At 32.5% G+C, this 72,089-nt stretch overlaps 2 protein-coding genes across 6 annotated transcripts; both read right to left on the bottom strand.

The window, feature by feature from the left end:
• Positions 1 to 15,753: 15,753 nt before the first annotated feature.
• On the bottom strand, positions 15,754 to 58,330 carry LOC148602833 (integrin beta-1-like). Of its 5 annotated transcripts, none has more exons than XM_088553917.1 (23): positions 58,240 to 58,330; positions 53,239 to 53,325; positions 50,284 to 50,387; positions 49,185 to 49,289; positions 46,241 to 46,322; positions 44,744 to 44,875; positions 43,716 to 43,818; positions 42,662 to 42,746; positions 41,063 to 41,149; positions 40,001 to 40,084; positions 38,856 to 38,933; positions 37,116 to 37,301; positions 36,258 to 36,334; positions 34,369 to 34,426; positions 32,729 to 32,884; positions 28,497 to 28,642; positions 27,881 to 28,038; positions 26,906 to 27,015; positions 25,726 to 25,824; positions 23,951 to 24,080; positions 22,126 to 22,233; positions 17,505 to 17,671; positions 15,754 to 16,066 (listed from the first exon to the last, which is right to left on the bottom strand). In XM_088553917.1, exons 2-23 carry the CDS (start codon positions 53,294 to 53,296, stop codon positions 15,974 to 15,976), a joined length of 2,406 nt encoding a protein of 801 aa, XP_088410043.1. In that variant the 5' UTR covers positions 53,297 to 53,325; positions 58,240 to 58,330; the 3' UTR covers positions 15,754 to 15,973. The 5 variants fall into 5 exon arrangements, with proteins under 5 accessions (XP_088410043.1, XP_088410040.1, XP_088410041.1 ...); XM_088553914.1 differs by lacking the exon at positions 58,240 to 58,330 and adding an exon at positions 58,070 to 58,133; XM_088553915.1 differs by lacking the exon at positions 58,240 to 58,330 and adding an exon at positions 58,070 to 58,120 and having other exon boundaries at positions 53,239 to 53,322.
• Positions 58,331 to 68,314: 9,984 nt separating this feature from the next.
• LOC148602832 (uncharacterized) lies at positions 68,315 to 71,285 on the bottom strand. Its single transcript, XM_088552997.1, has 3 exons — positions 70,918 to 71,285; positions 69,465 to 69,871; positions 68,315 to 68,970 (listed from the first exon to the last, which is right to left on the bottom strand). Exons 1-3 carry the CDS (start codon positions 71,216 to 71,218, stop codon positions 68,956 to 68,958), a joined length of 723 nt encoding a protein of 240 aa, XP_088409123.1. The 5' UTR covers positions 71,219 to 71,285; the 3' UTR covers positions 68,315 to 68,955.
• Positions 71,286 to 72,089: the final 804 nt, after the last annotated feature.

The following is a 72,089-nucleotide window of genomic DNA, read 5'->3' as shown; positions in this document are numbered from 1 at the left end:
ATTGTGTAAATAACTTATACACGTGACTGAAAAAAGGTCGTATCTTGTGGTAATAGTAAGTAGAATATATCATTTGAAACAATTTGATCCACAAATAATTGCATTTTGGATAATTGGCTTTACACATGATGTTTCAATAGTCGATTAATTACATATTATCTATCTACTTTTATAAGACATGCCTGCCCACGATTACCGGACTACTTTGCCTGGTCGCCGTGTATTGCATTTCAAGTTCAACCATATGTTACCGAAAAGGTATTTTCCAGTACGGACGCTTTGATACAGATCAAATAAACTAAGAAAAGCATGTCAACTCTAATTATAAGAGTGAAAATTCAATATTTTATGTTTCATTGGTGTATAAAAGCGATGACCGGTTGCCATTTTTGTATTGAAGCGTAAGCACCATTCGTTGAAAATGTGATGTAGGCAAAGCTTTTACAAGCCAATGAAACATCAACATTCAATTCTTAAGTATCAATTATGACACGACGCAGCTAAATGTATTTTATATTTGAATTGACACAGGAAAACAAAATGAAATGTTTAAAATGGAGTTCTTCAAAAGAAAAAATGCAACAACTAAAAGGAAACGATATAATGCATTGGAAAAGATCAGTGATTTTGTTTTCATTCTTAGTTTGATAGAGGAAAACCTATGTTCGTTACTTAACACATAGTCAGTATTTGCGCTCAAATGAGCATGATGTGTATTATATGCCAGAATAATGGTACGTGTATTTAAAATTTCTTTTTGAACCTTTCATTGTGGTGTATATAAGATTTGTGATAAAAATATAAAGTTTTTAAATATTTTGTTTAAATTTCATCTCAATCAAATTATATTCCAATACAGGTATCAAAAACAAAATGCAAAATGTACTATAAAAATCTAAAGTAATATGTAGGATGATTGTTATCACCTCAAATGAAGAATAATATCAGATATGAATCTTCATCTGAAAGATAAATGACGGTATTTTTATCATTATGTTCCCCCAATGAATTTGGGGGACATATTGTTTTTACTTCCGTTTTAAAACTCTTCCTTCTTCTAACCTCTGTCTTGTCCGCGCACCACCTAAGAAACGACTTCATAGATTGAAACCAAACTTTGCATAAAAAAATAGACCGCCATATGTAGATGTGCACGAAGGTTTTATAATTTCAAACATGGTGGCCGTCCATTTTTTTTAAATTGTCGAAAAATAGCAGAAGATTCATAATTCGTTCAAAAATATGTCACCACAAGGACTTCCCTTTGGCCGTTTAAAAATTTAAAAACTGGCTGCAAATTCAAGATGGCCGCCACTCAAACATTAAAAAAACGAGAAATAAACATGGATCCATAGAAACTGATTTAAATTGCTCCTGTGATACTAGGGGGAGCATCCTGTTACGCTGTGCGTAACAATTATATCAAGATATATAGCTTTTGTGTAAACGAGGTTTGAGCATGAGAAGTTTATTATCTATTGTCCTGGACAACCTTAGTAGGTAGTGGTTGTTATTAGTAATATTTGAAATGAAGAAGTTTATTTTGTCATTAAAAGAGGTATTATCCTTTATTAATTAAAACTTTTCCTATTTCAAATTTTCACAACATAGAGTGCATGTGTTTAGTGTATTGATCCGATATACATTTCTATACATTCAATCCATTTTCTTTCCCATCTATTCCGGTTTTTTTTACACTGGAACCTAAAACACTTTGTTTGTACTTAGTAATTAATAGAATCTACATTAGTTCTTTGACACAAGAAGACTGCATACTAAAACAAGTTTAGCCACTTAGCCTTATTGAAATGGAAATTGAAAGGCTGATCGAATTAATGGCGTCTAAAATTTACAGTAAAAAATAGTTTTTTTTGCATCGGCTACATATATTTAAAAAAGAAATAGTTCATCGATTCACATCAATATGAAAGGTATTCAGTAAAACATATCTAAACCGAACTCTGGATAAACCGGTAACTTGTGTGAACTAAACATCATCCGAAGTTCCTTCATATCAATTTTAATACTTTATAACCTGGTCAATCAAACACCTGCAATAACCGAACAGACCGTACAGTTCGATGTTCCAATTAGACAGGTTCCACTGTACATATAATAAAAATCTTTAATCTACTTACAACTACAAAATATATGAGATGAAATTAAAAACAAAGCAGGGAGAACTGCATTAACTTCGTCTTTTTTTATACAATGTTATTTTACTACAGAACTTCTCACTATACATACAGAGAAAGGTGGATACAAATACTTCCCTGTTAAAAGTATACAGTTTGAAGATCACATTACATTCCGATTAAAGACATGTGGAAAGGTGTCAATTCACTTTCAGGACAATTCCCTATGGGCATTTGGTGTAATAATAGGCGATCAAGCCGGCCTCCAGTCTTTTATCCGGTTTGACGTTCCATCTGATTACTACTATCTAGCTCACAGTGTTCCCATATACGACTGCAATACATTCAAAGATTTCTGGATTCGATGGGACAATTCTACTGTTGAAACTGGCAATGGGTTAGTAACTGGCGTTAACACGTTTCTCTCAGAATCATGCAATATCAGTTGGACAGCAATTATAGAAATGTACATAGATTCGCCTGAATCAGCTGCTGATTGGAGATTCACAAAACAGGTAAATCGCTTCGTTTGAAATAAAGAAGTATCGTTTGATAATTTCATAAAATAAAAAAAATCAGTAGTCAAATTATACTTGTAAGCTACTGATGAATGACCAGTGACCAATCTTGTCGCAAAAACATATTTTTCTTCATTCAATGCATAGTGAAGATATTAAACATCGAAACGCTCTTTATTTTAAGCTTGCTCGTAAAAAGGCTTTTTTACGTAAAGATAGTTCAAAATTATTCGGTAGTAAAATGCCTAAAGCATGTATTGGAAAATAAATACTAATCAAAATGTTAGGGTTTCAGAAATAACGTAATAATAATCAACATTAAAAATTGTTATTCGTGTATGCACCGTTCTTCTTGTTAATTATTTGTTACCTTTTACGTGTTAATCCATATGATTGGATATTGACGCATTTTAACTGTTTCATTGATGATGCTTCGGTATATTTTTGTCGATCATTGAATGAAATAAGGGTCAACAGTAAAGAACATAAGTACATACTATCAACACGTTAAATTAGGTCAACAAATGTCTTGTAATACAATAGAGTGATCATGTTGTGTAACTCTTCAGGAATAAGCTTAAACACAATGACATTTCAAAATTTAAATATTTCAAAATTTGATTATGACCCCGGCATAAATAGTGATGGAAACCATGAAGTTATCAGTACGTCCATCCTACACATGTTCTATATCATAAACGGGCTTTGGTCTTTTGAGATAGGGTTTTTGATACTTGGCATGTGTGTAGATCACCTCAAGCAAGACATGTCGCAAACTATGTTTGACAGCATTTTATCATCAACATTGCCATGGTCAAAGTATTTTTATCACATGTAGTTTTTTGTCTGTTAAGAAAGAGTATTCAAGTGAACTAAGGTTGTAGCGTAAATCAAAAGAAAGCAATCAAGGGACAAAGACTAAATATTGAAAACAGACAAACGTAACAAAGAACATAAAGTAACTAAAATAATACATACATAGTAAAAAGAGGCAATGAGCAGCTCGGACTCCACTAAAATTGGGAGCATGGACCAGGTGCACCGGTTGGGTAAGCGTTCTCTGCTTTTTCTAGAAACACCCGCCGAGTTGCTCATAAAAAGTCAAGTTCTGGGTAGACGAAACAGGAAAGGACAACTATGACACGATAAACAAATTAGTCGTCATGGTGGAGATGGCAACCATAAAACTTCTGTAGTGATTACTTCAATTTTGTAGCAACATAGCCGTGTTTCAGAAAGAACTGTGATTTCAATTGGGTTTTCGAGTAGAAAACCTTATAAGTTGTGTTCCAGGATCAATTTTTGATTGTAACAAATCGTGTCAAGGCCGTTATTTATTTTTCATTTATATTTTTTTTAATCAATTAATTTATTTATTTATTTTTGTCTTTCAAGACACACTTTCGATATTGAAAATTTGAAAAACCTCAATATAATGCGTCCTTTGCCAGAATTAGTAACCCTTGACCTTAACCTGTGACCTTTAAGACATTTTTTTTTGTTATTCAATATGTTTGATGTAATAAAATATGTAGAATCTTACCATTTTCCAATTTTAATAATATGATTTTTCAATCAAGGATATGAGTTACCATATGACTGTTTGACTGTCTTAACAAGTTTTCACAAGAATTCATTAACGATGGAGCTCTAAAGAATAATTCCACTTCCTATAACAACGCGTTAAACATAAACAAATCTTGTCTTTGACTCGATTTATGTGTTCAGATACAGTTTTCGTCGTATACGTTTGTATTTTGCGTACGTATGATAGATTAATACAAAAGATGCAAACTAAATAAATACAAAAGTTATTAAGAATATTTTTGTCCAATTTAACAGCTTTCCTTTCATAAAGTAATGTTTTTCAGGAAACGATTGATGTTGATAAGTTGTATTTTGTTACTCATGACGATGAAATATTCTAGAAACATTTAGAAAGTTGTCTTGGTCACTGGTCGAGGGACTGTTTCTTCCAAAAAAAAAAAACAATATTTACGACAGAAATAATCAATGCATAATCACATCGATCACTAACAACATCCATTAAAAGTACAAATATACATTGTTAAGCAAAGTTGACAGTGTGAATGAAAGACTATTAGACTATATGTTTTATTTTCATGACATTCACTAAAATTACTGATTACGTAACCGAGAAATCAATACCATAAACGGTACATTATGTTGACAGTGTGACGTTAGATATGTTCTACTTGTACATCTAAAAACACTTTCTATCTAACTGTGTGACATTGTAATGTATGATATGGATGATTTGTAATGTATGTTCTTATGTAACTGCATTTCTAGCTTATTCATTGCACCTTTTTTGCAGCATACACATATCGATTTGTCTTAAAAATGAAATAACGCAAGTTGAGATGAAACCTATCACATAGGGAGTGGTGCAAATTTTTTCCAATTGCTACCAGAAATAATTATAGAAAAGTCAACAAAAAAACTCCATGAGCTATAGCAAATTTGTACTATTTTCTAATAACGTTTGTTCTTGATTTTTTTTTGTAGAGTAGTTGTCCATGAATAATACATGTACGGTTCAAGAAGTGAGAATTAGAGTGATGTAATATGAATAGAAGAAATTTCTTTTTCCACAAGGAAAAAACAACTACAATAATAATTATCTGTTTATGTCAAAATTTATTATTAAACATTTTGATATGATGTGTTTCAAAGCTCTTTAGACCACAGCCATTGTAAAAAAAAGTAATGAACACATGACCAGAATTTCATGCAGCTCATAGGCTGCGTCTATTCAAAAATATGAAGAAACTAGTCCTATTGGAATCGAAGTAAATCACGGAAACTCCAGGTTACCATTATTTTACCCCGGACTGGCCATTTATGTCGTTATTTAACCCCTTGCTGTCCCTTGAGGTAAAACAATGCGACATAAATGGCCATCCCGCGGTAAAACAATGCGACATAAATGGCCATCCCGCGGTAAAACAATGCGACATAAATGGCCATCCCGTGGTAAAACAATGCGACATAAATGGCCAACCCGTGGTAAAACAATGCGACATAAATGGCCATCCCGTGGTAAAACAATGATAATATTGAGCTTTCGTTATTTATTTTGTAAATATTTTAGAAAACGTTAATCCTATGTTTTCTATACAGTGAAATCTGTCAAAATCAAATCGCGTTTGGGCTGTAAAATTGGATTAGTTTAGAGAGGTGTTCGGTTTCCTCACTTAGAAAATACATTTAAATTAATTATTAAAAATGTTTAATTTAAACAGTTTATTTTTTTTTTCAAGGACAGGTTTAGGCAGGTTTCACCGTAGTATGCATACAAATATTTCATTTCCTGACTTTCAAAATAAAATAAACTACCTTCCATTTCGTTGTGTTGGTACATGTATCAACAATGATCTGTACAAACCTAATTATTTGACAACTTTATATTGTATCAACACAATAACTCGGAAAATAATGAAAATTCTCTTATGCCAAATACAAGTAATTTATACAATAATAAAAATTGTTGTGATTGAGAGTTATTAATACGTTTTATATAACCTTAAATATCGACAATGATTTTTGTTGAAAACAAATCGTTGTAAAAATGTTCTTAAGTGATTGTATCAAATTATCACTTACTGGATTTACAACATACACACAAAAAATACTGTTGTTTATTAATGCCATTGATGTCTAAAACTATGTGTGAATTCATTAATTTAAACCATTCTTTGTAATAGATGAAAGGAAAATAAGAGAACTACGATATTAAAGTTAATTACAAAAATAACATTATGTAGGGAACTCCAAGGCCACGAAAATTGACACACACAGAGAAAACAAAATATCACGCACATAGAACCAAAAGTAAATGAGCACCCCTGAATCCACTTAAAACTGGAAGAATGAATTCAGTGTCTACATACGAATAACAACATAATGGTTGGTTAATATGTTTTGTGTGACGAAATTCGGATTTGTACTTTCAATTAGAAAAAGTCAACAACATTGCAAATTAGAAGAGTTATTCCCAATATTATATAACCTACATTACCAGTAAAGTTGCTTTATAAGTCGATTGCCGTCATCAAAATACATATTGTGCACACCTGTTAATTTTTATCAACATCCACCCTGAAAATAAAGTGTCAAATCAATATGGATATTGCATATTTTGTTAGTAAAATGCGCATTAAATTTGCTTACAAAACCTTTTTGCAGTCATTGCATGCTTAACATGGAAACAGAAATGTGATATACACGAAGAATGTGCATATTTGACCGATGGCGAACGACACCAAATTTCATGACATATTTAAATGCAGGATATATTTGTCACATATATCGACAATTTAAATAGCTGTCTTTGTAAGAATCATGCATAATCTGAAAATTTTAAAATTAAGTTGTTTTATGGGTCTATACTAAGAAATGTGTAAGTACTCTTTCAAATCTGCCTGCTCTTATGAGATAATCGACATTGAAAATTGTATTTGAACGCCATATTTACAGAGTTATCTCCCCTAATCTCCTAAGAGCACGGGTTATATGAAAAACCACATGTTTATTTCTGTTTACTATGACATTTCAAACAAAATATCAAAAATAAAAATATGTAGGTTTTTACCCATGAATCACATTTTGCATGATCCTTAGCTGGAGTGCTACTTAAATATTTCAACCATGAATGTCTATTGTTTCGAGACAATTTTGTCGAAACATCAGGGCAATATTCCCCATTAACAAAACACACCTGAAAACCTCTGCGTTTCATAACAAGTCTTTGAGATTGCATAAAAACAGTAATTTGTGACGTCATCTCTACACGTTTTTTTGGTCTTATATACAGCTCGTAAATCTTTTTTGCATGGGTCATGTCATTTATTTTAACATAAAGTTACATGTATGCCAAATAGACGTTTTAGTGGGGGAAATAATCTTTTCACTAAATAGCAGGGCTGACAATTGTCAAACGAAAACAGCACTAACTCTTAATGACAATACTCCTTGCACGGTCTTACTTATTGGTTTTTCTAAAAAAAATAAACTCAAAGTCACAGTCTATGACATTAAAATGCATTTTATTTCCATGTAAAACATAATAGATTATACTTTATATTTCTAATTTGCTATGTATCACAAGAAAAGAATATTGATGAAAACTCCAGTAGACGTCACTTGTCTCGTTATGTTTCCTACAACTTTATTCCAATTTGTTTCCTGTGCACCTGGTTTTAACTACTAAAAGTAATACAATATCATCATATTAAATATTACAGTAAAACTTGTCTAAACGGAACCCTTTTTGGGCTGAAGAATTTGTTTGGTTAAGAGGTGTTCAGTTCACTCGTGTTGAAAATCTTTTAAAATGACATGAATGAATTTAACACAAAGTGTTTGGTACAGACAAGTTTAGGTTTAACCAGGCATAGGTATAGACAGGTTTCTCTGTATAATATTCATCATTAATACCATGCAATTGTACAACAATTCGGTGAGTTTTCAACATCTGACATTGTCAATTTTTTGTCGCTTTATGAATTAAAAAAACTACAGAATGCAATGGGTAAAAATCAAATAAATTGGAAAACCATGCAATAAGTCCAAGAAAATATACACCATGCTTAAAAATGTTAAGCAAATATCTGAAGGGCAGACAAAATTGTCCACGTTCTCAAATCTTTCCTCGATGTCAGTTGAGCTGAGAAACTCCTTTGCAAGTTTTACCAACTGGCTCGTTTTAAGTACTTCGTTACAGAGATAATGTGTAGTGCCTTTCATTCGTCGCATCTGGAGTTGTTTCGTTGTTTCTGGTTGAAACTTTTTACGACTCCACCTTGACGGAGTGTGTCCGGGAGTTACGTAAGTGTAGCTAGTCTCCTACCGGAAGTTACTAGGGTGTCCCTGGTGGATCAAGGCATGCATACCCTTTTACCCAATTTCGAGCACCTTATGCCACTCCCGTTACTTATTCTCAGTTTTCTTTATATGTAATTGTATCTCATTTTATTCGCTGCATTGTGTATGTAGATCGTCTCTGTGTCTTGTTTTCACGCGCATGTTTAAGCAATTTAATTGCATGTCCATGCCTCTAAATCGTCATCTTATTATTTGACGCTTCGGTATTTTTGCCAATATATGCCAATACTAAAATTTTGTTTCAATTTTTAATTAACAAATGGCAAGAAAGGATAATACTTAAGTCAATTAACTACATGAATTCACTTTTGCAATGAAGCAAAGATGAATCATTAATTAAAAGATAACGGTTATTTTTTGTTTTATACATACCACAATGTTTGACAGTCACTAGGAACACTTTTGCTTCCATTTCTGGGACTGTTGTCATATGAATATACAATGAACAAAAATGAACATTTTTACATGTACTTTTATATTCTACGTATAAAAGACCAAACAAATTTAATCATTTTCTTTTTTTTGGTGTGTATTCTTCGCAAAAGGAAGACAATACAATATCAAAATTACCAGACATAAAAATTAAAAACTAATAGGATAATTAATTGGGAAGAGTGGATAATCAAAATGTGCATGGCATTATCACATCGTAGTAATGGCCGGTTACGAATTTTGAGTTACATCCCCTTATTAAAACGCATCCGTGCTCAAGCAGTTGTCAATGTACTGTAAATACAATGTATGCAGAAACACCATTTGCATGGCTTTCTGAAAAAAAAAATCAAGGATATGGTTCCTCAATGAAATAAACATAGTAGTTGTTGATAAACTGGTCAATATCGTGATATTTAGACTGCGACAGCGACAATGATAACGACCGAGCCGTAGACGAGGTCTTAGTCAATACCGCTGTCCTGTGGGCAGTCTAAATATGACGATATTGACCAGATTATGGACAACTATTATACAATTATTTTTAATACATTTAATACATTATTTTTTTTTGTCTTTCAAGGGCAATAAATCTAACAAGGAGCTGAAAACTGCTGAAAACATATTGTTTTCTTTCAAAGGCAATAACTCTAACAAGGAGTTGCCCATCAGGTTTAATTCCCGCAAATTTTCGTAGGTTGTATCATAAGGATTATTCAGCCATTTAAAGTTTTATTCGATCTATCATAGTTTTCAAGATTTTGACTGAAAACTGTAAAAAAACATCATTTTTCGAGTTCCAAGGCAACAACTCCCATAACTTTGTTCACTGGAGACTTTTGTATGCCTTATATACAATTATAATAAGGATCACTATAGTAATATAAATAATTTGGCTGAACCTAACGGTTTTGGAGATATATGTAAAAAACTACTGTCTGACCCCCATGTTCTATTCTTAGTAACAGCGACCTTGTTTTTTTGATAGATCAAAAATCTATACATAAATTTTGTGCAAGATACCCTAAGAAACCACTGTGCAAAGTTTCATATAATTCCGCTCAGTAGTTTCATAGAAGAAAGTTTTGAACAATTATTAACGGGCGATGACGACGGTGGTCAAGTGATAGCAATATCTACATCCAGGTGAGCTAAAAATAATTAATTTCCTTAAAACAAACTTTAAGATATTGTCTAAAAAGTTTTATTTTATTTTTATTTTAATAATAAAAATTGCACAACTTTATGACAGTTTAATAATGCTGGACAGTGAAACGTGCGTAAACTGAATAATCTGAAAAAAAAAAACTGTCTTAAGGAGGTAGATTTAAGGTAAGGGACATAACTCATGAAATCAGTGACATGTTTGAATCATATTTAATTTCACCAAAGTCTATCAAGCTTTCATTTGAAACAGAATCAAACAGTCCTAGTTATTTTGTTGCTTACAAGAGACCACTGTAAGATGCTGAATACAAACGTTCCAATGATTTGTAAGAAATATGTCCCTTACCCTAAGTTTACCTCCTTAATTCCCTTTATATTAGTACAATGTATTTCGAACTTTGGTAAACAAGTCACTAGTTTAAAAAAAGTCCAAAAGGGTTTTGATTTAAACAAATTCCACTTTACATGAGTTATAAATGGTGCAAATAGGGATGGTTGAAAAACAAACAGCATTCAACTAATAGAAACATTGAGACAGCAATTATGTGGGACTAATATCATGTTTTGCTAAATCATATATACTGTAACTGAATAAATGTTCACACATTAGCTAATGATTTTAATTGGTTTTCTTCAGTTAAGGAATGATTGAAATATATTTTTTCTGTTTATAAAGAAATAACCCACATCATATGATGTACAATAATTTACCATTACAGGGATTGGGGTTTCATGTAGATCAAACAAAGAGTGAAAATACATACTATTGTCGTTCCTTATAATGTAAGCATTGGGTCAAAATTTAGTAGTTGAATTACATGATTGGTGACCTCACAGTCACTTTACAAAATCATGTCTATGAGATGATGGACAAATATATATTATCAAAAAATGTTTCATTTGAAATTAAAGTTATTATGATATATTACAAACAAAATAAAAACAAATTTTACAGTGTAAAAGAATCTGAATCATCACAACAAATATAAATCAATTTAAAAAAATACAATGAACATACACATGCTGTTTCAAGCAGCCAGGCATTTTATAAACTCAAACTTCAGTCTGTATATTTGTAGTTGTTTTACAACATGCTAAATACACAAATGAAAGCTAAATAATGCAAAGTTTAGATACAATTATTTAACCAGCCAAATAAAATTATGGTGCACTAACAAGTATAATTTCCTTTAATTTTTGACTTGAACAAAAATAAGACTTTAAGTGTCAGTCACTGTAAGAATCAGGCAGTGGATCAAACATGGTATGAAAAAAAAATAACCATTTTGAAAGTCTATTTTGACTATTTGCAACATCAGAATCACAGAAAAAAGACAAGATTTTCCATATCATTTTCTTAATTTGAGTTATAAAGTTATATTTACATGTATTATTTGCCTTTTTAAATGAAATATTTAACATGCATTTAATGTAATAAATTCAAAATAAAGTTACAAATAGCATTGCAATTTATTTGTTCAATTCTAAATGATTTGTTGTTTAATATAACAAAACCATGATTAGTTCAGGCACATTATTAGTCAGTCAATAATTAATCTGTCAAATTGATGTGCAGATCACTTCAGAGACTGCATGAATGGTTAGTAAGTATAAAGAAATGTAAATAATACAACCACTGAAAGGGGTAGCCATTAATAAAGTGTATGAGGGATGGCAATTTTAAAATGTTTACATTTATGAACAAAAGTCACTTTTGAAAACGATGATGAAGTAATACATGAACAGCAATCAGGCTTGCTAATGAGATTCTATGGAGCATGGAATGAAAGTAACTCCATTAAAGAGCATAGGCTATATACACAATTTCACAAGTGAAAGCAATTAAGTAGATATCTATATAAAAATCAGGCAGGAGGTGATTCATGCATGTCAGAAACCCACCAAATTCACTTTTATTTCTTATTCAGAATCAATTAGAGACCACATAACCAGTCATAGTTTTTCATTTGGGTGTTGTGCTTTTGAGATAAAATTTATATAGAATGTACATGAAATTAGCACTTAGCAAGAGTTATCATTCTTGATTTTGTTCGATTCGGTTGATTTTAGTGGGAGGTAAATCTATGATTTCCTCAAAAGTACTGATCTGAATATGGAGAGGACAACTGTTACGTAAGAATATAGCATATGTAGGTTGAAAAAGAATTGTTTGTTCACTGGATTTTCCTTCGCCATGAATCACTTTAATATGGGCAATGTCTGAATTTTATATGGACTGGTACTTATATGTTCACCTCAAAATACATTATTTATATCTGTATGAATAATTGGAACATTTCCAGCCAGGGATATTGTTTTATTACTCAATTATGAAATTTAAGATTTTTGACTTACTAAAAAAATTATGCAACATGCACCATGTTTTCAAACTACACATCTGATCAACCAACATTTACTGATATTATAACTGTAAGATACTTGTTGTACTTGCTTACTCATATCATTCAGAATAGCGGAAGACAATAACACTGATTACAGCTGTATACATTTTAAGCCACACATCATTGGCATTTACATCAAATAAAGCAACTTAAAAATTTCTTAACAACCAGATGCCATAACAACCAATATAAAACAAACTCATAAAAAACCTTCAACACTGGTGTAAAAACAAAACAAATACTATAAATATAGTGGTAACTTTCATATATATAACAGGTATAGAAGATTCCTGATGACAATAACTATATGCTGTACTTTAGCATAGGTGTTAACAACAAAAAATTCTAAAGCAGGAGATCTCCCTCTCAAAATCTCCTAAAAGCGGGAGATTTCCCTCTCAAAATCTCCTAAAAGCAGATGATCTCCCTCTCAAAATCTCCTAAAAGTGGGAAAACTCCATCCCAAAATTTAAAAGCGGGAAATCTCCCTCTCAAAATTTCCTACAAGCAGGAGATCAACTACCTAAACTGCTTGAGGCAAAATTAATTCAGTATGTAGATTTTGAAAGAAGTAAATGTTTAGCTATCACTCCACAGTTAAACTTAAATTTAGTCTCAATTTTTGGATGAAGACGAAAATATTATAAAAAACAAATGAAATGTTGTTCTTGCAATTCAAACAGAAGATATCAAATGAGGTTAAATGTTTGTCGTTTTAAAAGAAGTTTTGGAGTATTGCATTCGTCTTCTGACTTCAATGCTGAAATGACAATCCATTTTGATGACACACGGAAAAGATATTAAATTGGAGATGTATACTCTAAAACACACTTGTTTTGTATCAACATGAAATTTTGCTAGAGATAACTCCTAGTACAGGAAATATATATTGTACAATAATTGTATGAATTTTTGTTCTATAAACCATGGAAAATAAGCAAAGTCCACAAATAGAAAGTTAATATTGTACAACAATCAAAATGGCATACAATATATGTCAAATCTAAATAAAGCCACAAGCCAAATTTATGATAAATCCCTTCGTTGAGAGCTGAGATAGTTCCAACGAAATTAATATTTTAACCTAAAATCCTTCAATCTTTTGCTTATATTGTACTTTAAGCTGTGTAATTATCTCTATATTGTGTTAAAATACAAAGATACGTAAATTCATACCTGATTTTACAAGGTTAACAAACAAAGTTGAAATTTGTAATATGGGAAGAAAATATACAGTAAAAAAAGGGAATCTTAATGGTAAAATCTGAATTTGAAAAAGTGAAATTCAGCTAAAAGTGGAGATAACTCATATCTGTTTAATACAGTAAAACCTATCTAAACCAAACCATGAATAAACTGATAACCTGTCAAAATCAGATTTCTTCACAAGGCCCTTCATATCAAATTAAATACACTAGGAACCTGTATAATCCAAACACATCCCTAAACCAAACAATAGTTTCAGTCCAAAACTGGTTCAGGTTAGACAGATTTCACTGTACAATGGTTGAAAGGAGAAAAAACTTAGTTATTCACCTAACATAGAAATGAAAAATTACAACCTAAAAACTACTTGTACAAAACAAACAAACAAATCCACTAAATGGAGTAATATACTGTAAAAGCAAGTATTGTAATACATATGCTCTGCATAACATACATGTCTATAAATTGTATTATTAAATAACGTTATATATATATATATATATTAGCCTAAATATGATCAAAACTGTCAATACTATACAAAATACAAAAGTGCTATATATATATATATATATATATATATATATATATTAGCCTAAATATGATCAAAACTGTCAATACTATACAAAATACAAAAGTGCTACAGGATTAAGCCATCCTTTTCAGGATTTAATCGTCCATTACGGCTTTACCAGTCCAATTTGTCATATTGGTCTTAAAATACATACAGTACTTTTATGGGGAAAACTTCCCACTCTATGGTATATTAGGGGATGGGGAATGGAGATGGGGAATGGGGGCTTTGTATGGGGGGATGGATATTTCGAATGAGGAGGATGGGGAAATTTGTTTTAAAAGTATTTATTGACACGAAAAAAATTATATTTAAAATCATAGCTTAAATGCTGAAGAATTTAAGAATATGAAATTTGATCTGATAATGTAAATATTTGAAAAGAAATATGCAACGGGAATTCAATTGGGAGATGGAAACAATGGGGAATGGGGGATGGTATGTGGTATAAGTGGGAAGTATATACAGTCCCTGAACCGATCCGTGCAACTATTTGACGGATCGATGACCGTTGACTGATTGATCAATGAAATATCAATAACCGATGACTGGTGACTGGTCTGACCAGTTTTGTTATGTAAAATGACGGATGATCGATTCATGTAAATTTAAGAATTTCCACTGAAACGAATCTGATATACTACCATATTGAAGTTACCCTAATTTTAATATACCAAATCCATACATTGCTTATTTTTGTAAGAAATAAAACAAATGTAAAACAAAAGTAATTAATTGATGTTTAAATCGACTGCATTATGTAAATATGAGAAAAATTGACAAACGAAACAGCAGAATCCATAAATCATGATGACCGCTCAGTGGTCATGTGATGTGAGCACTGGTTTAATGGATCGGTTTGACGGATCGATGAGTGATTTGAAACCGATGGGAGACAGATGACTGATCAAAATTTTAGTTGCATGGATCGGTTCAGGTACTGTATCATCCAAAAGCTGTATTGGCCTAAGCCAATATGACATATTGAACTACTTAATCAATAAAGGTACAACTGTGTAAGGTTTTCCATATTGGCTGAGTTAGTGGTCCGAGGCTATGCCTCATTCCAATATGGCTAGCCTTGGACCAGTAACTAAGCCAATATGGAAAACCTTACATAATATTACTATAATAGTATAAAATTAGAAAAATTATTTCCTTATGTCTTTATCACCATTCAGTACCATATATACATGTAGCTATAAATAACTTTCACATTCACTTCCGTCCCGAAAGTATTCTTCATCAATATAAGGTCAACAGGGGTAAAGAGGCGGCAGATTGAAGAAATTGCAATGGGAGCCAAGGGAACAAAAACTTGAATTGATTAGTAAAAGGAATTTTTTTACTGAAATAGTATTATGTAAGAATTTCAGATATTGTTATGTATTTCCTTGTAACTATTACCAGGCTTGTTTTCTTCTTATTCAAAATCCTTTATTAGTCTAGTATAAAACTGTGGACCAATTTCCTCCAGGTTTGACATAAATGGCAAATGTGTAAGTCATCTATCCTATCATGTTGATCCTCACTGACTTAAATCTTTGTAATCTGATGGTAATATCTGGTTGTTTCCATTGAAATCAGTACCTTGAATTTTTCTGTTTCTAATTTAACAGTAAACCAGAATGGCAATCAGTCTGTCATCAGGGTTACCTTCTGGGGTTCTTTCTTATACATAGGATTTTTATAGTGTTTTGTAGCAGGTTTAAATACAGGATTTTCTTGCTGTAAAAAAAAAAAAAGAAAAAAAAATATATATATATTAAGAAATGTCAAAGGCAGACTTATGAGAGTGAGCCAGAGATATGGTCCCCTTATAATTGTATTGCATGGAATTTTGATTTTTTTTTTTACAAGTTGCCTCATTTTGCTCAGCCTGTATTTATATTTACTCCTCCATTAACCTTAAATTAATTATCTGACTTTGAGTATATCATTATCATCTAAGTGTTCATTTCATGTCAGTTTCTTGTGACAAATTTGCCTACTGGACATCATAATCATCTGTTGTTTTTGTTTCTTTGGGGTTATTCCATAATAAAAATAACACACTGAACCAGACTTAAACTATATCATGTATATATTCGCCCATATCTGAAAAAATCAAAATAGTCTTAGTAAATAGAGCAAATCCAATATCACATAGATTTCCTCAATTATTCATTCGTTAATATTTTCAACATAAATTACAAATTTTGTGAACAGCGGATTGATTTCAAAGTTGTGACATTTTGGCAGAAGAAAGTCCGAGAGTGAAATTACCAAATTTATTTCACAGTGTGAATTATCGAAATTCATTTCACTTGGAACATTCGATTAAACACTGCTATCTATATAATATGTAACCCTACATATAAGAATGAAGCAAATCTTACTTATGGCTTTAGAAAAGATTGATTTATATAACTTCAGGATAATTTTTTTATACATTTGCCATACTGCTGTATATGAACATGTAATGCATTTTATTTGTATTTGTTTACAAAATATTGTATAAAGTAAGGTTACGAGTACAAATTTTATGGCCATCACAACATCCAGTAAAATGCAGTTTCATTGGCTTCCAAAAAAAGGGGATCTCTAAGAAGATAAATGGTGCATGCTTATTTCCAACTGACCTGAAAAATTCTCGTATCAATACAGTTTACAAATCAAAGCATTATCAGCAAGTGCACATCAAAATAATTTTGGTCAAATAACCTATTAAGTGTAAGTATTTGTAAGAATCAGGCAAAATATGAAAAAAAAATAAAACATGCATGTTAAACCCCGACCGATCTGACAACCTAATATCACTTGAGGACACTTTCTCTATTTGAAAAGACCATTTAATAATCTCTGCATAACTGGCTTTGATCAGTAATTTTTCAATAGCATGTTAGAAAAATGAGATTTTTGACAGTTATCTGCCCTTGAAATGTTCATTTTCAGAACATTTCAAAGAAATTGTAACTCAATGCAGCAACATTATATAGAAAATATTGTCTTTTTTCCTTGATTCTGATGATGCAAATAGTCAAATTACACTATTAAAATGGTGTTTTTTTTTGTTTTTTTTTTATACGTTTTTCCCACTGCCTGATTCTTACAAAGACTGACACTTAAACATATCATTGAGTCTAAGAGGGGTTGGATTTAGATAGGTTTCTCTGTACAAACTTACATTAGCCCATTCTGCCTTTGCTGCTTCTTCATAAAATGCTCTGAGGTCTCTCCTATCTTTAAGTGTAGTGAAGACTTTCCAGGCAATCAGACAAGCCACTACTATACCAACAATACCACCAAATACACCTCCAATAATAGCTCCTACATTCACCTTCTTAGGACATTCTGTAAAACCATTGAAGAAACAATTTACATATTTAGAAACCAATTTAAAAATTTATTTAAAAAAAAAAGATAGATGACGCATATTCTCCCTTTGTTAAAAGCAAACAGAAAGTAGAATGGAGTGTTGTTAGATCCTACACACAATGACTGAATGCAACAATTTATAGGTCTTATTCTAATCAGATTGGTATATATACAATATAGGTACATTGTCGAAAATTATTGAAGATATGTGATGAGGCAACGGAACGGGTAGGAAATGCGAGGCTCCGCCGAGCTATTTCCCCCGTTCCAAGCCAAATACACATATCTTCAATAATTTTCGACAATGTACCTATATTGTTTTTAACCTGTTATATTAATAGTTTTGTGTGTGTGTATATTTTTAAAATAAAATTTCAAAATGCATATCCCTGATGAACCCTGATAGTTAAACCCGAAGAAAAAAATTAATACACATGGCGCATGACTCAGTAAACATTGAAATTCAATCTATAATACATCAAAGCTGTTTGAAGAAAATATGCAATGTATCAAAATTTATTTAATTCCAAGAGACAAATAAGTAAAATGAACAATAAATACAAATATTTTGAATTTTGTAAAGTTGATTTTAAGAACATTAAAGTTTTGAATTTCGCAAGGAAGGTGGAAGCTGACTTGTTTCTGTTTGGTATATGGCAGTAGAGTTCAGGGGTGAAATTTGTGCACTAATTTCTTTGGGATTTGAAATATTTGTTTGAGATTTTTGAAGAAGAAGAGGCAGTTGTATGGGCAGATCTATAATGTAGTGTTCCTTTGATTCATTATCTTGGGGTTTAGGTTACAGACCACCAATTCAACCAATGAGCATTTGGAATGTACGCAAAAATAGTCCTACGCAGAAATTACCCCTGTTCCTCATAGTGCTGTGAAAAAAGTTCTCATCTTATTCAAAAAATTTAAACAGTTTCTGAAAGGAAAAACATTTCTGTACATTTTATAGGTGCATTTTGCACTTTCATTACTGCGGTTAAGGCCATATCAGCATTCCCCTATGGCAACATGGAAAATCCATTATTGAGTACTTTTTTTGCTTTAGGTGCCCTTTACTGGTCATGTTTTAATGTGAAAACACTGTATTTACAAATTTAAAGCCAAATATATCACATTTTGTGAAAATTTAAAGATTTAGGATTTTTGACATGTGATCAAGAAAAAGGGGGAGGCATGCCAGAAATAAATTTTTAAAAATAGACCAATTTCTCAGAAAATGATTACTTTTAAAACTATTTCTTCATTAATATTGTTAAAAAACAAGTTGTGATTGATATTTTTTATTTGAAAAGTCAGAAAAAGTTCTTTGCAAATATTTCATGCATTTAAGTATGGTAGAATATTGTCACTTTTTTGCTCGCACAACTTGGTTACTCTATATTTAAAAATCAAATATTTAAAAAAGTGCTTGTCACATTTCACTGAAACTTTGCAAATGCATTCAGTATATGTGTAGGAAGATACCTGTATAGTTATTTATTTTTTCTAAGACAAAAAGTGACCCTTTAGGTTACAGACCACCAATTCAACCAATGAGCATTTGGAACGTACGCAAAAATAGTCCTACGCAGAAATTACCCCTGTTCCTCATAGTGCTGTGAAAAAAGTTCTCATCTTATTCAAAAAATTTAAACAGTTTCTGAAAGGAAAAACATTTCTGTACATTTTATAGGTGCATTTTGCTTCTTGTGATGTGAAGCCTAATCTCCATAATGATTTTTAAATATACCCCTATCTTGTGAAAACACTGGGATTTCCCATGCTATTTATAGACCCTTCACTTCCGGTGACCAGTACTGCACTGCAAGTCTGCTAACCCCACATGCCATTCTGAGGATTGTGAGCTGACATATGTAGAATCATGCTGATATATAGTCCTCTGCAGGTTAAAGTTAAGGTAAAGTCCAGAGAAGCCATTGAATATTGTGAAATTAGCATAGAAGCCTATGGAAAGTGGAATTAGTGGTTTTTAGCCTTTAGGCAGTAATAAATCCAAGACCATAACAGTTTCCTGGTCATTTGTCTCTTCAAGCGTTTTATCATATTGTAATGCTTCAATTTCTATAAGTGGGCACCAGTTCATGTTAAATTGTGACGGAAACTCTGGCTCCGAGTCCGATATGGCTGAATGACAGGGGAAATCGTCTGCAAACTGATAATGAATCAAATCTGAACAAGATTTGGGATTTGCCATATATATGACGGTGAAAAAAATACAAACAAAATCATTATTTGGTTTACATAAAATCTTTTATTTCATTCAGGTGAAAACGAAACAAAACAGCAAAAAAAAAGATTAATTTGATATGCAATTGCAATTTGTTTATATCGTATCTATGGTGGCGGCCATGATTAATTTACGCATACCAAAAAAAAGTAGTTCTGCCGATCACGTGAGTGGGAGGAGCCAAAAAGTTGATAACCTGCTAATGTACGGATACAGCAAAAAAATAACCGTATACCTTTATTGGTTTAACAAATAACCTCATTGCGGGATAAAATCTTATTCTTTTCACATTACTGTTTGTTGACATTATGTAGTAAAAGTCAGAATAGCAACATGAAGTAGTACAAGCCACATGGTTCAATGGATAATGGATACCCAGTTGTTCCAACAACATCCCCAGCTCGAAAAATTTAAGTAGTATATAGTCTTCCTAAGAATCATGCTAATTCTGTAATACACTCTAAAACACACTAAACATTTTTATTTTTGTTATTTTAAAAGTTGTTTTGAAGGTCTATATGATGAAATGTATGATTTTTCATTTCAATCTGTCTGCTCCTTGGAGATAATCCACATTGAAAATCCAGCAGTTTCTATTGTATCTTCGTGTTATTTACAGAGTTATCTCCCTTAATTTCAAATTCTACAGTACATTCTATATAAGTCATATCTCTTAAGAACAAGGGTTATATGAAAAGCCCATGTTATATTATGTTTACTAAAACATTTTAAACAAAATATCAAAAATGAAAACCATGAATCATATTTTGCATGACTCTTAGCTGGAGTGCTTTTTACATGAACTTATATAGTAATCATTAGCATGTTAGCCAAAAGTCTGCAAGCCCATCAGCATTATTTCCAGCCATGGCTGTCAGGCTGCTAGTCAGTTTTGAAGACTGGATCATACCCCTTCTTACTTCTCTTTCTTATCAATGCTTAAGCTTTCATGTTACAGTACCTGAACCGATCCATGCAACAAAAATTGTGATCAGTCATCGATCTGTCAAACCGATCCATTTAACTGGTCTCAAAGAATAAGCTATGCATGTCTAAGTACATACTTTTAGATGGTGAAACTGCAAATGGCTCATTAAATCAGTTATGGTTCCTTAGCGGTCAATGTATTTTACTGTTTTTGTTGTTTTCTTTATTAATTATACACATATTTACATAATGTAATAGACATGAACATTAATTTATACTTTTATTTTACATTTCTTTCATTTAAAACAGATCCTATGTCATTTTACCTAACAAAACTGCGATCAGATCAGTCACCGGTCAACAGCCATCGATCCGTCAAATCGTTGCGCGGATCGGTTCAAGAACTGTAAAAATCTCAATTTTATCATCTTAAACAGAAAAATAACTTAAACCACAAATTACTAAAAGGGAAACAGTATGTATATCATGTGGATTTTGTACAGGAGTGGCACGGAGAAAGCATTGTAACCACTCATTACTAAAGGGGAAATAGTATGTATATCATGTGGATTTTGTACAGGAGTGGCACGGAAAAAGCATTGTAACCACTCATTACTAAAGGGGAAATTGTAGATACCGGTATATCAATTGGATTTTCTTGACTTGAAGAGTAATCAAGGAAACCAAGATTATAGGAGAAATCAAAAGAATGTAATCCAGGGACAAAGACAAGAAATGGAAAACAGACAATCACAACAAAGAACATAAAGAAACTAAAATAATACACACAAAGTAACAAAAGTAAATGAGCAGTTTGGACTCCACTAAAAACTGGGAGCATGGACCAGGTGCACAGGTAGGGTAAGTGTTCCTTTCTAGAAACACCCGCTGAGTTGCTCATAAAAAGTCAAGTCCGGGGTAGACAAAATAGGAAAGACTATGACACGTTAAACAGATCAGTTTTCATCATGGTGCAGACGGATACACCATAACGATCCACAAGTTCATGATGACGACCATGAAACTTCTGTTAACAATGACTTCAATCTTGTAGCAACATAACCCTGTTCCAGAAGCCAAACTGTAAGAAGTCAAGCAAGAAATCATTTACACCACTCATTACTTAAGATGGAATAATATGTATAGCATGAGGAATTTGTCCTCAGCAACACATTTACTCTTATTTTCTTAAATTCTCTTTTCTTATAAGCAAATGAAATCAGTCAAAAAGTATGTTTTCTTGTTTATCAAATGATTAAAATACCTCGTGTTTGTTGTGCAACAATTTTCAGCTCATTATTTTCATCATAACTGTAGGAGAAATAGAATATGCAGTCATCAGCATCCTTAAACTCACAAGTGTTTGAACTCTCTGAAAAATAATGTTTAAAAAAATGACAGGCATATGTACATTGTATCTGGAGGCACCATACATGTAAAGAGTGTGAAATACTCACTTGGAAAAAGAGACAAGGATATCTATATATAACCGATGGGTGAGATAAAACATGCAACATTATGACAATACAATTAATAATAAAGTTTTGTAAATACAACTGAATTTCAATAATAAAGATGTTCTGAATTGGCAAACTATCATAAGTTTAATTTTAAAAGTCAGACAAAAAAATCAAACACCTTAAAAAAATGCGGGACTACCATCAAGTAAGATTTTAATGTTCTCAAACCCATCACAGAGCCACGTTAAAGAATCTGAATATTACCTATAAGTGTCTGAAACTTCTCTGTCTTACACTCTGTGTGGTGTAAGATTCTTAATGCCTATTATTGTTTAAAAAATATTAGCCAAAAAACGTTTTTTTTCACCTTTCAAGGGCAATACCTCAAGTATGAAGTTGTTCCATAACTATGACCCAGTAATGATTTTGAAGAATTTTTCAAGAAGAGGAAGAAATGTACTTTTTTTCTTTTTTAGAAAATACATTTGTAACTAAAAATAAGTGGTTATGCACCTGTGTCTTGTAAATAAAGATGGTGGCCATAACAACATAATTTATTAAGTAGATACCTAAAGGAGTCCAAATGTGGTAACAGTGAACTGAATAAATACAGAGTAAAAGATTTTTTAAAGTAAAAATGAAGACAGGCATCAAGATTTAATCACCATTCAGAAAAATCTTTTTCAATTACTATATTATGTAGGAAATAACTTTCTCTTTTTTTTTAGGGGGAGGGGAGAGGGGGCACAAAATGGAGCATGGGCAACTGGGGGAGAAGAGATCAGTATATAAAAACAACTGAAGTCTACCTATATACACAGTTCTTTTTTAGTCCAGAGTTTAAAGCTGTATGTAAAATATATTTAAACAGTTTTTGTGCAGCACTTCATAGGCAATTCAGTGACATGCTAATTACCAACTCCATCCAAACTTTTATACATACTCAAAGATTGATGTATGTTTATCTTATGTTTGATATAGCACACCAATTATTAGGAAAAAAAGTCACACTTTAAAATCATCCACATTGGTATTCCAAATAATCAGAGACAATCTGTGATAATAAACCTCAATGAAGCTTTTATAGAGACTAACCATTCACCAAAGTTTGAAGGAACTCTGTCGAAACATGAAGGCCCTGTGTAAGAAAAAAACTTAAATCATTGAGTTTTATTTGTCCCCCTTCCCAAAAAAGCTGTGCCCTTGCCCTAATTTTTTTTAAAAATCAATCCTACCAAGCTTCAATAACTAGTAATAATTCAACAAAACTTGGAGAAAAAGGGAAATAAATTATAGGCACTATCCAGGTGACTACATGCTACGAAGGATGCACTCACTGACTGGTGAAAAATATTATACACTTCAACTCCCTGCAAGGGATTTAATCAAAGATTTTAAATGACTTCAGTGTTCTAGGATTCCTATTTCCCGTTATCCAGGGCAAGTGAAATTTGGGTCAGGGAAAGTTAGGTACTTAGTTACACTTTCCTGTGGCAAGTTGAAAACTTCATATGCTGTACAGATTTGTTTTGTTAGGAACGCAGTCATTGACTGTGGGAAAGTTGATTTTATATGGATTTTTCCTGAGGAAGCCTTAATTTCTGAAAAGTCCTAGAACACTGGACTTACCAGGTAAAGTGCTCTTTGTTGTTATATAGTCTCTACTTAGACATTCAAAACAATCATCCTTCAGTTCCCCTGTTCCATAAGCCACACATTCAACACATGCCCTGTTCTGTTTGCAAACTAAATCACAGTACTACAAGAGATAATAAAAATATGATAGTTAATTGGAAAGAGGGAATAACCAATATATTGTCATGAGTGCCAAAGGATGACTACATTTAACGAGTGTGCAGAAAAGTTAAATCCTCAAGAGTTCTTGGCACGAGTGACCATATTTTTTTATTCACGATAAACAATTGATTATCCTATTTAACATACAGATTTTCTTCATAGTTTATCAATATTTTCAAAATGAATTTTAAATTCTGTGATTGGTGGATTGATATCAAAGTGACATTTTGTTGGGAGACAGTCTGAGAGTGAAATTACCAAATTTATGTAAGGTGTGAATTATTGAAAATTTATTACACTTGGAAAACTGGAAAAAACAATACACATGTATAATATCAAATAGCTACTGATTATCAGTTCTATTATATAGAAATAAATTATTTCTGCTTTAATTAAAGTAAACCTGAAAATAACAATTTTGCAATATGTCCTTTACATGTGTATTTATACAATTATCTCTGAAGATATTTTTCTTCCAAATTTAACTTCATTTCATTGTAACCAACTAAGCACAAAAGAGTGAATACTTAAAATAATAATTCCAAGGGGCATAACTCAATCTCTTGCACATTGGATACACTGGCTTTACACCAGTCTGCCACACTCATTGCTAAACCCCATCCCATTATGCAAATTAGTACAGTACACTAAAAACAATTTGAGGTTATGTAATGATAACTTTTCCTCTAAATGTTGGATGGTTTTTTTTGCAAATTTAGGCCTCAGATTGGCCTAAAACAGGAAGTGGTTAGTATATGGGGTTGACATTGTGGGAGTTCATTATTCTACAGAAACCACATGAAATGAAGCACTATGGATCCATTCTGTTGTCATTACAGGCCAAGAATTGAGCCCTACCCATAAAAAAATCACCATTTTTTGTGGCCTTCTTCACTCATGACATCTCGTTCTGCTGTCAAGTCCTTATTTTAGATCAGATTCAGTATAAAATAGCCTTATTTCAAAGCACATTCACTCTGCTTGCATATGAAATAAAATTGTGGTTTCCAAAGTTAAAAATAAAATTGCCAGAACCCAAAGATCGAAAAACAGCCCATGACCATATATATACGGTTCTGGCATGGTAAGGGTTAATAATACATAAAATCTTTTAAAAGTAATAGACCGTTTTATGCTGCGGGACAGTCAATGAGAATGCATGAAGCATGTTCAATATACACTTCTGCGTGGAAAATTATTTTGTTCTATCCAATCCCTACCTCTTGGAAGTGTATATTGAGCATGCTCCTCAATTTACTTTTGTTACTTTGTATGTATGATTTTAGTTACTTTATGTTTTTTGTTGTGTATGTCTGTTTTCCATGTCCCTGGATTACATTCTTTTGATTTCTGCTAGTATCTTGGATCCCTTGATTACTTCTACACAAACCTGATTTACTTTGTGTTCCTTAATACCTGATAAGCTCTGCCATATCTGATATGAAAAAATTGCACAAGGCATGAGCACTACTCATTACAAACCTCTGAAGATGTCCCTGGTGTATCACATTTATAAGTATAAAGAGGAAAGGTTTAGTATTTAATGTGGGAAAGGTGGAAACAAATTGAAATAGCAAATACACCCTCTACATATGACAAGATAGTACCTTACAATCTTCACATGTTGGTCCCTGGAAATCTGAACCTTCTAAACACTTGCAGGTATTACATTCACATTGACCTCGGCCTTTTCCTCCACATATACCCTTTAATTAAGTCAGTGAAAATTATTTTGAATAAGATGATGAAACATATAAAATTGAAAGCAGTACTAAGTTTGTTCTTTTGACCTAACAAAAATATTATATTAATGATTGAGAATAAGAGTAAAGACATGATAATGTTAATGGTACCGATATATGATACAAAGAGCTGATGAACTTCCTTTGATATAACTAGGTAATATGTCTGAGAGAAAATTTAAATCTCCTTCTCATTGTCCAGGTAACTATGCAGTGGTGGATCCAGAGAGGGTGCAGGGGGTTTGCACCCACCCATTTTATGGGGAAAATTTGTCACTTTCATGTGTAAAATTGACAAAAAATGGCAAATTATGTCATAGCACCTCCCTCCTTTTTCAGAGGAACCCTGAATGGCACTCCTCCTTTTCAGTGTCTGAAACTGCCCCTGCTATGTGAGGCAAGTTATTGTCATTATACCATAGCTTTGTCAGGTATATGGTGATCATGGTGTCTGTCTGTCTGTTTGTTCACCACAACTTTTTTCTTATAGTTCTCTCTGTAGTTACTTATCACAGCTACTTGATATTTTGACAGAAGCTTTTTAGAAATATGCCATCTTGTTGGAATAAATTTCAGACTGACGCAATATCAACTTCCTGAGAACTGTGTTTATATTTTAACTCCATGGTTACTTGAAAAGGGACCAGGGGGTTGGTCCCCTTATGTGAGCTTTGCTGCCAGTTTTTTTGATTAAATCAAAAGATTGGACCAACTGCATCCACTTTTACAAATGCCATACTTGTATGCACGGTAAATATATTTCAACTCCACATCATATCATCAAAACAATCATGTCATAAACTGATTATAACTAAAATTAACCAATATATTCAAGTCAACCAAAAAAAACATGGATAAAGGGGTAAAATTGTATGATACGGATTACACATTAAAAGGTACGAAAAACATCTTTCATAAATCCATTAGCCCATTAAATAATACTTCAATTTTACAAGAATTAAGCAGTAGCATTAGCATGCATTGATAAACCACAAAAAATATACACAATATTTCTACAATATCCTCCATTACACTTTAATCTTACCCCATTAGAGTCAACACAGGCATCTGTCTTGGTTGAACATCCACAATTCTCACCAGTATAACTTGATGTGCAGTTACATGTTCCACACTGACATTTACCATGGGAAGCTCCTTCATACAGACAAAGAGATAAAACTTCATGACAAATGCAAATAACTTCATGATGAGGGTCCCAAAAACAGATAAAATTTTGATCCTGGGACCTAATCCTCTCACCTATGACCTTGAAAGTCATTAGAATTTCTGATTTTCAAATGGACGAAATATGTAAAGATTCAATTCATGAATGGTGTAGCCCTCTTGTTAAAAATTTTCTGCTTTCAACAAGTCAGTTGGACCAGAAAATAAATTTTTCCCACAACAAAATAAAATTACCTGCCAAAATTCAATTTATGGTGGCTTTTCACTTTATTATCACTGATAATTGAGAATTAAATGATTGAGGCTTTCTAAAGGTTGTTACAATGGACACTATCAATGAAAACAGTCAATGAAACTAGTAGTATGAATTTTGTTAACAATTTTCTAATTTATGTTAAGAATAGGGGAAAAGTAATATGACCAAAAAGTGTATATACTTTTAGTCCATACAAGCAAATTCTTGCACAGTGAACCCTGTCTAAATCAAACTATAGACTAAAGAACTTGTTTGGTTTATTCAGGTTCAAAATAAATTTAAAACTTACACAATGTTATTTCTTAACAGTCTAGTTTGGAAAGATTCTTCATTGTTTCAAGGTTCATTTTAGACAATGTACATGTATTATTTATTGACACAGTATTTAACAATTATAGAGGGAAAGGCAACTTTTTCATGTATATACAGACGGTTGTCAAAAAATTGATAAGTAAAATAAAACATGAAGGACTAGCTTTAAATTACTTCTACCAATCAGTCTCTTAATAAAAATTGATTTCACAGTACCCAATATATTTAAATGAAACAGCCTTAAGAATAATTTTTAACCAAGTTTACCTCCACAAAGTGCAGAATTATAAAAAGGACAGCTATAGTCATCACATTCGCAGTGTTCCCCACTGTATTTTTCCTCACTGTTACCAGTTCTAGATTTACATTCACACTTTCCACAGACACACTGCCCCCTGTTGGAACAGATCTGGTTGGAGTTTTTGCTAAAAATGGAGAGAAAATATTTTAGGTATTAAAAGGAAAGCCTGTTTTCCAATAAATACATAACAACTGCAAGGCATATTTAGTGAACTTTTGTTAAAATAAAATAATATTTTCATACATTAAAAAATTTTTTTTTTTCTTTGGTCATGATTTAAACAAGCATTGTTAGCTGGTGACGTACTGACTTAAATGACATTCTTCCAGAAAGGCAAATCATGGCCCAACAAGACAGACAGGTAGTCTATCTTTAAAAGTTACTTTCTAAAGAATGCACTTCACACAGTGCAAAATATATCTCCTTAACAATCCTTTTTTTTAAACAAGTTACTTCTGGATACATGTAACTACTACAGGTTAAAAAATATTTGAATGCATTTGCATTGCACCTTCTAAATAAGTTAAGTGCTTAAAATACCATATATGAAATCATGTTATGAATTGTATTACGTGTACATACGCTGTACAGTTTCTCTCGCTCTCTGCCGGAGTGGTATCACCAACATTACAGAGGCAGGTTTTACCATAATATTTATCATCACAAGAACAGGAGCCACACACCAAAGTTCCATGGTTGTTACACGCAGCACTCTGTTTATTCTCATTCTACAAAGTCACATACATGTACATGCACTGCAATAATACATTTTACTAAGTCACAAACAGTACCTGAATGCAATCAGTCATCGATCACCAATCAGTTTCCGATCAGTCATTGATCCATTAAACCGGTGATCGCATCAGGTACCCACAGAGCATTCAATATATTTTACACATTCCATTGTATTTTTTGTCAATTTCACACATATAAACAAAATGAAGTAGATTAAAACATTAATTAATACTTTTATTTTACATTTGTTTTATTCCTAACAGATCATCCGTAATTTTAAATAACAAAACTGCGATCAGATCGGTCACTGGTCATCAGTTATCGATCCATCAGCGATCAATCAGTCAGTAGTCATTGATAAGTCAAATTGGCTCAAGGCCTGTACATGTACATGTAGTACAATCAAACATATCTACAAGTACCTTCATAAAAACTTATTTTACAAATTTCTGAAAGTTTAATATAGCAATAATTCCAACAGATTTTGAAAGAATCAGGCCCCAGTAGGCACACTACAGTTGAAAATGAGAGGCTTACAAGGACTTTGTACAGACAGACAGACAGACAGTTGGGGTGGTCCTATATATACACTCCTAAACTTTGTTTGCAGGATATAAAATACCGATAATATGTTAATTACAAGTTGAGTGAAGCATATAACACGCCGTCCCTTTACGATAAAGGTAAACTCTATTGGATAATATATCCTTAAAACATTTTACATCAGCTTGAAAAATTACTAAGTCTGTAAAAAATTATAATTGTTTGTGACTTTGATTTGAGTTACCATGGAAGTTAAGAATATACTCAGACCTAAGTAAATTTCAATACAAAGCAAGGGCCAGATGTGGGATTTTTTGTATTTTGGGGTATGTTATATGTTCATTTTCTTCCTCATAAAACTGAACACTCTAATATAAATCTTTAACCAAATTTACTGACTTACATCATGACATAAGATAGATCATACATTTTCCTAAGTTTTCGCAAAGAAGACCTTAAACGAATTTTAAGATACAAAACATAGGTCACGGAACTTAATTTCGAAAAAAGTTTGAAATAATTGAGTCAGAAAAATTGCCATATTCCAAGATAATTTTACAAGGTCAACAGACATGGCAGAAATTAGCAAAATCGGAAGTAAATAAATAATAAAGAGAATTGTAATGGTAAAATCTGAATCTGAAATAGCGGAAATCTGCTAAAAATGGTAGAAAATCATGTCTGCATATTTTACAACAGTCTATATAGATTCTGTAAGGAATTTTCACTGTTTCGATTACAGCAGTCCCCCCCCCCCTGAAATGGCCCTCTGACCAACGACCACCATCTTAAACGACCACATTTCAACTGCATTGACGACTTACAGTGCAAATTGACCCCTTCTAAATGGTCACCCCTCTGATGTGACAAGTGGCAACAACTTTGAATGAAAAATGAAGATCTAGCATCTCGTATCTGGCCATGTTCATTGTTCATATATAAACCATAGGTGTTCGTGGAGCATTTTTTACTTAGTATGTTTTCAATGTAGTTATTCAATTGAGTGTCAATTGCTCTGAAGCCCTAAGAACGGGTGTGCAAATTTGTAAACATGTCAAGCGTGGGCACCCAAACTGTGTGAAAGAGTAATCAAGGGAACCAATGTTATAGTGGTAATCAAAAGAATGTAATCCAGGGACAAAGACCAGACATGGAAAACAGACATACACAACAAAGAACACAGAGTAACTAAAATTATACATACAAAGTAACAAAAGCAAATGAGCAACTCAGACTCCACTAAAAACTGGGAGCATGGACCAGGTGCACCGGTAGGGTAAGTGTCCTCTCCTTTTCTAGAAACATCCGCCGAGTTGCTCCTAAAAAGTCAAGTCCAGAGTAGACAAAAGAGGAAAGGAAAAATATGACAAGTTGAACAAATCAGTTCTGATGAATCAATCATAATTACGACTGGTAATAAATAATAAAAACATGACAAGGTATTTCAAATTACAAACAAGAGTTGTTGCCTTTTTAATTTGTTTGCAATTAGCCATTTAGGTCACACCATTAATTAATTTTACTTAGCACTATGTGTGAATGTGTTACAACATACCATAAGTGGACATAACTTTGCATATTAAAGGACAGATTACTCTGAAGTGCTCCATCCTATAATGTTTCACCAGTAAAACATTTTATAGTTTGTTTATATATTCTAACTGTTTTGAAGTTGTGTATTCCAATTAGCATTGATATCATATAACATAGTAAGATATTCATAAAATTGGAATCGGCACAGATCAATTATTTTCATAAATCCAATTGCCAGTATGATTGACAGATTTCATTTTCCAAAGATGTGATTGCAGTTTACCTGCAAATTACAAAAGAATGTTATCAAATAATTTTACAATGTAGTCTCAGGTCAGGACAATGGGTTTGAAAGTTCTAAGGTCTACAAAACAAAAACAAAAGTCCAAAATATATAATCAAGTCTGATGACTCGCTGAAAAAAATTGACTTTTAGATTGAAAAATATGGTAAATAATCAAAAATCTATTCAATAGTTAATCGCCAATTACCAAAAAAAAACATTACATAAACATAACAAATATGAAATAAAACTGTATATAATTTGTGTACTAGAACATAACAATGTACATGTAACAGAAGCAAACAATTATATACAATGGAATGCACAAATTGGCCTTAACCCACTCAAAAGAGGCCAACTCTCTCACAGTACTTGTAAGGGGAAAGCTTCCCATTCTACAGTATATGGGGGAATGGGAATGGTGTATGGGGGGATGGGGATTTTGAATGGGGATGATGGGGAAATTAGTCTTAAAATACCTATTGACATGCAAAATTGTGTAAAAGAGGTAAATTCACTAACTCTAGTTTCTGGCCTACTATTTTGCCTAAGTTTCAACTTACTTTTTTAAATTTATTATTTGCCTTTTTAAAGCTAAAATACTATCTGAATACTAATATACAGAAAATACATGCTGATGCGTGATAATTTTGTCATAAGGAGGGCACAAAACTCAACATATACACAGTTTTCGAAGAATTTTCACAAAAAATCTGAATACTAATATACAGAAAATACATGCTGTTGCGTGATAATTTTGTCATAAGGAGGGCACAAAACTCAACATATACACAGTTTTCGAAGAATTTTCACAAAAAATCTGAATACTAATATACAGAAAATACATGCTGTTGCGTGATAATTTTGTCATAAGGAGGGCACAAAACTCAACATATACACAGTTTTTTTCACAAAAAATCTGAATACTAATATACAGAAAATACATGCTGTTGCGTGATAATTTTGTCATAAGGAGGGCACAAAACTCAACATGTACACAGTTTTCAAAGAATTTTCACAAAAATGTGAGGATTATGCGATTGGGTAGTTTTTTAATCCACAAATATGGTGCGCAAGCTATGAACAACAAAATATTTTGTCAGGAATTGTAATGGTACAGACGGCTACTTTGTAGAAATATAAGAGTTCGATAAATGTGCTCTATATTTTCTACATAAAAATAACTAATGAAATAAGCTATTTCAATATAATTTGGCTAGATTTTAAAAGTTTGCATTATTTACCTCAACAATTTTAGTGCAACACAGGCATTAACAGCAATGAAACTTTGTTTTTCACGAAAGGCACATATTCAACTAGTGAATTATGCTATTTTCAAATTTATTTGAAATACTTTAGTTTTTGGAGCTGATTATATTTTCTGAACATACTCCTTAAAATACTAATAACTGCTAAAAAGTTGAAAATTTAAAAATATTAAATTTTATCTGATATTTTAAATATCTGATAAAAAAATATGCAATAGTGAATGTATGGGGGAATGGGTATTTTTCTATGGGAATGGGGATGGGGACAATGGGGAATGGGGAATGACATATGGTATAAGTGGGAAGTTTATACCAATTACAAGAGGTGAATGTGGCCAGTTTTGGAGTGCAGTATGGGTGGCTACATAGGAGAGAGACTACTGTACTATTTTCAAATTTAAAGACATAAGTATTAAATGTACATTGATCATAAAATAAGTTTAATTTGTTACCATTTTTTCTGTACTTTCACAGTCACATTTGCAGAATAATTCCAGTCTGACTTCTAGGTTATCCTGTAATCCTATCGGTTTGATATTAAACATGCGGCTATAACTGGCTGGATCCCTTGGACATTCATTCACTTCTACTTCTATTTCAAAAGTCACCTTCAATCATAAATAGTAATAATCCAATTCGAATTTCAACATGCCTTTTGATTGGTTAGTTTTCTTTAAACTACCAAGTTTATTTTGTATAACCTACCTTGGTATTATGACATAATTAAAGTGGATTGGTCGGCAGTTCATGATGCAAATATGTCATGTGATCCCAAACAAAATGGTAATTTGATAAAAAAAAAAAAAACAATTCTTAATATTTGGATTCAGGAAAATTTCAGAAATTAAATTATAAGACATGCTGAAATATCTATTGAAGCAGTTAAAATTGAAACAGTCTAATTTCTTTTGTTTGTATTTAAAATACCTTTTTGTCATCATAGGAATTTGTATTAGAATTGGTCATAGGTCTGGGACCCATGACTTCTAAACCAGTAGTCCATATCTCAAAAGTATAAAAATGATTCCAGGTAATGACATCACAATTTTGTCTTTATTATGACATCAACTTATGATCAATTTTATGATCACAGGACATTTCTAAAATCCTTGACCTTCAATCTCTGACATTTTATTGAGAACCTTTCACCTTTCCCAAGTGGACCTTTGATTTGACATTAGAAAAAGTCCTGAATCTATCACTCTTGAAAGCTTATCTGAACTCCTACTTCCTTCTTAAAAACTAAATTAAAATTGTTTCAAAGAATTCTTGACCATTACATGATTGATATACAGTGAAACCTGTCTAAGCAGAACCCATTTCAGACTTTAAAACTGGTTTATAGCAAGTATCAAAATACATTTAAATTGATATAAAGGGACTTTCAAGTTTAGACAGGTTTTCAGAAGAACATCTGTGGTTCAGTTTAAAACAAATTTCATGGTACAATGTAACATAACAATAAGGGATAAAACAGTTTTAAACATTTTAAAGAAATTAACAAAATGATGAGACATATTGAGACATTGATTCATTTATTTTTCTTTTAGGTTTTTTTTTTTTTTTTAATGAAATGTAAAAAATTAATTTAACATATAATATTCATGATTAATTTACAAATGCATTACATAATACTTTCATTTCAATGAAAATTCAAAAATTTACACGAATCGATCATCTGTCATATTCCATAATAAAACCCTGATCAGATCAGTAACTAGACATCGGTTATCAATCCCACTGTGATCAATCGACAATCAGTCAATGTTCAGTCAAAAAGTTACACAAAGCAGTTCAGGGACTCGAGCTGCAAGAGTTGGGATCAGTTATTTCTACGATCACGTAAATAAATTTAAGGAGGTAGACCTAGGGTAAGGGACATAACTCTTGAAATCAGTGATATGTTTGCATCATATTCAATTTCACCAAAGCCTCTCAAGCTTTTGTTTGAAGCAGAATAAAATCAATCAAAGTTAATTAGATGCTTACATAAGATGGATGTAAAATGCTGCATACAAATGTTCCAATGATTTCTAAGAGTTATGTCCCTTACCCTAGGTCTACCTCCTTAATTGAAGAAATATTGACTTACAGAATCTCCAATGTCAAGGTTGTTACATACATTAGTTTCCATTAATGGTCCATTTGAACTGTAAACAAAAAAATTGTGACACTTTTATCAAACATACTAACGCAACATCTTCAAAACCAGGCTTAAACTCATAGAGAGGCAATGGGTTGACCTTAAATAGGCTCCCCTTCACCCCTTGATAGAATTGGGATAAAAATTTTTGAGTGAAATCTTGATATTTCACGAATTCCACACCTAAATATTTTCTTGATTCCCTTCATTCAACATTTTATTCTTTTTATGCCCCTAACCGGAAATCCTGGATTTGCCCCTGAGAAAAGGCCATGTTGTATGGACGTTTAACCTTGTAAAACGGCTGAGCAAGACTTTCAATGCATCACAGTTGGTATTTTACTTTTAAAGGTGTTTTTTTTTGATAATTTAGAGTAACTAAACAAATCTTCCATTCTAGTTAACTGATTGATTGAAATGTATGAATACAATATTGGAAGTGACATTCCAATTATTTAAGTATTAACATTGATGCACAATTTAGCTACTGTGAAAGTTCTTCAATTCATGGATACCAATTTTCATGGATTAGGGAAGAAACACAAGTTCATGGATTCTTGAATTTGTGGTCTTGTAGTTATCAGTATAAACATCAATGAAAATCTCCTTTTCCTTAAGAACCAAATTTCGTTGTTTGACCTACCCACGAAAACCACAAAAATTGGTACCCCACGAACAATAGTAGTTTCACAATACAGTGAAACTTCTCTAAACCGGACCCTCAGAAAACCAGTCTTCCCTTCAAACGGCCGTTTTCAAAAGTCCATACATCGGCCGGTTTTTCACAGTTTTAGTTACATATTTCAAATAAAAACAACCGCACAATTCAGGCCACCTGGTTATTGTTCACCTGTAATAAATGTGTCAACAAAACTGTAAATGATCACGTAATATTACGTAATTAATAATTCATTCACTGACCGGTCTGCATTTCATCAGTGGACAGATGATAATTGAAGGGGACAGTAGTTTAAACAACAAATTTAATCCAGTTATTACATTTTATCACTGGTTGGCTGTTAATTGTTCATTTAATAGTATGATCTTTACAATCTTTTAACTGTCAATTAATGTGACCTGTACCAAAGCCAAAACAACATAGGGGTGAAATTATTAGACTTTGTTGATAGGTAATTTACGAAAACAACACAAATAATTGATTACCATCAATAGCCCTTTGATCATTAAAACACATTCTTTCAAAACCACGAACATTATTTTGTTGGCAGCATCATTTGTAAAATCTAATCATTTACAAATGATGCAAGCTTTGAAATGTAATAAAAGGTCAAAAGTTTTGAATCGGCATTAAACACGTCTCAACCAACAAACTGACAAGATGTAGGGTTATAGAATACATTAATGGAACAGCTCTTAGAATGCATTGCTATTTTTCACAAAACCGGCCACCCTTATAAACCGGCCATTTTTTCTTGTCCCAGTGGTGGCCGGTTTGGAGAAGTTAAATATTGGTAAAAAAAAAAAAGCAAAGTGTCAAAAAGTGGACAATTCAAAGTAAATCTAAGTACATGAACAGAATGTCAAGACAGGAAATAGAATCACTCTAAATACAAAGGTAAGGTACTGTGAAAGTTCCATTGTTCATGGGGTACCAATTTTTGTGGTTTTTGTTGTTAGGCCAAACCACAAACTTTGGTTCCCAAAGAAAAGGAGATTTCCACTGATGTGTACACTGAAAACTTCAAAACCACAAATTCAAGAATCCACAAACTTGTGTTTCTTCCCTAATCTACGAAAATTGGTATCCACAAATCAAAGTATTTTTCAATGTCCAACCAACCAAAAAAACTATCAATCATTCTTATCATAAAACATACTCTTTACAGCGAGAGAAGTAGCGAACAACCACATCATTAGCACCTGAAGTGACCAGCTCTACTTTGGAAGAAATTTTCTGCAAATGAAAATGAAAAAGAAAATACTTTGCATTATATATAATTAAACTAAGCATACCTACAATGCAGGGGCGTAGCGGTAGGTAGGGCCGGGCCCATATCAATAATTTTTGTTGTTACCAAACCTAATATTTATCTAAGAATGTAAAAAAAAATGGGGTGTTTTATTTGCTATAAATAAATCAAACAAGTTCAAATTTGTCATGCTGTACCAATCCAGATTTGGTTGCTACGCCACTAGAAAGTTAATAATTAATCAAAGCATGTGGACTCAATTTCTGAAGCACATAAAATAGCTAGTACAGATAAATAATATTACTACTCAGTATTTGTCAAAGAAAATATAATTATTTTCACCAAAAACCTCATACAAACCTTAAATTTTTGTGTAGGGAGATTCTGAGTTTTTCATTGATTTTGTGGTAGTAACAACCTTAATGTTGGAGAGTTAATAGGTATGACATTATAATAATTTATGATAAGTCCCTCTTGACTCTTGATATAATTATCATGATAATTTGACAATGAGATTAAATCCAGATATCAGGTACTTTCACATTAGAAATGGAATCATATCTGATCACTTGACCTAGCCTCAGGCTGTGGTTCTCTTCATGTTTGACTAAATTCAGAATAAGTCCCAAAACCTAACTGACAAAAACCAATGACAAAAATTATTACCATCATACTAATACATAGAAAAAGAATAAGACCTTAAAAAAAATCCAGATTTTGGGTACATTCTCATAACGAATGGTTATAACCCTTTTCTTGTATTACCTGATAGATCTCAGTTATGAGGTTTACAATATTACTACTATCCCCTTTCAGCTTCCCCATTTCAGCTCCTATCAGAAACGTCTTAATCTGTTCATAGTTATGAGTCTGATTCTCTGTAACTGCAAACAGGGTGTTTATACTTTTGTCAGCTAGCAGAGCAGCAATCTGGCTGAGGGAAGGGTAGTCCTGTTCAATTAATGAATTTACCATAAATAAATGGTATTCCATGTGACAAATTATTTCAATTAAATCATAATCATATTTGCAAACTAATTATACAGTTAACCTTTCTAAACCAAACCCTGAATAAACCAAAAATCTGTCTAAACCAGACACTTTTCTGAAGTCCTTTCCTACCAGTTCAAATATATTGAAGCTGCAATGGAAGAGAGAGGGTTGACACACTGTAAAACCTAGATTTAAGCCAGCATTTTGTTTGAAATGCTTGTACCAAGTCGGGACCATTGCAGTACCAGCTACTCCGTTGGTGTAATATCAATTTTGTCAGATTCAATTTGGGCTTGACTTGATGATAGATCAGATTAGTGTTTAGTAATTTTCTTGTTAGCCTTATTTTGAAAATGTTGGACCTTTACAGTCCAGAAGGGGTTTGGATTAGACAGGTTTCAATGTACTATATAATTAAGTACCAGTCTTTATAAAAATCAGACAGGAGGTGATTTATGCATGTCAAAAACCCAACAAACTCACTTTTATTTCTTGTTCAGAAACTGCTATAGATAGCATAACCAGTCTTAGTTTTTCATTTGGGGGTTGTGCTTTTTAGATCAAATTTAAATGGATTGTACATGAATTATCACTTTGCAAGATTTATCATTCTTGATTTGGCCTGATTAGGTTGATTTTAGTGGAAAGTTAAAGAGTAATTTTCCCCAAAGTACAGACCTAAATACAGAAAGGATTATTATCACAGAAAAATATAGCATATGTAGACCAAAAAAGCATCGTCTAATCCATGGGTTTTTCTACACCATGAATCACTTTACCACAGGCAGTGTCTGATTTTTATATGGACTGGTACTTAAACAATTAATGTCATTTCAAATAACTAATTTAGTTAGGTCCATGTAACAGTATACATGTACATGTATTAGGGTTTACTTGTATCATATGGAGTGAATTATACTTAGTTTTTGATAACAATACAATTTCATATTTGTTAATAATATAAATGTTTACAACACAAACATAAATTGTCCTTATTACAGGACAGGATAGGATTTATCAGTGAGATAGTCACATGACCCTTTTTTTGTTGTTATGAATTGGTCATCAACAAAAACCATCAGTTCCTAATTTTGTGCATTCCCCATAAACATGATACTGCATGCTAAGAATATTAATACCTATACTTGTACAAGAAGTTGATATCGGTCAGCAACTAAAAAATTATTTACAATGTATGCCCCATATTAATCCATACAGTAAAAGTTGATATTTTAATGACAAAATAAAAATAGCGAAGTCCCACAAAACAGGAAGTTGATATTAATAAAAAAAACAACCAAAACTGCTGTATGCCCCATCTATACAAAGCCACATACCAAATTTAAAACAAATCCTTCTGTTTGGAGTAGAGATAAATGCAGCGAAATACAGATTGACATCAGAGGGACAAAATGATTTCAATTTATGGCAACTTATTTAGAAAGGATATTATATCCTTGAGATTAATGTTTTTTTTTTTAATCCAGTAAGGAACCACTCTATATTGATTACCTGCATGTTACTTTCTGTGTACATGCCATTACCATCTAAATGACATAACCCATCATTAGGTTTTAAGATTCCTCCAAGCTAGAAACAGAAAATGAAAGAAAAATTATTATAATAATATGAATTTAAGTGTCAGGTAGAGATCAAGGATCTAGTGACACAGATACCCCCCCCTACATTTGCAATGTCTTGAACAGTAAACCATTTAATCAATATTGACATGTACTTTATTGCCCATACCACTGCCTCAAAATCTCTAAAGATTAAGTGGAGGTGTTCTTAAAATTTTATAAGGCCATGAATAACAGTTCATGTTTTGCTACGATCCCCAAATTGATTCCGTTCAAAATCCCAAATAAAAGGTGCACAATGAGAACATGTAATAAAGATTCTCTGAAAGTTTCATTCAATTCCATTCAGTGGTATAGGAGGAGTAACAGATAAGAGATAGTTCCCTCCATGTCCACATATTCACAAATGACAAAGTCCATGTTTTGCTATGTGAAACCCCCAAATTGATCAAATCTAAAAAAGGAGAGGCACAATTGGAGCATGTAAAAAAGATTCTTTGGAAGTCTCATTCAATTCCATTCACGGGTGTAGGAGTAATGGATATGAAATGGATACCCCCTGTGTAGCGGAAGGATGAAGGACAGAAGGAATGAAGAATGGACAAAGTGGGGGGAGGTATAATGAAGAAATAGGGAAAATAACCATTTAAATTCTGATGTTTCTAATGACATTAAGAGGTAGACCTAGGGTTAGGGATGCAACTCTTAAAAATCATTTGAACGTTTGTATTCAGCATTTTACATCAATCTCACGTAAGCATCAAAGTAACTTGGATTGATTTCATTCTTAAAAATCATTTGAATGTTTGTATTCAGCATTTTACATCAATCTCACGTAAGCATCAAAGTAACTTGGATTTATTTCATTCTTAAAAATCATTTGAACGTTTGTATTCAGCATTTTACATCAATCTCACATAAGCATCAAAGTAACTTGGATTGATTTCATTCTGTTTCAAATGAAAGCTTGATAGACTTTGGTGAAATTTAATATGATACAAACATAATATGATTTCAAGAGTTGTTTCTCTTATCCTAAGTCTACCTCCTTAATATATGTTTTAATGCATAACTTACCTTCCCATCTCCAGCAAAATGAGAAGAAGCACCAGTGGAATACAGTACGATTTTCCTGGATAGCTTCCTCCAACCTATTTGGTTCTAATCAAATAAAAGTTGTCATAAATGTCTCTTTTGGGTTAAAAAACCATTGTCTTACTTATAAGGCAGTGTAACACACACATTTCTATAGCAAAGAGTAATACAACAATAAAATCACCATTATCATTATTAATAGACTGTACATGCAGAAACCCAAATTCTACATGATAAATAGTTTTCATTTGTAATTTTGAAGTTCCACAGCACTTATTATTACCCTAACAGTGCACCAAATCCATGCTCCCTTAATTTAGTGGAGTGTCCAGGTTGTTCATTCATTCTTTAGTTTCGGTGTGTATTCTTTTAATTACTCTGTATAATTCATTCAAGTCTAGGATGTTTGCTTGACCAATGTCTTAAGGCATTTAAGTGTGTAGTTTTAGCCACTATCCTCAGTCTGGTAAAAATTTACTAGGAAGTGGATATTCAATTGAAATTTTCATAATAAAAATAAAAGTTTTTTTTAATTTAGAACAGTAAGTTGAGAAAGGTTTTGGCACAGACAAAATTGTGAAATAATAATGGCCGAACCCACTCGAAGAAGAGTTATACATGTTATCATGGTTATAGTGCCCTTTGCAAATTCAGACAGAATCTATTTGGGAAGGCACATTTTCATCAGGGGAGCAATACATAATTCATTCAACTTGTCAAAATTTTAAAAAAGTGTCTCCCCCTTCATACATCATATGTTTTAATGAAACAACCCAAAGGAGGTCTACAATTCCATCATGTCTATATTTATAAATTCAAAACATTCGTTTTAAATATTGTAATCGTATTAATTTTTGTGGTTGCTAATTCTCATGAATTCTGTCAAAGGGACGTATTTGTGGGTATCAATTTTTGTGTTTCAAAAAATAAATAGTATCAACCTTGGTTCCCTTGATTACTCTTTAATATAAAATGAATTTCATGGACACAGCGAAAATTAGTTTGCCATGAAATTAATAAGTTTACAGTACCTAAGGTACTTACCTCACAAACAATGGTCTGCAATAAACCATCCATTCCTCCCTCAGGAGAATCTCTACTTCCGGAAATAGGTGCATCTGTTAACTTTTTCTGGAAAGAAAAGATTAACATAAATAAACTTGTTGAAAGTCTATTTCATGTAGTAATTACTGTTCCAATTACATGAATACTTAAAAATTGACATTTAGGGGGTTCAAACTAAAGTGGTGGTCCGAGATCCAGGACTCTCTATCTTTGGCCCAGGATCTTTGAAATATCATTTAACTTAAGTGCTCCTGGAACATCAACCTTTCTAACAACACTTTATTGAGGACTTACGGCTTTCCACAAGTGGTCCATGCTCCCAGTTTTAGTGGAGTCTGAGTTGCTCATTTACTTTTGTTACTGTGTATGTATTATTTTGGTTATTTTATGTTCTTTTATGTGTTTGTCTGTTTTCCATGTCTGATCTTTGTCTCTGGATTACATTCTTTTGATTTTTGCTAGAATCTTGGTTCCCTTGATTACTCTTTAAAACTGGGAGAAGTCAAGGACCTACCACACTTAAAAGTATACAGTCCTTAAGATGTTTGGGTTTCCCACATGCACAATACCTAAACACATGCTTACACTCCTTGAGACGTTTAGGTTTCCTGCATGCTTGATACCGAAATGCACAATAGACAACGCTTATAGTGAGCATTTAAATGCACGATAGACAAACATTTCAAGATATTAATATTAACAAATAACGACCAAAGAAAAAATAGAAAATCAAAATAATGAAAATAGATAAATTAATAATAGTAAATAATATAAAAAAAACAGTTGAATCAAGGAAATAATCAATGTACAAAAATAAACGAACACTTCTATCGTGCGCTTAAATGAAAAAACTCCCATCGTGCATTTTAAACGAACACTCTCAGCATGTGTTTAAATGTACGCTTATATTGTGCATTTAAACGAACGCAAAACGATATGTAAATGCATGATAAACGATGCACGAATGCTTAAATCTGAAACGAGAAAGTTACAAGGAGTGTAACCCCAACCAAATGTAACATAAACGAACACTCTCATTCTAATGCACTATACAGGAACGCTCATAGTGAGCATTTAAACGCACAATACAGGAACACTCATAGTGAGTGTTTAAACACACGATACAGAAATGCTCATAGTGAGTGTTTAAACACACAATACAGGAATGCTCATAGTGAGTGTTTAAACACACAACAGAGGAACACTCATAGTGTGGAATGCTCATAGAGAGTGTTTAAACACACGACAGAGGAACGCTCATAGTGTGCGTATGAACACATCATACACGAACAATGAAAAAAAATAAAATTTATTTATCAATGAAAAAGGAAAACATTGAAAAAAGAATTATTAAAACAAAAAAATATTAGCAAAATAATATAAAAATAACAGTTGAATAAAAGGAAATAAGGAATGCACTAAAACAAACAAATGTATCTATCATGCGCTTAAACGAATGCTCTGAGCCTGTATTTAAATGAATGCTCTGAGAATGTCTTTAAACGAACGCTCCTATTGTGCATTTACATGAACGCTTCTATCATGCGTTTATTGTGATGAGACAAAACAACCACAAACCTGAAAAACATTTGGATCTGCTGTCATTGCTAAGTGGTTTTTGTATCCATATGTGTTAACACATTCTGTACACGGCATAATTACACTGAAACATAAAAACCAGTCTTGAATCACATACTATATATATATATATATGTATTAACCTGATGAATGATAACTGACAGACTGTTTGACAGTGATTTGATTGATTGGGGGATTGTAACTGACTGACAGCAATTTGATTATTAGACAATGTGTAACGATTGACAGCTATTTGATAGATTGATGACTTTAATGTTGCTGAGTGTAAGCAGTTTGATTGATTGATGACTGATTACTGACTGACAGTGATTTTGATTGATTGATGACTAATGTGAGTGACTAGTAGTGATTTGATTGAAGACTGATTACTGACTGACAGCTATTTTATAGAATGATGACATGTTACTGACTTGACAGCAATTTGATTGATTGATAATTTGTAGCAGATTGAGAGTGATTTGACTGAAGACTGATTACTGACAGACCATGATTTTACTGATTGATGATGGATTACTGACTGACAGTGATTTTACTGATTGATGATGGATTACTGACAGACCATGATTTTACTGATTGATGATGGTATACTGACAGACCACGATTTTACTGATTGATGATGGATTACTGACAGACAATGATTTGAATGATTGATGATGGATTACTGACTGACAGTGATTTTACTGATTGATGATGGATTACTGACTGCTGGTGATTTTACTGATTGATGGATTACTGACAGACCATGATTTTACTGATTGATGATGGATTACTGACTGACAGTGATTTTACTGTTTGATGATGGATTACTGACTGACAGGGATTGGATTGATTGATGACTTGTTAATGGCTGACAGGGATTGGATTGATTAATTGTCTATATTGCCTGAGCCTTAATATTGGTACAGGGTTTTTATTGCCAGCTCATGAGCTGATATGAATGCATGTTGTTCAGCCTAGAACACATGTGTAGAAAGAAAACGTTTTTACTACACATGTATCTACATGTTTCATTCAATCTATGGCAACTACTTACCTGTTAGATGAAGCATTTTTATCAACATATGGAATGACATCTTTATCAATAAAAGAACCGAAGCCTTGTTTGAAATCATTTGTCAAACTCTTCATTCTGGTATCTAAAATTATACAACAAAAAGTAAATTATGGTTAAATTATTTGCTATGCTACCCTGGCCGAATTAATTGACAGGATTTTCACATGAATTTAATGTGATTTTATCACAAAATTAAGCAAATAAAATTTGTGAGATTTTACATGAAATTCATGTCATCAAGCTTGAAATATTTTCACTTGAAAATCACATTAACTGCATGTGAAGTTAATATGAATTCATGTGAAGCTCAATTTATGTGAATTTCACGTGAACAGTATTTGTCTGTGTAGCTTTTAATGTTTCAAAAATATGAAGAAACTAGTCCATGAGAATCGAAATCAATCATGGATACTCCATTTTATCATTGTTTTAACACAGGCTGGCCATTTATGTCGCAATGTTTTACCCCAAGCAATAGTGAGGGGTTAAATAATGATATAAATGGCCAGCCCGTATTAAAACAATGATAAAATGGAGTATCCGTGATTGATCTCGATTCTTATGGGACTAGTTTCTTCATATTTTTGAAAGACACAGCCTATGTGTTGCATGAAATGTTGGTCATGTGTTTATCACTTTTTTTACAATGGTTGTGGTCTAAATAAACTTTGAAGCATGCCATATTAAAATACATATATTTGTGCATAAGATTGGCTATTTTTAAAAAACTGAAAATTCTGTAATAATTACGAAATGATTCAATATATAGTATAAGTACTGTTATTTTTTTAAAATTTAACTACACAACATGTACACAACATATCATGTCATAAATCAGGGATGATTTTACGAGGACAAAGCGGAAGTTGGAAAAATCGGAAATAAATAAACAGTTAAAAAAAAGAATCGTAACGGTAAAATCCAGATTTCATTCAGAGGAATTCTCCTAAAAAGTGGAAAAAATCATCTCCATAAATTATGATCTGTTCTGATTCTAGCTAACATACCTATTTCAACACTGAGGTTTGATAAAGTTTGTTTATTATTCAGCATGGAATGGGAGAGATCTAACAGGTAGTACAGGTCTAGTGGATAGTTTCTGGCTACACGATAGGTCAGACTAAATCGCTGAGGATCATCTGGAAATTAAGAAATTACATACATGTGATAAACCTTGACACTTAGCCTTGATTTTCAAAACTTTCGGTCAGAAGTTTATACCTCCAAATGGAAGGTTATGACATGTATGTTTTAACTTGACTTATCATCTATTTCAACATGGTGATACTAGTATTTCCATACAATAGTCAACTCCACTGGCAGAGCAGGACATACTGTAAACACTTCCAGGATACCTGATGTCAATTCTGATTTTTAGCGGGAAAATTAATATGTTTACAGTACTTTTCTTCAGTTGTACCATTGGATTATTGGCCTTAATACAAATATATCATTACCTGTTCATTATAGATCTGCATCTTGACTAAATTTGCCAAATGATTTGGGTATTCGTTAAAGAAGACATGTTTTGCACTTCTTCTGGAGAGCACAGAGGGTACAGCCCTTGAATGATATAAACTTCCCACTTACACCATGTACCATGCCACTCAGCATTCCCCATTGTCCCAATCCTCATTCCCAATGGAAAAATCACCATCCCCCATATAATCCCCATTGCATGTTTCTTATCATATGTTTACATTATCAGAATAAATTTACATTATTAAATTCTAACATTTTTGCTGTTATGATAAGTTAGATTTAATACTTTTTTTCATATCTATAAATATTTAAAACTAATTCCCCCATCCTCCCCATTCAAAATCCTAATACCCCAATACATTATCCCTATTCCCCATCACCCACCACATGTGGGTCTGGGTGTCAAAAGAATAGCCCTGCAGCAGCACTAAGCTTGTCGTAAAAGGTGACTAAATAATGCTCAAAAGCCTGGCCGGGGGCTAAGGCACTCTGCCCATAGAGCAACTGGTATGTGTGCCTCAGGTTGTGAAATGGGGTACGCCTATCATGTTACATGCTGGGGTTGTCAAGCCATAATACAGAAAACCTGCCTACACAGTGGTGTAACATGTTGGGAAAGATGCCACATTCCTCACATGTTAAAGAACCTTTCTGTGGTATTCTACATGAGTGGGAGCCATTCGGCTCTGCCACAGGAGGCTAAATTGCCCGACCTACCCACTCTTCTCTATTTCCAGTGGCAACAAAATCTGTCGACCCCATTATCCTTGTGTCCAATCCCATTTTTTTATTTCATTATCATTTCATGTTCATTTTATCATCCATTTCATGTTCATCACGTGGATATAGCTGAAATTTTAATGCTCGGGCCTTAAACCCCAACAATCAATCAACAATCAATCAATCCCCATCCTCCCATATACCATAGAATGGGAAGATTTCACCATACAAGTACTGTAATGAAAATGAAATTGAAATTCTCCCATTTTTTTCAAAGGTACAAAATATCTATAAATACTTACTTGGTCTCAGATTAAGTTTAATGATCTGAGGTTGTACTTGGATTGGATCTTCAGCACCATTACCATCTTTATTTGGTACATTCTACAAAATAAAGGAATTTAAGCATATACATATATAGTGAAACATGACTAAATGGAAAACCACGAAAAACATAAAAAACTGTCTAATACAGACACGTTTTTCAGGAAGTAGACCTGGGGTAAGGGACATAACTCTTGAAATCAGTAATATGTTTGTATTATATTCAATTTCATCAATGCCTATCACGCTTTCATTTGAAAAAAAAATTAAATAAATGGAAGTTACTTTGATGCTTAGATGAGAATGATGCTAAGTGCTTTACACAAATATTCCAAAGATTTGTAAGAGTTATGTCCGTTACCTTAGATCTACCTCCTTAAGTCCATTTACAAATTCTACATAAATTTCAATGTATAGTGCACTTTTGTGTAGTAAACATCTGTCTTAAGGAGGTAGACCTAGTGTAAGGGGCATAACTCTTGAAATCAATGATGTTTGTATCATATTCAATTTCACCAAAGCCTATCAAGCTTTCATATTAAACAGAATGAAATTAATCAAAGTTACTTTGATGCTTATATTACATTAATGTAAAATGCTGAATACAAACGTTCCACTGATATGTAAGAGTTGTGTCCCTTACCTTAGCTCTACCTCCTTAAGTAAAAAATATTTAAAGTCAAAAAGAGGCTTAGACAGATTTCACTGTATATCTAATACATTTATGTACACTTCTGGTACTATTCTACATCCATCTAGATGTATAGCATTTCTTATTAAACAAGTACTATATCTAAAACTTGAAACATTGTGAGCAAGCTCACCTTTTGATACCCCCCACTTCCCTACATAGAAACTATATACATGTAGGAAAACTTAAAAGTAACTCAGAAGATAATAAAAAACAAGAGGCTCCCAGGAGCTTGAATCACTCACCTGGTTGAATTTTGCCTTTCAAGGGCAATAAATTAAACAAGAAGTTGTCCAACAATTTTCACTCAAGAAAACTTTGATAGGACTTATCATAGGGATCATTTCAGTAAATAAAAGTCTAAATCTATCATAGTTTTCAAGACATTGGCTGAAAACTGTAAAACAAAAACTGTCATTTTCCCCTGTCAAGGGCAATAACTCTTATAAGAAGCATTCAACAAATTTTATGCCTGAAGACTTTCGTAGTCCTAAAAATAAGGATCATTTTAGCAATTGACAGAATTTGGCTAAACCTAACAGTTTTGGAGATATATGCGAAAAAAACTACTGTCTGACTCCTGTGTTCTATCTTTAGTAACAGTGGCCACGTTTTTCAACGGATCAAAAAACCCCACTTCAATTCTATGCAGGAAACCCCAAGGAATACTTATACTGAGTTTTGTTTCAATTGGTAAAATAGTGTCAGAGGAGAAGATTTTTGAAAGAAATAACATTAAAAATAGCAAAAAACTTTGAAAAAGGGCAATAACTCCAACATGGCTTTAATACATTAAAATGAAAATTTGACCGCAGATAGATCTCATCATGCTGAACACTTTTACCCCTTTCAAAATTGGCTAAACCTAACCATTTTGGAGATATATGTGAAAAACTACTGTCTGACCCCTATGTTCTATTTTTAGTAACAGCCGCTATGTTTTTCAACAGATCAAAAATCCCCACAAAAGTTCTATGCAGGATACCCCAAGGAACATTCATACCAAGTTTGGTTCCAATTGGTCAAGTTGTTTCAGAGGAGAAGAGTTTTGAAAAATTGTTAACGACAGACGACGACAACAGACAACGACAGACGTCAAGTGATGACAATAGCCCACATGGCCTTCGGCCAGGTGAGCTAAAAAGAAAATGTGCAATGGTATCATGTGATAAAGAAAGTATGAAAGTTTCATTCATTTCCATTTAGTGGCTTTACATAATTTTCAGAATAGAACTGGGGAAGATAAATGGAGAGAAAAATGGATGGACAACATGATCACCTCATACCTCACACTTTCATACCTGACATTTTCAAGAGTGGTTTGGAGTATATGAAAAGATAGCCGACACAGTAAAATTTTATTCTTTTTACTTATAGTTTTCAACATTTCATTATTATAAATAACACATGAGACTTGATGTCAATTCATTTTTTTTTTTCAAATCCACTTACAGACTCAGTTATCAGTATTTGGCCAATTGGAAAACAGAATTATGATTAGGTGACTTACATTTCAAGTAAAACTATACTGACTGTGTTTGAAATATACTAACATCCTAAAATAAGCCATTTTAGCCACTTTCATGTTTTAACGGTAATGGCATGTTGAAATTGAGTTACTCCCCTTTGCACTATAACAAGCAATATGTCTAAACTTTATGGTCAACAACTTTCATAACCAGACTCTTTCACCACTTCAGCTGTTTTTGTCAAAAATCATATATTAATAATTTAGTCCTCAAATGGGCCTCTTGTTTAATAAACAATGTTAACATAAATCTATATAAAAGCTAGAAGACAATTATACTGCAGACTTAAAAAAATCATTAAAACTGATCAAAAACAGGTATTTTAAAGAAAGAAATTAAATGTTTTAAAACTTCAGACCTTTTATTTAATACTTCACAGTAGCAGGGGCAGATTCAGATACTTAGAAAAGGAGGGGTGCCAGCCAGGGATCCTCAGAAAAAGCAGGATGCTAGGAAAATAATTTATCATTTTTTGTCAATTTTACACATGAAAATGACAAATTTCCATTAAATAGGAGGGGTGCCATCCCCTGCACCCACCTCTTGAAACACCACTGGGTTTCTAGATTAATTTAAGTACGAGCTTGACTTGAATTAACTTTTGAAAGTAGAAAATTTGAAGCATTTATTTCATCTGAATACAGGTAAGAGGACTGACCGCCTCTTTTAGCACCTATAGGACTTGTAACTCTGGAACCTTACTTGTTGTATAGAAATACTGCTGTTTGGTGAAACAATATGTTCTTTAGGACAGTTACCATGTTCTGACAGAAGATTACATCTCTCTTTATTTTCTAGGTCATAATCCTACAAAAAGAAAAAGACATTCATGATTGATTATAAAAAATATCTTTGAAAAAAACAGAGGATTATGGTTTTTAAAATTCTAAATAATTCATACTCCAGTAGTTTCCGCACGAATTTCTATCCCTAAGACACAACACCACCATTCACACAATAAGCACACTTTTTCATGATTATCTTCAGTCAGGAAAATAAAAAAACAGCAAAAGTAAAATATCTATAGCAAGAAAGGCAATACATGAATACGGACAATGTATGAAAGCAGATCCACAAAGATTGGCCTTGTTAAGACTTAGACAGCTGTATTTGTAAGAATCATGCAAAATCTGAAAAATGTGATACACCCCAAAAAAAGCTACATATCTTTATTTTTGTAATTAAGTTGTTTTATTGGTCTATACTATAAAATTAGTAATTATTCATTCAAATATCAAAAATAAAAATATGTAGGCTTTTTACCCATGTATCACATTTTACATGATTCTTAGCTGGAGTGCTACTTCGGGTTTGCAAAAAAAAAACAGGCTTCATATTGGTAAGGTATCATTGTAAATAACTACATATTACTAATTAACTTTGATCTGAGTCAATAACAAAAGTAGAAATGTCCTGGACTGGGTTAAACATCAAATGCAAACAGATACTAGGATGTAGTACAAAATACCAGTGCCATCATTTACTGAGTGAAGTGTATGTGAAAGTTTTCAATCTTTGAAATTCTTGGCAAAATGATGGACCAAATTAAATATATATGCAACAGAATTTTTTTATTGTGAACCAAGTGCCAGCTTCAAGGATTATTCTGGTGTTGTGGAAGACATTTAGGCATTATCTCAGAGTTTAGAGATTCAAGAAAAAAAGAATCATGCTTGGAACCCAAATATTTTAAATGGAGTGTTCAGTGTGCATTCTTGTCTGAGCTACAGTCAAAAATGTCAGGTGAAAATGCATATTTGTCCTTAGAATCAATAATTAATATACTTATGCCATGACCTACCAGAGCCTGACACCAGGCACAGTCTTTCCCAACTGCAATGCATTCTCCACACGACCTTTGACCTATACATGAATTCTTTGTGGTTGGTGATAATGAACCTTTTCCTGAAATCGAAATTTTTTTTTTTTATTTTCGAATTTAAGTTGTTTTATGGGTCTATACAATGAAATGTGTAATTATTCATTCAAATCTGCCTGCTCTAAGGAGATAGTTAACATTAAAAATCCAATAGATTCTATTGTATTTGAGTGTCATTTACAGAGTTATCTCCCTTAATTATGAAATCTACAGTGCATTCGATATAATTTTTATCTCCTAAAGACACAGGTTATATGAAAAACTGAATGTTGGTTTCTGTTTACTATGGCAATTCAAACAAATTATCAGAAATAAAAATATGTAGGCTTTTTACCCATGAATAACATTTTGCATGATTCTTAGCTGGAGTGCTACTTAATAATGTACCAAATTTATCAATTTTAGAGAATAGGATATAAAAGCCTTAAAACACTGACAAATTTATTTTTTTCCTTTAAATTAAGGCTACAGATAATTTCAAAAGGCATATACATGTAGTGAGTAATAATGAAATCTAGCTTAGATTTACATGTAAATAAACAATGGTGTACATCATGATATCGTCATCATTAGTAGAATATGTATCTTTAGTTTAAAGCATTTCAAGTCTTAAACTTCTACATAAAAATGGTTCACTAGTGCCTTTTACTTGCATGTAAAAATAAACTTTATTATATATACATTTTAATACATAGAATATAGGCCAGAGAGTAGGCCTAAATAAGAATGTTATGTCCTTGGCAACAGTATGAAGTAAAATTATTCTCACATTCAATTTACCAAATACTATTGTACGACGAATACAAAAAATGCTTTGCAGTGAGCAGCTTGATATGACTGCAAAGGTTGAACCCTGACAGTTGGGGCAAGTATGGACATACCATTCAAATTTTGAATTTTGATTATGATTAGATATTTGACACAGGATACCAATTTAAACAGAATTGAAGTGATCATTCTCCCTCCCACTTTTCCTATATTTTTCCATTCAAAACCTCCAAAAAACAATGCCAATCTACATTTGAGAGTATAGACCTTTTGGCACCTTGTGGTACAATTTCAAAGTGATCCAAGACCTTATACTCAAGTTATCATCTAGAAATCAGAACAAATGCTTAACCCCCAAAATTACTCCAAGTCTTCCTTTGATGATTTGCCACTTTGTTACACAATTTCAGAGTGATCCTAATATTTTCACTAATAGTCATGCTATTGTCTGGATACCAGGAAAATGCATGTTCCCCCTCCTCTCAAACTCTAGACCCTATCTTCTTAAATTTTCAAAATCAATCCCAGTCTCTCGTGGTAGTATAAAATATTGTGGAACAAGATCATAGACATTACTATCCTTTTACTATAGTAACATACAATTTGTGGTTAAAAAAACTGTTTTGTCTCTATTTGGACCCTAATTCTAAAACCGTTCGGGTTATATCCCCTAAAATTATTACTAACCTTTCTGTTGTATTTACGAACCTCATCATAACATTTTATAAACATCAATCAATTAATATATAAGTAGTACTCCAGCTAAGAATCATGCAAAATGTGATTCATGAAAATGTCTACACATTTTTATTTTTGATATTTTGTTTGAATAGCCATAGTAAACAGAAATTTACATTCAGTTCTTCATATAACCTGTGTTCTTAGGAGATAAAAATTATATAGAATGCACTGTAGACTTCATAATTAAGGGAGGTAACTCTGTAAATGACTCTAAAATACAATAGAATCTATTGAAATTTCAATGTTGATTATCTCCTAAGAGCAGGCAGATTTGAATGAATAATTTCACATTTCATAGTATAGACCCATAAAACAACTTAATTACAAAAATAAAAATATGTAGCCTTTTTTGGGGTGTGTCACATTTTTCAGATTTTGCTTGATTCTTACAAAGACAGCTACTTAAGTTATTGCACAAAAACCAAGTGTCTACAGACAACGACATCGCCAAACCATTAAATGACTGCAGTCAAAAAAAGAAGACATGGCATAAACTAAACTTCAGTTGTAAGAGGCATTACTGACAGCAAAGGAAAACTGTAGTCATTCTTATTTTTCTCAGGTGTTTATTTTCTCAAGTAATGGCTTTCAAACATTTTCATGAGTCAGTGATTTTGTCACATTGGGATATATGGTACAGGGGACAGAAATCCGTCAATTACTGATCCAGAACTGAAAACTGATACCGAAGTGACAAATACTCATTAGGTTTCAACTTGCCGAAAAAAAATATTCCCTAGAAGTAAACAAAGTACTGAGGCTAAGAAATAACATCTCGAGGAACATTTCACTGTCTTCCTTATCTGGTTTTCAAAAAATTATGCTTAACAATTGGGAATTTTCCTCCCTTTGGGAAAATTATTTTTCAATATTTTGGGAAAAGTCTCCAGGGGAAACAGCCGATAGTCGGCTGCAATAAAAGGGTAACAAAATCACTGTAATATATAAGTTGGTGTTATATAGAGTCAACCAAAATCTGATATTTTGCTTTTTCTAACAATGTTTAATTTTCCTGTAACAAGTGGTGACACAATTGATGGATGATCGCTAAAATTTCTGTCATAGGCGATGCCAAATGTCAAACAGCCAAATACTAAGAGGAACCATTAGAGAAAAAGGGGAAATTTGAATATAGAAAAATATCAACTCGCCAAGACTCGTTTGTTATGATGTTGAAGTTAAATAACTTGAGTTGATATTTCGTGATATACAATTTTTACTCATTATAAATGTTACCTATAAGTATAATGCATGGAGTCACTAAATAGATAGGAAACATCTGGTAATAAGAACATTGTGAAACGAGCAAATGACTGCTGTCATATAAAAATGTTGGAAGGTGCCTATTATTCAGTCAACCATACTTACGTTGAGAGGCTGTCAGACTGAGACAAAATAACAGTACTATTACTGTATATAGAAACATCTGTATCTCTAATTAACACTTTATTCCTACTAAAAAAGATAATAATCTTTAATGCATATATAGAACAGTCTCATTTTCATATTAGTACCACTTACAGCCACAAAACATGGAACAACAGAAAAAAAACCCTTATCTGAACCAGCATATCTCTCAATTCTGACTGATAAAGATGGAGTGCTGTTCAACTGAGTCCCTCTACCTCAAGGCAAACTTAGGACACTGCTGTACATGTTGAATTTGACAATAAACATAATCAAAATGAATAATTCAAACAGAAGTTAACACATGCATGCACTTGCAGGTTTAAAATTAACATCTGACATGGAAAGTCCTGATATATGCACCAGGTGACTGATCCTTTTTTCTAACACAGTCGGTATAGTTTTGCTATTTACCCTTTGACCTTAAAGATGATCTTCCATGGAAACGCAAGTCATCTGATCGCAATTCTGTTTTCCGATTCGCCCAATACTAATAACTTAGTGGCATTAAAAAAAAACTGTATCGAAAATTGAAAATGTGTGCCAAATGTTATTTCCTGAATAAAATATAGAATAGTAAAAAGAACAAATTTTACTGCGTCTGCTATCTTTTTCTTTCAAGATATTGCTTGTTTTTCATGTATAAAGACCTTTGATTTTTTTTGGGGGCATTGGTGCTAGATTATAGATAAATAAGGGCCTCACAGAGATAACTCTTGAAATTTCTCATATTAGGTCAATGACTCATTCTTGTGAGTGACATAAAAGGAGTGATTTCAAAATTTACCATGGGCCAATGATATGAAAGAGTAATAGAAGGTTATAGCGGTAATCAAAAGAATGTAATCCAGGGACAAAGACCAGACATGGAAAACAGACATACACAACAAAGAACAAGAAGTAACTAAAATCATACATACAAAGTAACAAAAGTAAATGAGCAACTCGGACTCCACTAAAAACTGGGAGCATGGACCAGGTGCACCGGTAGGGTAAGCGTCCTCTGCTTTTCTAGAAACACACTATAAACAATGAATTAATTTCATACAAAAAAGATGGGCCATTGACACATGCCTCCCTATCTTTTTGGGTTGTTTTTGGCATTTTAGGGCCTATGGCCTATGACCCTCTCCAAAAGTGACCCCTGCCCTAATCTAGACATTGAGGAGAAGAAGTTTGAGTACATATGTACATTGCAATCTTTTGTTTATATGATCATATGTACATTGCAATATTTTGTTTATATGTACATATGTACATTGCAATCTTTTGTTTATATGTACATATGTACATTGCAATATTTTACATAAACTCCTCCCTGTCAAATTGGGCACATACATATTATACAAGGAGAAGTTTTTGTTCATTTCTCTAGCTCTCTAGACATGCTAGAACAGACCCTGCATAAATGCATAGATGGTTATTGATATTAAGAGATTTCTGGGTAAATTTTTAGCACAACCTAGCCAATGCTAGAGGTAAAACCACTCAATCCTCTAACAAATTTGTGTCAAAATTTTGGGAAACATGATGAGAATTTCTTCTCATCCTGTAGAACTTTAAATCACACTTCTTGTGAGGCCTTTTATTGATAAATGGCCTTTTAAAGGAAAATGACCAAACTGAAGCATAAAGGGTACAGTAGTTTCAATATATACAAGTGTTTGGTATACTCTACCATCAAGTGAAATTCATTGATAATTAATACACATACATTTTGTAACCATGATATGACAGTGTTACATTTCTGGACTTTCTCCAACAAATACTTGTGAAATTTAATCACAGAAAAGAAAGTGTAAGTAGAGGTTTGTGTTATGCTTATGACCCATACTTTCATAAACTCTCCTGTGCAACTTTGTGCAGGAGACTAGAGGTGGAACACCAACAGCCATACATGTACCTGTTATCTTCCCTTTTTAGGGAGACTCCCACTTTTTGGGTCAGTCTTCCTCTTTGAGAAAGTCTCCCACATGGGAAACACAAATCTTCCTCTTTCACAATCTTTTCCCCCTAAATTTCACTTTTAGCAGAAATATTGCATAAATTATGTTCATAATGGCTTATTAAATTGACATAAATACAATATTAACGTACATGTATCATAATTATCACTGAGAAACAATCAACAAATAATTTATCCTTTTGTTGTACTACATGTACATGTAATTACTCAAATTTTGATTAGAATCCCTAAGTAGATGTACTTATAGATTGTCAAAGATTTTAAGGCGTTGTCTTAAGTAGCTGTCTTTGTAAGAATCATGAAAAATCTGAAAAATGTGATACACCCCAAAAAAGGCTAAATATTTTTATTTTTGTAATTAAGTTGTTTTATGAGTCTTTACTATGAAATGTGTAATTATTCATTCAAATCTGCTTGCTCTTAGGAGATAATCGACATTAAAAATACAGTAGAATTTATTGTTTTTGAGCGCCATTTACAGAGTTATCTCCCTTAATTTTGAACTCTTCAGTGCATTCTATATAATTTTTATTTCCTAAGAGCACGGGTTATATGAAAAACCACGTTTATTTCTGTTTACTATGACATTTCAAACAAAATATCAAAAATAAAAATATGTAGGCTTTTTACCCATGAATCACATTTTGCATGATCCTTAGCTGGAGTGCTACTTAAATGTATATTTGTACTATGATTTCTAGCAAAATTATCCTTTTTTTCTAAGAAAAAAGGTGGTCATGCTAAATCTCCCTCTTTGAGCATTCAAACTGTTAACAGGTATGTGAACAATTATTATTGATCTTTGATCAGAGGGATACATCATCTGTCTTGAATCATAATAGGGTCTGTAAGTCATGCTCTAGTTTCATTTTCCATTTCGGTATTTCTGATGTAGAACATATTGAAGCCCGAAGATCGATCTGCATTTTATTGTTTACTTCCAGGATCTGAATACGCTGCATTACAATGAAAAATCTTCTATTTTATGCTTTTCTTAACATTTTCATGATGTAATATTGGAGTTATGTAATTTTTAATCGGTCTTGTTACACAAAAAGATGTTTTGTTTTTGATACTGAACTTGACACTCAGTAAATGGCCAATCTCCATGCATTTGAATTATAAACCAAGACCCAATCTCGTGAAACAATTGTGTCATGTGACGAGACTTACATACCATATACTTAAATTTTTGCTTTCTTTCTTATTCCACATGTATATATGTCCAATCTAATTTTTCTGTTTACGTTTGCCATAAAGATGAAAGTTGTTGGCATGCACAAGAGAGTGATTATAGATATTGTGAATGCCTTTAATCAATTCTATTTAAAATATCATGAGGGCTTCATAATTATCAACTTAATACTGAGCTGCTTACTGTTTATAGTTAATTGCAGTCAACAAATTCAGAAAAATGGGAGACAACTTCAATCGCTTTCTCTTCAATACAAAATAAAAGATATAAGATATTTTTCATGGGTGATTTACACATAGCCAACTGTCAGTACAGTAGTAAGCAATTAATTGGTCTTTAGAGAACACATGAGCTGAGCCTGTTTCGATCCTTATTTGGTCACAGAAGTGTGACATTCTTTTGTATATCAGGATACTACATGTAGTTGTCTAAACTTTTTGAGATGCGACTTCAATCATTTACAAATCATTTACAAAAATATACATATTTTCCTGACTTCATAACAGATTACATAGAAATTGCATTTCTTTTGGGAGGCAAAATAATACATAAAATTTTCTTCTTATATTCCTTTTTCATATTTCAGATTATTTTGTCATGTGTTGGTGAGCAACATCATCTCGAAAAAATAACTAATAATGACTACATTCTAAAAATGAGGACTATTGAGGATCCATCTCTTATCATACATGTACATGTACATGTATGTAATAGTATTTGATACAAAATAAGTTTACAGCAGAAAGTTGGCAAAGAAAATGCACCAACAAGTTTTTATAAAAAAAAATAACTTAGATAAATATTTCTTTCTTTTATATATAAAACCCCAAACAGACATTAAAAACCCATCTAGAATAGTGATCTCAATTTTTAAGAGTAATATATGCATAATATAAATTTTATATGCTGTACCTCTCAAAGTCCTCAGGATAAATCAACTTAGATTGATATCCTCTTAAGCCTAAAAACAATGTTCAGTGAAATGGAAAGTTTGTTGACAAAAATATCTCATTATAATACATCATAAGATGGCCCGCCCACTTGGCACTCATAACAATATCAGATAACAGAAAATACTGAATGCATACATGTATGTAAAGATATGAGAAAAAAAAAAGATGACTCACCTATGGTTAAAGGGAAAAAAATGAGAAAAAAAAACTCATAAATATATGATTAGTAAAAAACACATTGGAGGTAAGAAGACTTCAGATATAATACAATAGGTTTTAGTTGTGAAAAAGGCCTATAGATACAGGTGTTTTTAAAAACATAAATCATTAGTATTCTACCAAACGATGCAACATGTGGCTAAAAATAAATCATGAGAAAATGGAAAAACAAGAAAAGTGTATCAAGTAGAGTTACACTGACGTGAGTGACTCTGATGGAGCAAAACTTATCTTCTGGTACAGTCTAACACACCACATACACTCCGTTTAAGAAATATGTAACAAAAACGAAACTTGGAGTCCTAAATCGAAAGTAGAGGAATTTGTCCAAACATCATGTTATTCATTAATCACGTTCTCCTAACAGTTAAACACGATTATCGCATATAGACTTCAAAACAAATCGATACTTTATAACTTAAATGTGAGTGAAATAAAGATCCTTAATTTTAGCTTTACCTGACAATATTTGCAAAGCTCTACTTCAGAGCTTCCGGTTTACCCAACCACAGGAAGTGCGATCAAAGCGAAAAATTGTTAGGGCAAATGGAAAATGTTTGACTTTTCGGACGAACACCTTAAAAATTGTGATGAAAATACAAGAAGTGGAATATGATACATGTACTTACATGCATTACCATGTATAGACTACAGTGTACTCCGACATAACTTATCGGTTACAAATCCAATGCTAATCAAACTCTTAAATCGACCAGTTTTCGAACAGGAACTCCAAGGGACTGATCTCTAATATGGAGAAGGCAGTTCCTATATCTGCGAGCCCCGTGACTGAGGTCTACCACATACTTGTATCATCTGTGCGAGATTCGTAAGAATAGTCAGACATTAAAACCCCTTAGGAACAAAGGGGGTGGGGTGTGTCGGATGAGAATTTTGTTTGGAAAAGAGCAATATTGTTATTTATAAATATTTCAGCAGCAAGGGAAATCATTTTTTTTAATTCTTTATTTTATCTATTTACTTATTATTTTATTTTATTACTATTATCATTATTATTATCATTATTTTTTTTTAAATTTTTTTTTTGGAAAACCTGCCTATATAGATACTATAGACAGTGTGAAGTCATCCTCATGTCTTGACCTACACTTACAGATCGATGGTGAAGGAAAACTACTGACCAAACTACACGACTTTTTGGACGCAATGACTTTGCATTCCGATCTGTCAACTGTCCTTCCATCTGTAGCAACATCCCATCAGCACCTGCGTATGGATTTTTCAATTCACAACTCATACGTTACATCTGGAATAGGGTTATGGTAATGCTACAAGTACAGAAGTTTTATGGTCGTCATCATGAACTCGTGGATCGTTACGGTATATCCATCTGCACCATGAATACTGATATGTTCAATGTCGTAGTTTTCTTTCCTCTTTCTTCTAGACTGGACCTGACCTTTGTATGAGCAACTGAGCAACTCGGCAAGTATTTCTAGAAAAGTAGAGGACAATTACCCTTCCGGTGCACCTGTGATTACACTTTACATTTATTGTTTTTTTGTTTGTTTGTTTGTTTGTTTTTTTTTTTGGGGGGGGTTAAGAATATTCAAGCCCCACCCTTTCCAGGGTTCCCTTTTTTTTTCCATATTTTACAATTTTTTAACCCTTAAGGGCGTCTTTAACAACATCCTTTATTTAGTTTTGCGGGTCATACAATTTTATACAGATACCGGAAAAAATCTATTTACTTATTAGACAATACTTGAAAATTATCAGAAAAGATGAAGTTATTTTCACCGAGACGTATAATTTTAACCTATATATATATTTTTCTTTATTTGTTTGATTAATACGGAAACGTTAAATTTTCTCTTTAAGGACAGTCACCTTTTGTTACTTCCGGGACATGACTTTTTCTATTTGGTATATTGGGGAACATTAAGGGAAATTGATATAGTACTTAATATCAAATGTTCTCTGTTCTCAACACTGTGAATGACCCCCCCCCCACCCCATATTTTAATGAATATGCATATGAGTGACACTTTTTTTTAAATAAACACGAGAAGCTATAATCTCATTTCAGATGAACTGATGCATGTTAAGCTAATAGTTTTTGTAATGTTTTCCTTTTCTTTTTTGTAAGAAAATGGTTTTGCTAGAAATGTGCGTATAGGATTGAAGACTTTTAGAACCTCGAGATTGAGGACTTCAAGGCTAAACCACCGGACTGTTCTTGCAAAAACTCTCCATTCAAATATGGTCCTTCCGGTCATGTCGTTACGGGAGATTATTTGTCCATCATCGAAAACGAATCTCTGCGTAATATCCTTTCTAAAGGTCCCAAGTATCGTGAACCGCGCTCCATAGAATGGAATTATAACTTTAAAGTTCTTATGGATGCCGTGGAGGACTACGCAAGAAAATGGATAAAACGAGAACAAGAAGACATTGATTCTCTGTCAGAGTGGTTGAAGACCGTGAGGTCCTTAATTTTGAAACGAATGAAAGTTTTAAGTAGGTCAATGAGTCCCAATGCTACTTCAGTTTTCAAGGACCCTGATGTAGCAAAAACATTATCTACTATACATGACAAGTATGTTGTCGTACCAGCAGACAAAGCCCAAAACAACATTGGTTTTGTCTGCAAAACGTTTTACGTCCAATGTGTATTATCAGAGGTAGACGTAGAAAATAATAGCAATGATAAAACCTATACTACTACCACACTCTCCAAAAATAAATTGTGGAAAACCATAAATCTGTTCTATCCTCTCTTGGTCTCTCTACCAAGGACGATGACTGATTTACCGTCTATGTACTGGATTCATAAACTCCTCAAGAATCCATGCAAACAACGTTACATAGGTGGATCTGCAAAATGTACCACCAAACCTCTTTCAAAACTTTTGACTTCTATACACACAGCTGTCAAAGAGGGTTTGCAGTCCTACCACAACAATTATTACTCCCGTAGTGTGTTTAATTCAATGTGCATGGATGCTAAAAAAATTCGAAAGATCTTTTGGAGACAATCAGTTCAAGACTATTATCAAAGTATAATAGCATTAAAACCTATAACTTTTCAACACTGTAAACTTCTATTTTCCATACTCAGTTAAAATCCGGACTTAAAAAAACAATATACATCGTTGTTTTTTTTCCAAAAAAGATGGTACACCTAGATACAAATATATAGTTCTTGGTAGATATTCCTCATACTTTGTAAGAAATAATTTCAAATCATCTTCCAAATATACAGAAGAAGATGTTTACAAAATGCTGGAATTTTTAATCGACAACATATTTTTCCAGTGTGGTGAACGTATATTTCAACAAACGGTCGACATTCCAATGGAAACAAATTGTGCTCCTCTACTTGCTGACCTATTTCTTCACTCTTATGAGGCTGACTTTATAGCTGGTCTGATCTGAAAGAAACAATATCGTTTAGCTAGATCCTTTAATCTCAGTTTCCGCTAAATAGATGACGTATTATCTTTAAACAATCCTAATTTTGGAGATTGGATACATCGCATCTGCCCCAAAGATTTGAGATAAAGGATACTACAGACACTGTGAGGTCCGCCTCATATCTTGACCTACACTTAGAAATCGATGGTAAAGGGAAACTATTGATTAAATTTTACGACAAACGTGATGACTTTTCATTCAAAATTGTCAACTTTCCTATCTTCTATGGCAACATCCCTTCAACACCTGCGTATGGAGTGTTCATATCACAACTCATACGTTATGCCAGAGCTTGCCGAAACTACACAGACTTTTTGTATCGTGCTAGAATTCTAACGAATAGGCTTCTGGAGCAGGGTTATGTTGCTACAAGATTGAAGTCATACTACAAAAGTTTTATGGTCGTCATCATGAACTTGTGGATCGTTACGGTGTATCCATCTGCGCCATGAAAACTGATTTGTTCAACGTGTTATAGTTTTCCTTTCCTCTTTCGTCTACCCCGGACTTGACTTTTTATGAACAATTCGGCGGGTGTTTCTAGAAAAGCAGAAGACGGTTACCCTACCGGTGCACCTGGTCCATGCTCCCAGTTTTTAGTGGAGTCCGAGTTGCTCATTTGCTTTTCATACTTTGTATGTATGATTTTAGTTACTTTATGTTCTTTGTTGTGTATGTCTGTTTTCCATGCCTGGTCTTAGTCCCTGGATTACATTCTTTTGATTACCGCTATAATAACCTTGGTTATTTTGCTTACTCTTTCACGAGTCCTTTCTATTTGTTCACTAAATTGTATATATTTTGCAGTTCATAATAAAATATTCAAATTGATTAACTGCAGTTTTTTTTTTTATTTTTTTTTATTTTATTTCATTTTATTATCATTGTTATTTTATTTTTGTTTTGTTTTGTTTTGTAGGTTAGTTATATGCACTTCACAGGGTCCTAATAGCTTAAACAAATATAAATGCTTTACCTAGCTACACTAATATGTATTAAGTAGCACTCCACATAAGAATCATGCTAAATGTGATTCATGGTTGGAAAGACTACATATTTTTAGTTTTGGATATTTTGTTAAAATTTTCATAGTAAACAGAGACTAACATGTGGTTTTTCATACAACCCATGTTCATAGGAGATAAAAATTATATAGAATGCACTGTATATTTCAAATTTAAGGGAGATAACTCTGTAAATGACATTCAAATACAATAGAATCTTTTGGATTTTCAATGTTGATTATCTCCGAAGAGCAGGCAGATATGAATGAATAATTACACATATCACAATATAGGCCCATAAAACAACTTAATTACAAAATTAAGAATATGTAGCTTTTTTGGTGTGTATCACATTTTTCAGATTTTGCATGATTCTTACAAAGACTGCTACTTAAACTGTGGACTTATTGTATTCCATTCTTGATATTTTAATAGTAACTTATAATAAAATCATGTACTGTCCAGTTCTAGTTATTTGTATTTTTAATGATTTGTATCAAAGCATTTGTTAAGCTTTTACAAAAGTAAAACAAAATTATATGACGATCGACTCATCAATGTATTAAATATTCCATGTCTGTTATTGTTATACAAATCGTTTTATTTTTTACAGTGAATTTCCTACAAACATTATACTCTCTTGTTATCATTCCAATGAACAATCGAAACTGCTCGGCCGTTTTCTCTACTGTAACACTAAAAAAATTCTTCAGTGTTACTATAAAGTCAGGCTTTCGGATTGTCTACTATTAACAAAGCTGTTAGAACATTTAAACTGACCAGTTGCTGTTGTAAGAGAACCATAACACAAATGAAAATTATTATTATCATGACACTTAATACCAAACTATGAAAACCAGAGCAGTTTTAATTCCGATGAAAATCCTTCACATTTTATTTAAGCACATAATTCACTTAATAAACTTGTAGTGATAATTTCATAATCAACTTCTAACTGTTTGCACTTTGTAAAAAAAATAACATAGATTTTCAGTTTTCCGCATTTCTTGTCATGTTTGCAGATGTTCAATTGGAATTTTTTGAATTGCTTTACTATGACAAGTAATTTATCAAGTTCGAGCTTTGTTCCCGTTCCTGTTAATTCATTATTTGCTGAGTTATGGCCCATGGGCTTTAAAAATTACTGCAAAAACAGTTTTCCGCATATTAACAAATAATGTGTTTTTTAATTCTATTGTCACCAACAGATTTTTTCCCGGTTAGTGACTATGTATTGTCATGCAATATTCTCAAGATTCTTGTTAAGATCATTATAATGTGTGTTTTCTTTTTTATCTACTTTTTAAAAGAAATTGAAAGACGTTTTTTATAATTTTATTGACGCATTAATGCAGCATTTGACAACATATACATGTAAGTACAAAATTCAATGAAAAAGTTTGTTTGAAAGTTATTCACAGCTGTTACACTACATTTTTATCTTCAGAAACTTCATGCTACATATAAATATAATATATTGCTTTCAATGGCGGACCCAACGATTTTGAAAAAGGGGGATATCTTGAGAGGTTCCAAACAGGGGGAAGTTCATAATTACTATCATTTACATTTACCTTAATGGCGAACAAATCATGTTTATAAATCCAACAGAAGGGAGGTTCGACTATCAAAACCCATCCCTGGATCCGCCAATTGCTTTCATGAAAGGAAGGTCTATCAATGATCTGAAGCATATACGGTCAAATTTCATACTTTATATATGCATTACAATGAATTACTACACAAATCTTATATTTCTTACCATTCAAATGTACGTAAAAATAAAAATTTGAATTGTCTTGGTTCTTGAAATGAAACGTTATTTTAATTCAAAAGACCAGTAGCTGAATAATTCATACCTCATATTGGTCTGAAGTTGCAAAGATGCTGTCAGGTTGAAATTAAAATTAAAAAAATATGTATGCTTTTTTCGGGCTTATTCTTTTATGGTTGTTTGGAAAGAAATAGAGAGTGTACTGACGAGTCCATCCGCACAACGTCAGGGCTCCTGTGCCCACTGGTTTCCATGGGAACGAGCACAACTCGTGACAGGGCATACAAGAAATACTTACTATTTTAGTCTAGAATGAATAAAGACAACGGATCAAAATTATTTCTGATATGTTTATCATAGTATTACACATAAGTTGAATTCGATTTCCCTTCATTTTATTATTTTCCGGAAACGGCATTTTACCGTCTTCCGTTTTGTTAATTAGTTTTTTAGTAGTTTTTGTGTCGTCTGTTGCAAGTACATGTGCTTTTCATTTCTGGGATTTGACTTAAAGAATATAAACATATACCTAATACTTCTCGTTCCCCAATCAACAGATGGTAAAAATAGGTCGATTTTTAAACTTGAACGATTATGTCCTTGCATGATTCTACTAATCCAGAACATTTGTTTAGTTAATTTTATTTTTAACATTTTTTTGTCGTTTGAACGCAAATAATGTTGTTTAAATATCGTATTACCAGATTTGCGCGGTTTGTAAAAGACGTGATAACGTGTCTTCAATCGTCACAACGGCAGAGTTCAAGTGGACCCAGGAGCCTTGAAATTGTGAGGATGTGTCTCTTCATAAGTTTGACCCTTCCGATCTCATAATAAATACACAGAACTTGTAAGATTTCCAGACTCTAAAAACTTATTCTCTACATCAAAGTTCAAAACTCTTGTATTCAGTGTGTACCTGACATTCAATCTTGTAGCAACATAACCCTGTTCCAGAATTTTATTTGTTAAGAGTTCTAGCGCGATACAAAAAGTCTGCGCGGTTTCGGCAAGCTCCGGCATAACGTATGAGTTGTGATATGAACACTCCATACGCAGGTGCTGAAGGGATGTTGACAGATGAAAGGAAAGTTAACAATTCTGAATGAAAAGTCATCACGTTTGTCGTAAAGTTTGGTCAATAGTTTTCCCTTTACCATCGATTTCTAAGTGCAGGCCAAGATATGAGGCTGACCTTACAGTGTCTGTAGTAAGACATTCCCAATAATCCAGCTGATCCGGAAGTCATTAAACTCATGACAGACGGTGATGTACCTATCATAAAATCTAATGGACGGTATATATCTCGTTTCGATTCTGAGCCCAGATCGGTATATCTCTTTGATAAATTTAACACTGTAAAAATTTTTCAAATTCAAACATATCTCAAAAGCTCCCAAAGGAAGAAAAATATTATTGCAAGCCATTACTTGAAAAACTAAAAATCCATTCAGCAAAAGTAAACTAACAGCACATGGCTGATTTGACCAAAGCTTCTTGTATTGTATTCCTCGTCAAAATTACATTTTAGAACACATTGAGACATTGACAAGGCTATAGTTGATTGTTTTTGGTGATCCAAATGAATTTTTTGAAAATTCATACAGTAAACAGAAACAGCACACATAGCACAAAAAACAAACTAAGCAATTAAGAAAGGAGTTGCATTTTGTTGGGAAAGCTTAACAGCAAATTATAATTTCTTTTGTCAAAATAAGCCTTGTGTGTTAAAGTACCAAACCAAGGTTTGTTAAATGATATGAATGGACATGACTGCGAAGTAATTACGTCATGTAACGATCAATATAGATCTATCGTCATATATTTTCATTAGCTTCGTCAATGTTGTACAGAACAATTTTTATTTTATTAATTCATTATTTTCATGAATTGCAAGATTCGGTGTTTCAAGGATTGTTTTTTAAATTAAAAATATCAGACACATTGAATATATGAATATGACAGCCTCCATCGAGTGATAAAATATTCTACAATTTGAAATTCCTATTATTCAGCTTCGCTGCTAAATACTGTAATAATATTCCAATGGATATCAGCAAAGATATAATTTGAAACCGTCCATCATTTTCAACGCGTCTTAAATGACAATAATTGAGTACATTCGAATTAAAGGCGCTTAGTTATTTGTGTGTTCGTGGATCTATCAATAAAAACCTATATTTCATGATTATGGAATTGATTGAGACACTTAAGTAGCGGTCTTTGTTAGAATCATGCAAATTCTGTAAAATGTGATACACCTAAAAAAAGATGCCACATATTTTTATTTTTGTAATTTAAGTTGTTTTATTGGTCTATACTATGAATTGTGTAATTATTCATTCAAATCTGTCTGTCTTAGGAGATAATCAATATTGAAAATACAATAGATTCTATCGTTTTTGAGTGTCATTTACAGAGTTTATCTCCTTAATTTCGAAATCTACAGTGCATTCTATTTAATTTTTATCCCCCAAGAACATGGGTCATATGAAAAAAATGAATATTAATTTCTGTTTACTATGGCAATTGAAACAAAATATCAAAATAAAAATATGTAGGCTTTTTACCCATGAATTACATTTTGCATGATTCTTAGCTGGAGTGCTACTTAACGTTTTAACGGCTTAAATTGGTTCATTTACATAATCGTTGATAAGATAAAAAGTAAATTACATCTACTGCACAATAATAATTTTTTCTTTTTTTTTTTCTAGAAAGAACGCCGTTTATCAGTCCAATCTCATCTTCCCGAAATACAGCACGTGCAACAATGTTTTAACCTTCAACGCTCTTAGCAGTGTTATATCTGACAAAAAGTGTCCCGGATACGTTACAAAAACAATTCTTTAAATTTGTTAGGTTCATGAGCAAAATTGAAAGAACGACGGAATCACATTTTGAACTGCAAGATGGATGTAAGCCTTCTGGTTTGTGTTTCCCAAATTATAACTCTTTATTGTATTTCACCATAATTACGCCTGGGACTTTCACGATCTTTGTAATACAAATTAGCCTGTTGTAACATTAACTAGAATGTAATTTTGATCAAGCACATTGGTAACTTACATACAAAGATAATACTGTTGTGAAAAATGTTTTAATTTATAACGCGTGCAAATGTCTTGAAAACAAGTGTTTTGAATATATTTCATAAACTGATATAACGACTCTTTTATCGCCTAATAACGTCAAAATGATGTATTTGGGTCGATCAGAACATTGTGCCGTAATTTGACAGAGTAATATTTCAGCGAAAAACAAAAGAAAGCATTCCAAGGATAAAGACTGGACACACACAACCATGAAAGAAGCAAAGTAACAAGTACAAAGAAACAAAAAGTACATGAGCACCCCGATTCCCCTGTATACGGGGAGCATGAGCCGGCTGCACTGATAGGTTAACCATTCTCTTCTTTTATAGTAAGACCCACCGAGTTGGGCATTAATCCACGTCCGGGGGAGACGACAGAATTTTTTTTTTTAATAATGACGCGGTGACCAAAGATTGACATTTTTCCGGCATATCATTTCTTTAGATTGTTTGTGTTATTATTTTTTTTATTATTATTTATTCGGTTTTTGTTTTTGTTTTTATTTATTCGGTATTTTTTGTTTTTGTTTATTATTATTATTATTTGTTTATCCGCTACAGTATAAAAATGTAATTTTCTCACTCTGTAAATATTTCCACTTGCCTTGCTTCAATAATGATTATACATTTTTTTTCTCGGATGACTCTAAATTGTAACAATATCTGGTAAAGAGAAATTTCGAAAGTGAGAATATCTGTTGTTGTCTTCAGATTAAATAGTTTTTAAAACAAATAATATCATGCATGCTACTCGACATTTAAATGGCCCTCGCGCGATACATAGAAAATGTTTGTCCGCAGTATAATGACAAATGATATATAATTACTATTTGTTTAATAACGTACCAGTTCGATTCTTCACTGAATATGAAATCTGTATCTAAAACGAATGAATTACTTAGTATCATGTTTACATTATTAAACTTCGTTGTAATGAATGATTTTACACTAGAGTGATAAGTATTTGACACGCGTTTCTAATTTAGCGGATACATGACATTCTTATCCTTCCATAGACCCTGATGTCACTCCTGGTTTATTCATGGAAGTTCATAGTGTAAGAGTTTTAGTTTGTTTGTGTGTGTGTGTGTGTGTGTGTGACGTCTTCTTTTAAGGTGTGCAGAAATTTTCACACACATAAGTCGCGTGCTTCTCATATGGCAATCGAAAATCGACCACATTTGTAGTCTCAAAGAATGTGTTTGTTTTACTTTCGTTTTTGTTAAACTAATACTGAGGTATTCTTTTGTTGCTTGTTTGTGTATTTTGTTTGTTTATCATTATTATATAATTATTTTTCTTTTTTTTATATTTATTTTATTATTTTTTTGTTGTTGTTGTTTTTGTGCTTTTTTCGTTATTGTTCTTTTTTTCGTGTTATTTTAATCATATTTCTTTCGAATCAATTTTTATTTTTCTCTTGTATAAGATGAATAACAAAGAAAATACGGTAAGGATTTCTCGTGCAGTGGTCAATGGACAGATCAAATGCATGACTATTTCATGTTTTAAGTTGACTTTAATATATAGCAATATAATTAGACAAACAACACCTGACAATTAAAATGTGTAGAGATGTAGTTTCTTTCTAATTTCCGAAGGTAAACTTAAAATAATTCTGTATAAATTATATAAAGAGGAAAAAATGTTAGTGTCAAAACATTATTTCTTCAGTTAAAAGAGTAATCAAGGGAACCAAGGTTCTAGCGGTAATCAAAAGAATGCAATCCAGGGACAAAGACCTGACGTGGAAAACAGACATATACAGCAAAGAACATAAGGTAACTAAAATCATACATACAAAGTAACAAAAGCAAATGAGCAACTCGAGCCCCACTAAAAACTGGGAGCATGGATCAGGTGCACCGGTAGGGTAAGCGTCCTCTGCTTTTCTAGAAACACCCGCCGAGTTGCTCATAAAAAGTCAAGTCCGGGGTAGACAAAAGCTACACTTAAACATATTAGCATATCAAAATCGCAATTACTATTTGTATTATCTGTTCTCCTTTCCCATAAATGCTCTATGAGCTCTTCCTCAGGGACAGCTTTCCTGCAGGATATAAAATAAATACAGGCCCTAAATGGATATGAAGTTGTCAATTTATTATAGTAACATAGTACATGTATATTAAAATTCTAAAATTAGTATTGCCGATAATAATTTCAGCAACACATCTGACTACATAATTATGCAAGTTCAGAGTTCGCGTCACTAACAGTTTAATTGATAAATCTCGTCCCTTCATTGTTTAAGAAAAGCCTTCGCTCGAGTCAAAACACAAAAGAGTGTGAAAAGTTTTTACACTGGAATATTAAAATTTTAAATGTACACACATATTATGTAATATAGAGGACATTTCGATTGCTAGTGATTAAGTACATGAAATAATACTAAAATTGTATAGCCCATTAGCGTCTTATAGACTTCTTAAATTATGAACTAAATTAATCCTAGGTGATTAAAACTAAAAGGCATTATCATTCAAGAAACATATTCTTTGTCATCTTACAGGTTACGTCTGCCTCATATTATAGAAAAACTACCTGCACGAAGAATATCCAGTCGGTGGCAGCATCTGCTATAATACGTGCGTATGTTACTGTTACCCAACTGTCATTATTGGATGCAACCATAAAAGCGTTAATGCCTGCCTGTAATCCATTACCAACTTCAATGAAAGACGAGTTCCATTTCAACCAGTAGTCTTTAAACGCATTGCAGTCAGTTTGGGTAATGTTATGACGAACATGTGCATATGTCAGTTTAACCTCAAAGCGAATAAGTGTGATAAAACCATTGTCAACACCAAACCGCACAGAAAAAACCCAATTCTGTTCTGTTCTAAAATAAAGACTTGGTATTCCACATGATTTTACTCGGAATGCTATGTAATCTGTATGTACGGTAACTCCTTTATATATACCGACTTCTGTATGTAAAGCTATACTTTCTGAAATGAATGAAGCCGCCATCATATTCTTTTCAATGATTAAAAATTGAAAAGGAAACAACGCAAAAATTTAATGTTGTAATAACAGTTCATTTCAAAAATACAACTTAAACTTACACTATGCGAGAAACGTTCACAGTAAAATAAAAAAATAATACGATAAATGTGACTTGTCATTGAAAATGATTTTTTTTATCATAACTGCGCCTGCTCAACCTAAGGCCTCATTTTCTTTTAAAGCAATCCTTTTCTCATTTTAATGTATATCATACATATCGGGATGTCATCGGAATGTCAGAATACGTCATCTACATACTGGTAAAAAGCTAAATGAATGAATGAAACTCTTTCTCTTTAACACAATGGCATAGATAAATAAGTGTTTTTTCCTCTTGCATTTATGTGTAACTTTTTAGATAAATATAAGAATTTTGATCATATTGACGTTTTGAGAGTGCCATTTTACTTTTCTTTTCTTTTTTTTTCTTCTTTATAATTTTTTGTTTTTATTTTTTGTATCGCTTCAATATTGCCCACGAAATATTGCACGCAATAATATAGGGATGCGTGTATTACATCAATATTGGCGAACTTTTTTATATTATATTGCAAGAGCTTGCAAGTACAAAATTATACCCTGCGAGGAATACATTTTCAATAATAAAAATATAAAGTGCATATTTCAAACAAGAGCTTGCATAGAAACAATGTAGTATTTTACAAATTGATAAAATTTAGAAATGTATATTCAACTAGTTCTAATATAGACCAAAACTTCATATTTTGTTAATTCAATATACATTCCAAATTTTTACCAATTCTGTTGTTAGTTCTAAATAACTGTAAAATGATATTAATCGCATCTATTCAATGTATATCTGACAGTTTCAACAACAAATAAAATGTTGATTTCAATGATCAGCATTTGTTATTTTGTGTTGACACTTGACAACAATAAAAAATTTCGAAACTATTATAGAAATGCTTCGGTTTTTTTTCCCTAAAAGATAAACAATTCGCTTTCCCGTTTTCCACTTGTTTGTTACCTGCTCTCGTATCTCCAATTAATGCAAAGTTGTAAGTTGATTGGCTATCTTTATGGCTACATTCGTGGTCACGTACACATTCCTTACTCTTCTTGTCAAAGCTACCGGAATGACATTCACTGTCAGCATTGCATAACATTAAACATTGCAGTAAAGATTTTTGCTGTTGCAAATTCAACTGAGACTCCAGTACTGTAATATTACCGTTTTGCACGACGTGGAACTTATTGATGTCTACACATGACACGACCTTATTCAAATGTACAAATTGGACAATAACGATGTACCAAATTTGATGCATTTTCTTTAACGCTAAAAAAGAAAAAAAGAAAAAAAAATTGTAAAATTAAAATCGCTGGCCGGGTCATTCCTCCTCGTAGGATTAATCTAGGGCTGTAACTTAGTACACGATGTACGGTAGTACGGGACAGTTCATGTAGGTGTTATTATGTTACGTACTACCATACATCGTGTACTAAGTTACAGCCCTAGATTAATCCTACGAGGAGGAATGACCTGGCCAGCGAAAGCTATATTTTTTATATAGCCTAGCCGGTCGAGTGGTCTAGGGCGCTGGACTTAGTGCACGCGGTGTTGCCATAGATGTCACAACGGTACGAGTTCGAGTCCCGCGGAGGGAACGACCAAAAAATTTGCTTCGCAAATTTGACAGTTCTAACATCGTTGGGAATTTTTCAGGCCCTTCTATATATACATATATATTGTATAATTATTGAATATTGACATCACATCATTACACATACAAATTGAATAAGGCCAAAAAAAAAGTATGTCTGTTTCGGGTTTCCCGACCAACCTTAATGCATTTTTTCTCCAAAATTAACAAATCGGAAATTTCCGGTATAATACGGATCATTTCCGGTAAAACCAAAAGTACGTTTAAAACCAGATCACAATAGCGTTTGAATAGGAGACTGATTTATATCACGTAAATCCAATCATATTACTGATGATGAGCACAACGGAAGCCATGAGTATCGTGGCACTAAAATATAATAAATGATGTCGTCAAGAAAGCAAATCTCTCGTGTCAGCGCTTTCAAATAGACTGATTGTACTTACGAAGCTTTTTGAGCTCTATCATGAAGAAGTTGACAGAAAAACATTTACAATGACTGTTGCCACATATCTTACGGTTCCAGACATACATT

The sequence above is a fragment of the Perna viridis genome, chromosome 11 (genome assembly GCF_037379345.1).
Source record: "Perna viridis isolate PV_CMFRI_1.1 ecotype Kerala chromosome 11, ASM3737934v1, whole genome shotgun sequence".
In the NCBI taxonomy this organism is placed as follows: Eukaryota; Metazoa; Mollusca; class Bivalvia; order Mytilida; family Mytilidae; genus Perna; species Perna viridis.
The sequence above is the reverse complement of the archived record's forward strand: the minus strand, read 5'-3'. Positions and strand labels throughout refer to the sequence as shown.

Coding starts and splice junctions, on each gene's coding strand:
- LOC148602833 (XM_088553917.1), bottom strand. CDS start 53,296: ATGTTTCTATATACAGTAATAGTACTGTTATTTTGTCTCAGTCTGACA. Junction 34,427..36,257: donor TACTTCTCTCGCTGTAAAGA/GTATGTTTTATG, acceptor TTTTGTTTACAG/TTCAAATGGACCATTAATGG. Junction 32,885..34,368: donor ACCTTGACATTGGAGATTCT/GTAAGTCAATAT, acceptor TTATGATTGAAG/GTGACTTTTGAAATAGAAGT.
- LOC148602832 (XM_088552997.1), bottom strand. CDS start 71,218: ATGCATCAAATTTGGTACATCGTTATTGTCCAATTTGTACATTTGAAT. Junction 69,872..70,917: donor AATTGGAGATACGAGAGCAG/GTAACAAACAAG, acceptor CATTCATTTCAG/AAAGTATAGCTTTACATACA.